The sequence below is a fragment of the Lates calcarifer genome, linkage group LG15 (genome assembly GCF_001640805.2).
Source record: "Lates calcarifer isolate ASB-BC8 linkage group LG15, TLL_Latcal_v3, whole genome shotgun sequence".
In the NCBI taxonomy this organism is placed as follows: Eukaryota; Metazoa; Chordata; class Actinopteri; family Centropomidae; genus Lates; species Lates calcarifer.
The window spans coordinates 25596774-25668862 of record NC_066847.1 but is presented as its reverse complement, the minus strand read 5'-3'; positions in this window follow the sequence as shown (position 1 = coordinate 25668862).

Sequence of the window (72089 nt, the reverse complement as noted above, 5' to 3'; positions counted from 1 at the left end):
AGGGAATATGTGAGTTTACATTCAGTGCAGTGTGATCTCTGGTACTTTCTTTTATCAATACATTCTGTGGAAAGCATAAATGTCTATGTCTAACGTGTACAGTAATAATGCTGTGATATATTCATTGTAGTGAGGGTTAGCAGTTGTGTAATGAAATGTCATATAAGGTGTTAAAGGTGTTGTGAAGCAAGACTGTAGTGGGATGAAAAAATGTTTTGATCCAGGAATCTTTTACACAATAAAACATTAACACCACTGTATGTTTGTTTTATGCACATAAAAAAAGAACAAAATAATTTTAACATAGCTCAGATTAATACAAACTGGACAGGAACGCTGACCAGCATGGCTGAAAATTGATATAGCATTATGGTGAAGAATATAATAAATGTAGGCGCAAGCAAAGGACAACCTCACCACATGAAAAGTCAAACTGTGGCCTTGGCAGGAGTATGAAAGTATAAAGACTAAATGTGCATTGTAATAGTGTAACAGTCTTACATCAGTTCTCCTGACTGAATCAGTTCTGTGTGTGACATCTGCACAAAGAATGTGAATATAGTTAGATTTATTTTGGAATATACAGTCCAGTCTCTCCCTCTAGTGGACATTTTCTGTTAATGTCTTTTCAGCAGCGTCTTCAACACTTGTCTGTCAAGGCTAAATAATACTCAGTGTTTCTTACATTGAAAATTGAAAGAAATTTAAACAAAGTTTTTATGTTATTTAATGCAAAATTCACACAATTATCTCAAGGTAATTATTCACTGACAGGGAATCTTGATCATACAGAAAGGAATGCATCATATTTCATTATAATGGAGTGCATGCTGCTGCATGGTTTTTTTTTTTACCATCAGCCTCACAAGATAATTTACAAGCATTTCCTGTAAAGAACTTTCATCTTCTTGGATAAAATCTACAGAATTCACTCTTTCAAAATCAAAAGTAGCCCCAACCCCCCTCCTCAGAAAAAGGGAAAAAGATGTCTTCAATATAATGTTTGACAGTGGTGGTGAGATGGTAAGTGGCCCCTGATGGAGAGAGAGATCCATATGTAGTATACAACACCAGTCAGAAGGTCTAGTGGGAATCCTTCCTCTTTGACCATGCTAGAGTTTCTCAATCAATTTCCCTCTGCTCCTTTTGACCCAGATCAATAACCATCATTGGAGAAGAAGCGATAAAAGAGAAGAGTGAGATCATCTCCCATAAATTCACAGGGGGAAATGGAGAAATTGTCTTTTTGTGTCCTTTCCGCATTAGATAGGCAATTTATGTAAAAACTGAAAAACGAAGGAACTGACTTTTAAGAAATGAATTCTCTACATGAAGAGGTTCTTTAATCCGGCATTTACAAATACACACACACACACATATACAGCATGAGCATGAATGCACACACAGACAAGGACACACTTTCCTCCTCCCTCAATACTCTGTCTCTCCCCACTCCAAACGAGAGCAAATCTATCTCCTCTGTGTTCTAATATATGTGTGTGCCTCTTTCAATAACAAACAGATGATCATTACTTTACCTCAAGATGAATATTTAATGACACACACACCCTCAAAAATATGAAAAATGGAAACTGCTAGACAGGCAGAGACAGAGCAGGGTAAAAGGGAGGATACAAAGCGCTTAAGCCTCCTCATCATTACGATGGCCCCTGGTACTCAGGGCCACCAAGGAATCCCTTAATTCCTCCAGCATTATGCGCCTCAGACTCTTTCATGTCCTCCGTATGGGAGACGGCGAATGGAGATGGGGGGGTCGCTAGAAAAATTCTAATATGTCTCTTGCTATGAAAAAATATGCACATACATTTAGCATTTAGATTCTCCAAGGGCAGAACAGAGGAGATGGGCACATGTCAGCTACCATATTGTGTGTATGTGTGTGTGTGTTGTTGTGTCTGTACATGGATGCGCATCCTTGTGTATATGCACATATGTTTGTGTGAAGAGGCCATCCTTAAATGGATCAGTCTTTATTTATCCGGAGTTTGTGTCTCTGCCCTGCGGTTACCATAGTAATATTAATGATTCGGCTCCTCCACACTGGAAGTGAGAAAGGTCATGTGTGCTATCCAGCCCTGCTTAATATATGCTGCGCTAAACTGACAGGTAGGGGTATTGGTTAAACTGACGGAGTGGTTGACTCATTGGCAGAGGTTAACTGGTTTCCTGTCTGGCTGACTGAGTGACTGACTGGTTATTTGAAGTTTAGCCTGGCTGCTGGTTCGGCGGCTGTGAGGGAGCAAATTAAATGACTGGTAGACATGTTGGCATGTTGACTGGCTAACCTGATGAGTGGCAGGCTGGCTGGATAGCTGACTGGCTTGTTGACTGACTAAAGGATTAGCTGAGTGTCCTGATTGACTCGTTGGTGGAATGACTGTCACTCCGACTGACTGCTGAGATGCCTGTCTGGGTGGCTTGTTGGCCGACTGTCTGACTGACTGGATCGGTGGTTGTTTGTCTCACAGACTTTTAAATGGACTTGGTTGGTGGCTTGCTTTCTCTCTTATTGTTCTACCAGCTCATAGACCCTGATACACCAGCAAAACAAGGAAGATAAAACTAACTCATCTAAATATATACTCCATAATATCTACTTAAATACTTTTAATGATCTGTAAACAGCAGTAGCATTATTTCTTTTTTGTTATTAGCACAGACCCAAATTGGGTTAGCTCTAACAAGGACTAAATGGATAGCCTTTCCTTAATTGTGTTTCTGCTTATTCAACAATCCTCAGAGGACATTTTTTTGCCTTATATTTACTCTTTGTAGTAAGAATAATTGTGTGCTGGAATTCCAGGCACACAAAGTATTTTCAGTACAAAGCAAATTAATTTTATTCATAAAACGACCATCACAATATCTATTTTTGTCTACTATCCTCCATTTGTCTGTAACTTGTTTGTCATTTTACTGTGAACATTAGAGTTCATTTATGCAGCACATCATCATCCATTGCACATTTATTTAAATGAATATAATCTTTTAATCTTTTTTCAGTCAACCTCTCATATAAAGATTTCTTCCAAATTGTTATTGAAACCAATCTTGCCGATATAACTCCATGATGCGCTCCTATTACATGATAATAGAATTCAGAGTGACTGTAATTAGGCATCAGCAGAGAAGTGGGACAGGCAATATTTCACTGCTGTGGCCACAGGAGGGCACAGCAGGCTCATCTCTCACCCTGCTGCTTTATTAAGATGGAGACAACTCAAAAGGAGGAATGATCTTTACATCTCTCTCTTTCTCCCTCTCTCCCCTCTCATTCTGCATGTATCTCGAGCCTTTATTTAAATCTCCTTTCTATTCAGATGTGTTCATAATTAATTACACAATTTGGGGATCATTATTCACAGACGCGCACACACACAGTTGTGTACTTCACCACAGCTGAAGACTTCATTATCTGTGTAACCTGCCTCTCAGATTTTCCACAGGCTCACTGAGCTAGCCTCATCAGAAGTCTTTAAACACTCACCATCTATTCAATAAATGTGTCTGCTCTTTTCTCTCTAAGCGATCATTGATTATTAGAGCATCCACTTTCATTGACGACATCATGCCAAAGCTGCTTTTAACAGGGTATGAGGAGCTGCTCTGTTTTCAGATGAAAACATTAAATTTTAGTTTGACAGAATCAAAGAAATGTGGTACATTTGAAGACCAATGAGTGTGTTTTACTGTTTGCATCACAATATTTATCAAATATGCACACATGACAACATCATGATAAATTGGATGACAGGGTATAATGGTAATGGTAGAACACTTAAAGCATCCTTTTATTTTATGTAACTTTATGGCTACACTCAAAATGTCTCTGACCCAAGATACTCTTACAATATCAAAGCATTTTTAAAGATAATGATTTATGACAACCTTTGGATAACTTTTTTTGTGTCTTGAAACTGCTTGTGCTCATTTTAGTTTTCTTTGTTGGACATGTTTGGCAAATGTAGTCTAAATACATATCATAAAGTGGCAGAGTAAGGTGAAGTGGGAGAGTGCACCTGTGTATATATAACCTATATAACCTAAATCACAAAAGATGTACATTCTGTTACAGCAAATGTAGCATAGTTAAACAGGTACTCCTAACTCTCATGTTATAAACTCACATTCCACAGTCCTAGACAATATAATACTACTACTACTACTACTACTACTACTACTACTACTACTACTACTACTACTAATAATAATAATAATAATAATAATAATCTTGAGGAACAGTAGCAGGTTTCCACCAGATTTTAAGGACCAATCAATAACCAGGTGGCTTCACTTTGTACTTTCTGTTGTAACATACTTAAATCTGTGATTGAAGATGAAATGCAACTTAAAAAAGAGGGAACAACTCAGACTAATAACTTCAAAAAAGTGCTCCGTGTTTAACCTACTTCCACAACTCTTGTCTTCTCTCACAACTTAATTATAATGTGATTAATTTTGTCAACAATAATTACATTTTTCATGACAGAATTTTAAGTAAGGGAAGATGCAAAACATCATAACACTCCCCATTAAGTTGTTTGTGTCTGTTTGTTTATTCAATTAAATATTAACAGCCTGTGACTAAAACTGATTAGCAGTTAATTCTCTCTCACAAGTGGTCTCACAGATCTGGAGGATACAACAAACTAAACGTGTCGGTGGAATAAAAACAACCACATGGTAGAAACAAGCAAGGTACATCTGGGTGAGTTTTATCACAGTGGGGATAGTATTTAATACATATTTACTACAAACTGAATAGTGTCTGTCACTGCTTTTACAAATGGACCTAAATGTTTGATAAATTAATACATTTAGATTTAAATTTGGCTTTAAAGTTACTCAGCTCATATATGGTCTTCTGACTTACCTTGTAGTGTAAACACACTATATTTGAACACTGAGCTCTTAATTTCCACTTCCTCTGCTATCTGCTATTATACCTTATTTGCTAAAGTGCAGTTTGTGCATGTGTGCTGCATTGGAAAACTCATACTACTTGTATCAGCAATGCAAGAAAAGGGATGTGTAGAAATTATTCTTCCTATACAGTGCTTAGAAACCTCTGAAGACCTTGCATCATGCATTGCCATGATGCAATACATGTCAAAACACTAAAAACTACTTTGCATTAAACTGCTGTGAAAGTAAAATGAAAGCCAGTGTAACTGAAGTCACGTGGCTGTGTCGTGACACTAGTGATATATTGGCTTGACAGTCTAACAAACTGGCCTTCGCCATACATTTACTGTACATACTGAAGCATGTAAGGTGGCTGAGCTATTGCAAATAGTTTCTGTAAAGGTCTAGAAAGTTGTGTTCTGTGAATATAAAATGAACATATATCTGATGGCCATACTTTTAGATGTGACCATGGTTGTGACAGCCATCTTTCTCTGAACTTAATGTGCGGGTACAGCTGAACATCTAAAACCTTTGCATACATACATTATTAGCCTGTCCTCATAAACCATCATAGTAGGAGTTTTTAGTCCTAATCTAGGTAAGCAGGTTTTATTTATGGATATGAATAATTGAATATCTATTAGAATATCCCTCACTCATGCATTGATGGAGGTACACATTAATATTTTAAAATATTAGTGAGACCCGGCTTTACGAGTCTTCTGTCTATATCATTTAAAAGTCCATTTTTCCTGACAGGTCAGCCTCATGTCACTTTAAAACATGCATTTGAATGACCATGGTGACAAGAACATTAGTGAAATCTTTCTTTACATGGCACCCCATTTTATTTCCAAAGGACCAACCTCATATCACTGTAATTGTTAATTTTGACGACCATGTAGAGGTCCAAATAACAACTCAGATGTCATGTGTAACTGAGGTTATTTCTCAGTGGTTTCTTTAAATTAAGATGAATATAATTCTCTTTTGCAATAGGGAATATCTGCCTTAGGCCTGAATTCATTTTATTGGCTGGCGATGTAATTATTAACTAGATTGCATAATGACTCAGAGAAATTGTTCTTGTCTCTTAATAGCAGACAAAAATGGGGAAAGGTGTTTTGTTTTTTTGTTTTTTGTTTTTTTCTATAAAGCGCCTGTTTCCTGTTCCTTAAGTTTCCGATTCATTATGAGTGCAGCCATGATTGTGCTGTGCTTGTACACTGATGACTAGATTTGTTTTTTTTTTTTTTAGTATCGAGAATTGATGAAAACTGGTGGTCCTGTCGAAGTTTATAGATGTAGAGAGGAGGAATAACTTTTAATAACCTTAAGATTTGACATGGAAATGGCAAATCAGCATCAGGCAGTTGCCACCAAATGTATTGTGAGTGAACACATGGAGGTTATTCTCCATTGTTGACTGTAACAATTTACCATATTCCGTCCATGTATGTGCTGGAAAGTCTATGCGAGTAGAGGATGCTGTTTGAACGAGAAGGGATACAGGAATGCAATAGTGTAACAGTATTCAAGTTTTGAGTTTCGTATTCCCAGTGTGTAACTAAAACTTAAAAAGTCAGAGGGACCAGTGAGTTCTCTCTTTGAATTGCTTTGTTATTATTTTGAAGCATCCTTATATTGACAATGTAAAACAATATATGATGCTGCTTTTTATATACAGTATAGACATCCATATAAACATACTGACAACAACAACAAAAAACTCATACAACAAAAATGATCTTTCCAACATCATGTGAATTGCAATGTGCATTTCAGTGCTTTCAGTCTGATGTGTGCACGCTGTGTCTGCACTGAATCTATGTGTTTGTATGTCCCTTTATTGGCACACGCCTGCATGTGCATGATTACTACTAGGAAGTATGGAATGTGTGATTGCAAGCCTTTGTGTGTGTGAATACGTATGTTTGTGTACCCGTGTGCGTGTGTGTGCATGTGTATATATGTCTTCCTTCATGTGTGTGTGTGAGAGATGGCAGCTGCTGTCACCCAGTGGGGCTGACAGTAGTTAAAGACAGTAAAGCTGTGTGTGTAACAGGCCTGCTGTCACTTCCTTCCCTGTGTTATTTTACTTCTCTCTAATGGGCTTTATTTCATTGTCAGCTGGCAGTCTACCCCCTCCTCCTTTCCTCTTTCTTTTCCTCTTTTCTTTCCCTCCTTCCTCATTTTCTCTCTCTTGACACATTACAGGCTGCCTTTGGAGAACAGCAGAGGGCCAGAGACCCCCTGCCAGCCATAATAATGTGGTAAAACAAGCCGACAGGTAGAGTGTGTGTGGGTGTGTGCATGGATGTGTGTGCACATCCACATTTGTTTAAGTTTGTGAGTTCACAGTCATGCACGTGTGCATCAATGTGTGTGTCCATTCTTGTCTTCATGCGCATGCCATGCATGTGTCTTCGTCTGTGTAGCTTTTTCTGTGTCCTGGAAAACCTATCAAAGTCCTCCCCATTAAAAAGCCTTCTGTGGCACATTATTAGCCCCCGTTACAAGGGCAATCTATCTAAGCTCAAACTAAAGGGGAAGGAGAGGGGAGGGAGAGTTGGGCATTGGAGTGGTGGGGGAGATTCCTGTCAGCTCAGTGAACATTAGCTGTCCCAGAGTGCTTGTAGCCACAGCAGGTGTGCTGACCCACCAAGACCCATCAACCCCCTGCTTCTCTCTCTCTCTCTCTCATGCACACACACACCTACACACACCCACACACATGTGCAGACTATGTACACACAGAGAGAATTTCTGTCTGCAGGCACACATGAAAACCTACACATATGCATGAATGGCTGTACGCATATGTACACACACAAAACCAGTAACAGCCACTGAGACATTAGCTCTTTAAATCATCTGAAGGGAGATGAAGTTGTTGCATTAATAAGATGAGATGAAAAAAACAGTGTGGAGTAGGAAAAACAGCAATGCCTTATTAGTGGTTGTGGACAACAGCTGATGTTTGTGAACTAAAGGGGTTTTGAATATGGATGGGTTGTTCCTGAAGGTGCATAATGTCGGTTGATCATGTGAGGCATGGAATCAACTCATAGAACATAACCATGACATGAGTAGAAAAAAAGTTTGCAGAGGGAGAATAAAGAATGGAAAGTATAAATTATTGCAGAACCAGCAGAACAAAGTTGGCCCTTTGTTTATATAAAGGCTACACAGGACAAATCTGAACTGCTGACTTGATGTGAGCGTCAAGATAGAGCTGTGATCTGTCCAGGACTTCAAATCAGAGTTAACTCTGGCCTATCTCTGCCTGTGCATTAGACTACAGTGTGTGTGTTTTTACTGTAACATGCTGTCTCTGATCTGACCTGACTCGCAGTGCTCGGTGAGCAGCCCTCATTATTCAACTCTTTCTAAAAGTTTGATAATAAATCTTGCAAATCCTCTGAGTGGATTTCTAGATCATAAGGTCCACCTGTAATGTACAACTACAGCACAAGTGTTTGTCACAACCTGAGATTTTTAATAAATGAACAATGTGCAAAGACGCAAATTGAAATTTCCTGTGTCAATGAATTATTTGATACTGCTCATATTCACCTTGGCTGCGCTCTGCACTGCTCGTATTTACCACGTCCCTTTGCATTTACCAGCTTTCCGTTTGACTGCCTCATTTGCTTTGAAAAAGGCCTAAGCTGGAGAGGTACAGAATAAGAAAGGTTGGGCTCTTTATTCAGAATTCCTTTTGTATTGCTATTTGAGTGATTTTTTTTTTCACGGCACTTTATTAGCCTGACTTTTACTGTCTGCAACCACTGGCAGACTCTAAAGGAAAGAGAGAGAGAGAGAGAGGTGGGGTGGGGTAGAGTGGATGGAGACAGAGGAGGGGTGGGGGCGTGGTGGGGTGGGTGAGAGATGGATGTAAATGTGGAATAATGTAGCAGGAGTGAATTTGCATGGTCAAATGTCAAAAAAATGAAGCCTTCCCCTGAGCCTTGTCAGGGAAAATAACATAAGTGGCGCGCTCCAGCACTGGCATGCCATTAGCGGTTAGTTCTGCCTGTCATCAGTCACTGAGAAGAAGAAATGGCCGTCATTATCTCCAAAAAATGGACTGGAAAAGATGGATACACCCCCTCTTCTCTGACAAAGAGGCATGTGCACATGTGGTGTGTGAACGTGCACACTCAGACACATGAGCACACAAAGGCAGAGACACACCTGCATGCATGTGTGGTGCTGTATCACTGTGCAGATCAAGCACAGGAAAAAAAAAAAAAAAAAAAAAGTATGTATACTGTATACTGTAATGCACCACAGACATACACTCACAGACATGCACACGCAAAATGCAAGCAAAACATCTGACCAGAAAACAAGCAAACAAACAAACAAAAAAGTGATCTCTCAAGAGTAATATTGTCAGGCAGAGGAGGTGGTGATGCATATTTGTCAGTGATTGTACAGTAAGTGTGCAACGTGTGAAACTTGGAGTTAAAGCTAATCACTGTTTGCCACCCCTCTAACATTACTTGTCCCCAGGCTATTTGCAGCTGATGATATTAATGGCCATTCTGGAATAATAGCTTCATTTCCAGTCATGTAATAGCCATTAACATAACCAACAACAGACAGGCCACATAATTAAATATGCCACTGGTGGAGAGAGAGGGGAGGATAGTGGATGAGGATTGAGTACAGATGTGTACAAGAAGAATCATACATTTCTTTTGAAATTCACACATTCACACACATACACACATGCACACTCATTACGGTTCAGCTCACTGCAGGAAGGAAGCTCTGGCAAGCAATTATATAATAAGCTTAAAGACCATAAAATCTGCAGTAGCAAGGACAATTAGCCATTACATTCCATGGTACTGATAGCCACACATTGGTTTTTGAAGATAAAAAAAATCCTCTCACTGTTACATTGTCTGGACACCATGTTGAATTGTCTTAACAAGCGTCGACAATTCAATTATTCTTATTTTTTTAATTTGTCTGTTTTTTTTTTTTCAAGAGAAAAGGGAATATCTCTGTATTTGCATATTGTTCCAATCACTGGCATACATTCAAATAAATCTGAGACAAGTTTACTTTGTTATGCAGCAGCTTTGTGCCATCACTTTAATTTGTCCTTGAAAATATTGCTCTTGACATTCAAGAATGCAATTTCCATGTGGCAATGAGACAGGGTGGGTAACAATAGCAGAAAACTGAATATAGGTATGTATTGAGGAGAAGTCCATGAATTTTAAGACAGGGAATATATTGAGAAGCCTGGCACCAGACAATGAACGAGAGATAGAAAGAGAGAGAGGGAGGTAGAGAGAGAGAGAGAACAACCGAGCAAGAGATCAGCATGGCAGCTAATGTAATGAATAATATCTCAAGTGTAAATCCAGCCAATTGAACCCAGGGCTGCCTTCTCCCTCTAGCTAGGCTAAATGAGTTTCCATGGGAATGTGGATGAAAGGAGCGCAGACGTCTAGGTCAGGCATATTGGAGAGGAAGAGGCAGAGAGGCGCTGGGAGTATGAAATAGAGTCCTCAGGGTCTGGTTTGCAGAGATTTGCACTTGTGCTAAGCCACTTCAGATGTGAGTGGAGGGTCTAACAGCCTTAGACTTGAGCATCAAGGTATGTGTGTAGGTCTGTTGTTGAGCTGTGTAAGCACCGAGGGCAGAATATGCCCCAGAAGGGGTGAGAGAATTTCATACAAGTTATGCCTTCTGTGTTCAATTCAACATATTGTTGGTGGAGGGCAGCAGTGCTGAGCATGGAATATGGTTGCTGTCAAATCAAGAGAGAGAGAGTCAAACCTTTGTACATATACAATGCACACACAGAAATGCACCACCACAGATGTTACGCCACACAATAAAAGGCTTCCTCTTGCATGTTTTCCCTCTCAATATTGTCCCCCATGCTTGATTTAATTGAAAGTCCGCACCCTCTCCCCTGCTAGGAACCTGTCTGTGCTGCTTCAGAAGCCGTAGTGACCAAGTTCAAAGTGACACATCTAGGACATGTGAGCTGCACATTACCTTGACACAGTTGGGCTGTAGAAATTAGCCGCTGTCTGAATTATTAAAATAACAAGGGACATTTCATGTGATTGGGGCGGGAAGGTATGCCCCCACCGCCCGCAATTCTAATTGTCCACTTTAACTAGTTTCTTTGAGCCTTCAGCATCAGTCAATGTAAAGTAGTGGTTTGCAGATTTCTTGCCTCCCATTAGGGAAGAGGAACAAGGCATGGCTGTCCACTGAGCCCACCTCATTTATTATAATGACCTGCCAGGCCCAGACATGAACATGTTAAAGTTATAGGAGAGTGGGACATGACAGGTGCACACAACCTTGTCAGATCTGTGTTGGTCTAGTTAGAGCATACAGATCCTCCACTCTGAAAAGACAGACAGGCAGATAGGTTGCCAAGATGTGTCTTTCTGCAAAAAGAAAGAAATGGCTGACTAATTGTCAGATACCTAATAATGTAAATATTAATGTATATGCATAGCATATGCACAAAAATGCATGTACATTAGCTTTCCTTAGGGGGTCGAGTTTATAAAATGATTAATATTTGATGTGTAACAATCAAGTGGTATATGTCTCTGCGAGGGAATGAATTATATTTGATGCTGACATTATTTGATATGAAGCAAATATCTATGACTGAGTAACTTGACTAAAAGTAACTACTTTATTAGTGTACAGTAGCTCTGGGTATTTAAATGTTCATCAAGAATAACAGTGATGTCCTACAAACTATGTAGTATAAATACTACATAGTACTTACATACTGTACGTAATGGGAGAGGCAATATGTGGGATCTTAATCATTATCAAATGTGTTTATTATAACAAACTGAATTGTTAATGTATTCGTAATAACACATCAGATCGTGGTATGTGTCAGATTAACAAATGTATGTTTAAAATAAATAACATTAACCTTTGACTGAAACTATTCCATGTCCAAAGCATACTGGTATCATAATCCACTTATCAGAGATGCAGGGGAAACAGTTATTATATTGAGACTGCAGTTCAGTAAAGACAAACATACTTTAACTGTCATCAAGCCTCATACTAGAACAAAAGGCTTTGGTGTTCAATGGAGTCAGAGCAAACAGTTCTGTAATCCTTATAAGATCTAAGTAAACAAATGTAGGTCTTCTAAGTCTGCATAATGGAGCACTGCCTTTACATTCCCCCTTGGTCCCAGACTACTCTTATCTGTTAGGGCCTTAATGCCATGTAAAAGACACACACAAATACAGGAGCACTTTGAGTTTCTTTTTTTTTTCTCCCCCTCACAGAACTAACGTCCAAACTGGACTCTATAATCCTCTGCCATTCTTTTAATCATCTGACACCCAGAGAGGGCAATATCTATTTTCATCTGGTCCTGATAGGATCTCTTTAGGATTTAAAGAGGGGCCTCAGCATGCTGCGCCCAGCAGCTCAGCTGTGATCTGGGGCTTTGGGGAGTTCTCATTAGGCGTTAGCGGCCCCCAGATCGAAGAAACCCAGTTCTGGCTAGTGGATTTTTAATCCTCCTATGGCCTGTGTTGGGAGATGGAGTTATTTAGGGCCTTTGATTAGCCTTGCAGCTGCACTTTGATTAAGAGAACTTCTAAAGATCAAGCTGCTGGGCTGCGATTTGGAGGTGGTGGAGGACGTGTGTGGAGGTGGCGATGTGTTTATTTATGTTGTGTGTCAGTGTGAAGAAGGCAGAGTGTGAGCATTTTTCTAAAGCTACATACCGTGTTGTATGTGAGTGTACAGTATGTATAGTACAAGAGTGACCAAGTACTTTCAGTATCTCTGTGTCTGTATCTGTATTCAATAGATGTGTATATACACTAGTCATAGAATATACTGTATTCAAGCTTGAGAGTAAGAGGAAGTTTAATAGGAAATGTGTTAGCAAATTAAAGAGTTGTCCATTTTCCTGCTTCTGCAATGACCCTCCTGAGGCTGAAAGCATTGACAGACAAAGACAGAGATAGAAAGACAGAATGATAGAAAGAGAGAGACAGAAGATGAGACAGACTCAGGGTTTGGACAAAGCCCAAAAGTTTTAATGCCCATGGTAAATTGATATTTGCTGTCTCCTGTGTTCTGCTCAGGTTCAAACCGTCAGGTAATAATGCCAGACTGGCCTGTCAGTGTCGGGCTAAGAGCGGTACCATCCAGGGCCAAGGCTGTACTTCAGATGTAAAGCAGGGATTGAACCCTGCTTTGTACTCCTATGGTTCTCTGGGCTCTTTGAAGTGACTGTACCAAGATCAATGGAAAAAATGGAAAGCTGAATAAAGGAAAACTCATGTTTGATATACTCACACATCTTTGACTGAAGCCTGAAAAAAAAGACAAAATACACATGTGCACAAAGGCATGCACACCCATTCCTGCATGCATGTATCTACAAAACCCAGTAGTAGCATAGTGGTAAATTATGGAGATGATTATGCTATTCCATTGGTATTTCTGTTTCTATTTCTTAAAATGAGGAGAGGGCCTGCTCTACTGCTTTGTGAAAATACTCTAGGCGACTCCGTCATAAGAAAAGAAAGACCACTGGGACCTCCAATAGCTTGAAATGTCTGTTTTGGTATACTACAGTGAGGGGATTTAGGCTGCTTGAGAAATTTGCATGGATCGCTATATGAGAGAGAGAGAGGCAGAAAATCTCATGAAAACCTTATGAAGCCTAATGACTCGTAATGAAGGCTCTGGTTCATTCTAGGGAAAATTCATGGGAGTTAAATACCGCCAAAGCTCTTGGGGGAAGATGCATATTCATTATATACAGTCTCTTTTTACACCAAGAAAGCACCTTAGCAGTTTAGCACAAGGAAATTAAACACTGGGCAGACTGAGTTTACAGATGCAACACACATGAGTACAAATCACACTGTGTAACTTAATGGTGCAAGTATAGGCTATGCTGATAAAGCAGCAGTGGGGCACAGCCAAAGTTACAAATGAATAGCAACTTAAAAATAAGAGGCTGACATGTTTCAAATGTTTTTTTGTTGTTGTCAGTGTATATGTTAAAAATCATTGCTGAATGGTAAAAAGACTGAGTACTGACACATACTTCAATGTTTATTACCATTACACTAAATTATGTATGCATAGGGTAATTCGTGATTTAATGCAAATATACAGTATACTCACCCCTTATCCCACACCTGCAAAGTAGTTCAGACTACACAGTACATTAAGTTAAATCTACACACAGAACTGTATGCATTATGTTTACAGTAGCACACACTAGCTGCACTATAGTGTTGGACAGTTTTCTTGGACACAGTTTTAGATAGATCTATCTTAATCACCTACCTTTGAGGAAAGCTGTAAAAGTTCTGAAACTAGAATTACCCTGTGATCTTGTGATCTCCCAAAAGTAATATGAAAACATGTAAAACACAGTATGGTTTGAAAAATGGTCTGCATAAATATAAAGAAAATATAATTTGTAAAAGTAGGCTCTGGTACAGTCATTTAAAAAGAGGGATTATGGCAGAAGCGTGTTGGATTGGATTTCTCCCGGCAGACAATCCTTTTTGTCTTTGTTAAATGTTCCCTTTATTCTGTAAGTGGATACAAAGTTCAAGGTTTCTCCTGATCTCTTCCCTTGTGAGGCACTTCAGTAAGCAAACTATGCATAATTAAACAACTAATTATGCAAAGTATTTATGTTTCTTTCAAGCTCAGTGTAAGTATAAAACATCCTGTTTTTTGTGTCACTAGATTTTGGCCACAACAAAAGCCAAACAGAGTAACAAGGTCACAGAGATAGAAAAGGGTCTGGCCACAGCCTTTGAATGTGAATTTAAGAAAAAAGCAATGCAGTGATGAAATTTTGTGGGGAACAAACCCCTTATCTTAGTCAATTAATGTGAATCTATTGTGTCTCAGAAACAACTCAGTTGTGTAGATGGTACTCACAGCCTTCTCAAGGTTCAAAGTCAAGAGTCACTTTGGTTTGTAGCGCTGGGATGTCACTTTTGTGGAGATATGAGGCTAAGCAGTGAGCAGGCCCTGCCACCTTAGCTTTGATTCCAGGGCTAAGTATGTACAGATATCTAAGGTGTTGACACTTCGCCCTCTAAGCCCTATTTCTTTTCCCTGGGATCAGAGAGGCTCACTGATAGCAGATTATCTCTGCGGCATTTTGTGGCCCAGTTGGCACCCTCATTTGTTATCTGCTCACAGATACACCGAGGTACAGTCTGTGTAGGTAGAGAGAAATGTCAGAATAAAACATCTTAGACATATTCACTTCTCCGCTTTGTTATTCGATGTATTGTGTGGATGTCTGTGAACTAATAAAGTCCAACAAAACCACCATCTGTACCTCTGTGGAACTTGAACAGAAATACAAGTATCCTGTCTGCTGTTAGAATAGGTTTGTTGCATTATGTTTTGATATAAGCCAACAGGTAAATGTATGATGATATATACAGATACTATTCAATACACAGTGATATTTTAAAACACATGATAAAATCATCATTATATCAAGTGGTTATACCATTATGATGTATGCAATACATTATGTCATCAGATTCTGTCATGTCATTATAGTACATTATAGTAGTTTTTCAGTTTGGCTATTTTAACAAAGACCTGCATACTGCTGAGAAAGAGATTTTGAAAAGGATTCAGAGTGTAGATCCAGATGTGTAGAGTGTTTTATCCTGATGAGACAAGTTGTTGACTACTTTATATATATATATATATATATATATATATATATATATATATATATATATATATATATATATATATAAGCTCTTGACCAGTGTTTATCCATTCATCCATCCATCCATCCATCCATCCATCTTCATTAACTTAGCCAGATTATCTTCAGTGTTACAACAAAGTAACCAGAGCTGCTCAGATGTAATTTCCCCTTCGAGCCTCCTAAGGTATTTCCGGGGTATGAAGTGCTCTGAGGCAAGCTGGGTAATGTAATCTCTCAAGTGTTTCCTAGATCTGCTCTGTGGTCTCCTCCAAGTCAGTTCTTCTAGGACACCTCCAAAGGGAGGCACAGGAGGGGACAACCTTACCAGGTGCATTTGTTTCCCTAGTTACTTTGGAATAACTGAACTCCATCATTTAGCGTAACACCAGACACTGTGACAGTGCTGAGGAATGTCATCGAGGCTGGTTGAACCTACTATCACATTCTTTTGGCCATATAGTAGCATGTGACTATATGAATATATAGATGAGTTCTATCTTTGTACTTTTACTCATTACAAAGTCTGTTCTGACAGCTGATCCCCTAACCTTGTGTCCTAGAAATTCTTTTTATATTCTTCTGATTTATTTTGCCAAATATATTTTTAGGGTAACATGATTGCTGCCTGGATTATGTTCGATGGCAATATTTTATTGAATAAAGGAACTGCCATGTTTTTGAACTGTGCAAAATTTGTAATGACGTGATCAGTTTGGATGACTAGCCAAGTTCACAAAGATTAATGTTCAGAAAAGATTGTGGTTTTGGTTAAATGTTAATGGAGGAAACAAGCCTTGCTCATGCTTGAAGTCACTGTTGACTTAATTGGCAGTCCATCTTATGAACCCAACTATACCTGAACCTGACCTCCTCAAGTCGCTGCCCTACTCTCATCTAGTCATTTTTGTACCCCAACACATTCTATTGCAAATAGGAAGATAACAATTCAGTGACAACACCATGGCAAGACAAGATGAGAAATGGCAGACATGTCTTCCTAATATCACTAAAATAGTTGCTCTGCAGACCTCAGCTGCACCTGTCCTCCTTATAAATGTCACAAACTTGAGATGCACCCTTGCAAAATTCCACTGCCTACCCTGAACATATACGACTAAATGCCATTAATGTGAACATACATCATGCAACACCAACCTCTGTGCCCTAATCACCATAGCATCCTCCACAGAATACCTCGAGGGTCTTCATTATAAACCTTTTCTTGATTCACAAAACACTTGTAGACTGGAAGCACCACTCCCAGGACCCCACAGTTATCACTGAGAGGCTGAAAATCTAATCCACTGTTCCCTGCCAAGGAGGAAATCTGCACTGTAATACATTTTCCAAAGGATTTATAGTGCTATGACTTTTTGTTAAATGCACCTGTACCCGGGAGGTAGCTCCCAGTACAACCACACTTTATCAAATGCACCCAGATGCATCGTACCACTTCACTATGTCTGAACATTTTGTAACCTTTGATTCAGTCACTCTCTGGAGTTTGTACTCTATATTTTTCACAACTTCCTCTGTGAAGGGTGAACACCATGTTTGTACATCGGTAAAGTTAGTCTGAGATGAGAAACATGTCAGACCCAATTAAAAGGCAGCCCGGGTGTCGCCTGACACAAAGTGACAGAATTCAGATTCAGTAAACAAAAATAAGAGCATCCAAACATCCCAAAGTAGTTCATGCTAAATGTGTTATCTCTTTTTTCTCCCTCCCCACTCACTCTCTCTTCAATGTGTCCTCTTGCTCCTGTGTTACTTTGATATATGTGGTTGACTCTCTGGAGTGCTGACGAGCCTTTGATACTAGAAGGGCACAAAATAATATCTTCCCTTTGAAAAACAATTTCAGGGAGAGGGGATCAGTATAAATAGGCCTTTTTATGTGCACCAGGGGCCGATGTGAATCTGATGGGGAACTTGTGATAGGCTTTTTTAAATGGCAATGCAAAATTGATGAGTGGAGGGGCCTGGGCTGTTGTCGTGTGGATGGAGATGTGACTGCATAAGGACATCAAGGCCTGACACACACACACACACACACACACACACACACACACACACACACACAGACACACACGACTGTGAAGATGCATGCAAATGTGGACCGTACAGAAAAACACACACAAACCCACAAGTGCATGCACAAGTACACATCCACACACACACACACACACACACACACACACGCAGACACATGCACGAAGACAAACACACACTCTCCATTGGCTGTATACTTACACTCCAGTCAGGGTTGAAGGCTTAATCGAGATATAGAGAGAACGCTCTGGAGGAGAGGAGAAGATGGTCTGACCAGTCGTCTCCCTTTCTCTCTCCACTTCATCCCTCCATCCCTCCTTCTACAGGAACCCACTATCCCCACTATCTGTTATCTCCACACAGCTGCAGACTGCGCCGCTCTCCACCTTGTCCCCTCCCCACCCACCCACTCACCACCACCACCACCACCTCTCCCAATCTTGATGGGTATTGGGGAATGTAAGAGAAGAGTTTCCTGATAAAGCTGTCTAATGAACATACAGGAACTTTAGTAAGTTAAGCATCAAAACATCGAAGGCTGTTTGAACTTTGACTTCCCCTGCATTAGTGCAGAGTCCTTATCAGGCCTCTCGAGTGGAGAGATTAGCCACTTCCTAATGAAGTGGTGAAATCGTAAAGGTCTTACTCCAAGGCAGAGTGGATTGCTTCCAACATTTTTCACTCTGTTATCTCCCATACCCAGATTGCCATTGCAAAAAAAAAAAAAAAAAAAAAAAAAAGAAAAAAAGAAAAAAAGGGAAAGGTCTTCCTTCCTCCTCTCCTCTTCTTGGATTTCAGGTCACACACACACACAAAAATATGACATCAGATCATGCACATACTAACCAGAAGTAAACAATTATATCAAACATGGAAGCAGAGAAAAAAAACAACTTATGTTGTTCACTTTTCTGGGATATTATATCTACCTTTTCAGTAGCTGCAGCTGTCAACAAGAGACTTCTTTTACTTTTTGACCCGAAGTGGTTGTGGGGAGTGGGGATGCATTATCTAAACGATCCCCTGTGTTTTAGTCAATCAGTGGGTTGCAGACGACTTATAAATCTTACATGCCTCCTCTTCTGTACCCAGTGAGGTCAGACACACATTGCATATTCAAAACCCACATTAAGACACCCACCCTTTCCTCCCATTCCCCTGTTCCTTTCGCAGCCCCAATCAAAACATGCACACTTTTCATCAACCATTAGATTATCATACAAATAGATGAGATTGTGATATATGCAAATGAACGGGATATGAAGCAATGATCTGTCTGTATAATGAATGCGGTCTTTGTTTAACGGTCATCAGGTTTACCACTGCTTACATGGGTACCATTGTTGATGGACATGAGGATGTGATGATGATATTCTTGACTGACTTGCATGCCTTGTTAATATTCTTGGGAGGCCATCCAGTTTTAACCTTAATCAGGGGATGTAGTTGAATACATTATGTTTGAGTGCTGAATTGATGTAATTGAAGAATTTAAAACTATAATGTGTAGATTACCAAACCTTTCACCTTGAGCAGTTTATGTTGTTTACTCTTTAGAATAGTGTTTACATTATATGTGCTGTTTTAATCATCATGACAGGCAGAGAACTTTTAACTTTTATCACAAAAACAGAATAATTGCTGTCCATATCTATCAAATCTAATCATATTCCAGCAAGTGATAGCAAAAAGCAAGCATGTAGAGTGAGAAACCTTTCTAATGTACCATCCCACTTACTCGTACTTTTATAGTATAATGCATATTCGGGCTGATGCATTATTCACAAATTAAGAGCCGGAAATTTCAGTTTCCACCTGAAAATCAAGCTTTTCAAACAGACAGGAGAGCGAGAGTACAAGAAGTGTTGTCAGTTCTGGCCAGTGTACAACATGCATCTCAATCCCTGTAATAGCACTCCTTATTCTGACACATGTTAATAATTGATTGTTAAGTGATAAGCCTCGCTCAAGCATGAGAAATAGCCAGGACCCAGAAATAAATATGAAAACCCATCACAGTATAATTCATAAGGTTGTGTTCGATCAGTGTAGGCGTCTCTCAAGGTTCTCCATTATTCATAATATAGCCTAATATGCTTCGTACTTCCTCTTTCTGACTCGAATCATTAATGGTCACCTCTCTTAGGGTTAGATTCAGAGACAATGATTGACCATATGATTAAAAAATGTGAAGTTTAATGCCACATTATGATGTTCAAGTCAAACTATAAACTTATTAATTTGCTTTATTTGCAAAAAGAACTTGTTTGTAGTGGCACAAATCTGCCCCATTCCTCAACTTATCATTCGATTTTGACTTTACGGATCTTCTCTCTTATCATGTCGTCTGTGCATCTATCCTCATTCACTTGTTGTTACTTTTATGTAGGACGCGTTGTTTTACTCTACTTTTAATGTAACATGAACCTGACATCCTGTTAGCACATGTCCTGAGATGCCAGGATTTTTCCAAAGACGTACTACTTATCACTACTCATTACACCAATCCTCAGGAGGGCTTCTAAGTTTGATTTGTATCCAATATCAGGAGGTGAACCCTTAATGAGATTTTTATGGACTTTTCTCTCTAACTTCATTAGGTTTTTATGAGTGACGGGCGAGGTTGGGGGGGTTGGTAGGGGAGGGCTCCTCATGAAATCTCCATATGCTTCGAAGAGCAAAGGAAGAAGGGGTTAGGATGGAGGTAGAGAGGGATAGCTGGTGTAAGAGAGAAAACAGGAATTTTTCGTGGCAGGAGAGAAGTCTCTCTAGAGACTCTCACAGATAGCCCTGCAAGAAGCTCCCATCAGGCAGAAGCCGAGGAGCCTTAAGTGTTTTATACGAATTCAATACGGCGGTTAAAAATACCAGAGGGAATATCACATTCATATCTCTGTCGCTCGCCTCACTTAATACTGGGACGGTTGGCTGGGTGGATGGAAAGGAGAGGAGAGGAACAGGGAGGAAATGGGGTTCATTTGGCCTTCTCTGTGCTGAGGACGTGACAGTTAATTCTTGATGTAGCAGCTGCTGGGGAACTCCTTTCTGCACAGGCTCTTTATATAATGAAAGCATCCCTGCGATGCAATTACATTAGGACTAGTTTTAGTCAGTAACTGAGACGATATAGCTATTTTTCACAGTAGTTAGCTTAATTATCACATCCATCATTATTCACACAAGTGGAAATGTTTTGTTTTCTGCTACTTCAGTCTTTCATTTTGCCCTGAGTTGAGCTTTCTTGTGTGAGGGCCACAAACTATATTCTTAAGAGAATACAGCCGCAGTCTTGCATACAGCACAGAAAGACAATAAAATTCACTGGGGCATCATTGCTGAAACAAAACTGAGCTATTTCAATTTTAAGTGTAATCTGTACTATAGTTCTTTTGTGCAATAAGCACCAGTGATGACAAGAATATCTGTGGGAGTTTGATAGGATTGTTAGTCAATAACTGTGACTCAGCAGTTTTTTTTATCTGGTGCTGAGATTTGTGGCTCTTAAACTAGCATTTGTCTTGTATTCTGTTGTGCTTTGTGCCCTGGAACAGATCCTCCCTGCTCATCACCTATCTGCGTTTTTCAGTTGTTCAGTGATGGAGCACAGGGCCTTGAGTAAGCAATCAGCTTTTTTGATCACATGATGCTTAAAATGAAATTGTGAAATAATAAAGTAGGATTACTGTGTTGTACATTAGTTTTCACAAACTTATTCTGTAACTGTTTTAAAAATTCATTCCTGGCCTGATATGAATTTAAAGATAATTTAACATTTTTGTGTGGATAATTATTACTTTTAAAGTAAATTGCAGTCATTATTGCTGGTAAGTGCTGAGTGTTCAAGTCTAAATTGTAATTCAGAAGTCATAAAACACCTCTGCTCTTGGTGTAAATAACAGGGCTGTGTGGTTTGACAGGATCCTGGTGAGAGACAAGGAGATGGAAGATACTTTCTACTGATGTACTAAGTGGCCATGTTGTTCTAAGTACAGATCTGTGTTTGTGTGTGTGGGTATTTATTTATGAGAGAGAGTGATACAGCGCGTTCAGAATCATTGCATATTGCCTGGAAGCCTCACTTTGCTTTATTTAACTCCCTCCATGGTGATTACACAAAAAGAAATGTAATCGGTCTCCGAGCATTGTGCCATTGTTTGGCTTTATCAATTAAATTAACCACTGTTCCAAATCCTCCCATTGTGCATGCAGAGCGACTCTTATCAGCAACTGTATCATGGCAGTCAGGAGAAAATGAGCATTCTCTTTCTGTTCTCCAACAATCTAATCATGAAACAATGCAAAAGACACTCTGCGTTTCTCTCTATCTTCTACTTGCTCTCTTCTCTTTCTTCCAGCCCGTGCACACCGCCATGTCTTCCTCTTCTTCCCCCTTCTTCTTCTCCTCCCTCTTCTCCTCTTTAGCTGCTCTTGGCTGCTCTCCAGTCTCACTTAAACCCATTAGCTCTATTACTGAAATTATTTTCCTCCCCGGCCATGTCTTTGTGCAGAGGGAGTGAATTTCACAGTTATCAGAAGCTGTGGAGAATAGAAGGGAATGGCTGTGAGTCACTGCTGTGTATGTGTGTGTGTGTGTGTGTGTGTGAGTGAGTGAGTGTGTTTCGTCTGTGTGCATTATGCTCCTTGGCTGCTCGTGGTTGCTTCTTAATTAATGCTTCTTTGTCCTGGAGGAGCTATAAGGAGAGAGGCAGGGACAGGATGAAAGGAGTCGTATGCATTGACCTCATTGTGCCATTTGAGGGCAGTGCAGTCTCAGGGTTTTGGGTAAACACACAGGCCCTGTGCATTCTTTGCTCAGTTTTAACAAAGGGGGACGGTGTAAAAGTTTTGCCTCACCTTTCCCTTAGAATCTACAGTTTGAAGAGGGATGTGTTATGTGTTTCAGTTAAAGAGGACAGTACAATTCTTACTAACTTACATGCTGCTGTACTGTTTCTTCACACCAGGTTTGTATCATTGTTTGTATTAAACGTTTTAGTCAATGAATTATTATTTCATAATCTTTCATGTTGGGGAAAATACCTTGATTTGATGAATTTCAATAGTGTAAATCACTGTTAATAAATGTGCATAATAATATAAACAGAGGAGCTGGTAGTGGGTGAAGAGGTGGGCTTGTTTTCTTAATCTGTAATTTACAAAATAATTTAGATGACACATTCAACATAAAATAAACAAAATGATAGCGCACAGCTTTTGATATACAAATGTCAGTACTGTTTTAGTACTGAGTGTGTACAGCACAGTTTGAGGCTTGTTAGCAGTATTATATTGAGTGAATTACTATCAAATACTAAATAGCCAACATGTGCTTCTAATTTTGTAATGCAGGAGTAACATGAACAAATATTTGCACTTTCAAATCCAGTAATGTTGTGAAAAGAAATATTTGATGATTTAAAAAACTGAATTATTGAAATATAATCTATTCTAAACATATTAATTTATTAGGCAATCATTTTTAAAAATTCATAGTATTTAATGATGGTAACCCATCATCACTGTGTTTTATCAGCATGCCTGAAACTCCAACTAGAGGCTATCCTGCACAACAAATATTATTCTTGGCTTGACTGTCTGCTATATTTAACAACTGTGTTTCTGGTTTTCTCGTAGACATTTCAAAGGATGTAATTTATTGAGATGTTGTGTGCACATGTGCATGCTGGGTACATGTCGTCTTGACAAGATGTTCTTTCTTTTGAATTTGAAACACTCAGTTATACAGGAATATGGACAAACTGACTTTGTAAACCTGTGCAAACACAGACATGTTTTATATCTCTTCGTATCCAGGCCTTAGCACTGGCTTACTCGTAGTTTCCTCTGTGTAAAACAAAGGCAAATAAGCTTGTCGGGGGGGGGGGGGGGGCATGGTCATGCACAGACATCAAACATAATGACAGGCCGGTTTTCAAAATCACTAGGTGCATGACATTTTAAAGAACTTTTATAACTGCACTTGCATATGTATGTGTCAGCTTATAGTCTCACAAAGGACCATTTTTTGCTGTGGCAGCCTGCACATGCGGAAGCTTCTTGATAATAGTTATTTTCATTTCACGGAACCGCGCTTAGGCTCTTTTATGAATAAAGAGATGACAGTGTCGCCACTCTAAGTAGTGTTTTGGTATGCACTAAAACAATCAGTGGCTCTGTGGGTATAACCATTGCACCAAGTTTAAAGTTTTTTACATACTAACTGCCCTGCTGCTGCACTGTTGCAACACAGCACAAGTGTTTGAAAAACTCTTAGAAGGAGGCTTCTCTGGTGTCTTTTATTAAATCTGGGATGATTTAACACTGTTTTCACAGCAGTTATATTTTCATAATTATAATAGATATACATAACGATATTAACAAACGAAGTACACCCTGTAATTGCTTTACCAGGAAGCCTCATGCAGTGTACATGAATCTACTCAGGGGTTTACTGGATTCACTTCGCCACAACCAAAAAACACACATTTTAAGACCAGAGAAAAAAAGGGAACCCACTGCAAACACACACACACACACACACACACACACAAACACTTGCACATACAGAGTATACTTCATGCTGCATGTGTGATTGTACAGCGCTGTATGATTGATAATGTGATCTAGTGATCCCTCCTGAGTAGCGGCGCTGGGCTCAACAGCAACAGTGGCTCCATGCTTACTCAACCATAACACACCCTGCTCTCACTGGGGCCCTTCTATATGTGTGAGTGAAGGAGTGTGCATATGTGTGTTTCCAAGGGAGGTAGCTGTGTAGATTATTGTGTTTTGTGGAAATATGACTACTCTTTATACAGGTTGAATACCGGTAAAAACTGTAATTTTTTTAAGACCCTGAAATTTTAAACCTGCGTGGGGAAACGCCTTTTTAACCATTTTCCTGTCGCTGTTATTATTCACTTTAAACCACTGCCCCACTGAGAGAGAGAGAGAGTGTGTGTGTGTGTGTGTGTGCGTGCGCATGTGTAAGAGAGAGAACAAGAGTGCTAATTTCAGGCACCTACTTGTCATTGTTGTGTTTTGAATATCACCTCCCTCCTTCTTCTCCACCTCTCCCTCCCTCCTTTCCACTCTTTCTCCTTTCGCCTTCCTGCTGCTTGTTTCCTGTGACAGGGGAAGTGGCAGCTCCTGGTGACCCCCGACCCCTGGCAGGTCACTTAGGCAGATATGTGGGACGTTGAGGACTTTGTTGGAGGGCAACAAGGACTCTGAAAAAGCAAGGCCAGTCCTAATCAGATGAGGGAGGAAAATAGAGGAGGAGGAAGTTATTGTTTGTTATTCTGACTTCGACTGGTGTAGGAAAATGGCTTGGATAACCCCAACCACTTTCATATTCAGTAGTCAGGGTGATTATTAATGCAAAGAACTGAATGCTGTTTGCAGTTGTGGGCCAATATTCACTGGTTAGAGCAGTCCTTGAGTTGCTTTCACTTTTTTAGCTTATAAAAACTGTTGTTTTAATAATATTGTGTTTTTAATATTTTAGATATCTTGCTGAGATCATAGGAAACAAATGTAGAAATAAGTTATACTATGGCAGAAAAAAAGATACTTTTAAGAGAAATAAGGCCATTGTAGTATATTACACATACACTTTGGCTCTGGAGCACGGTTTATGGTTTTGCAAGCTTGTGGACATTAAAATTTGTAAACAATACATTATGTGAGTTCATAGAAATTACAACGACTCAATTAGAGTTATTAAGACAATTAATTACATTTTTTTAATCTTTGAAAAAACAACATGAAACTGGAACATAAATTGTGAATGATGTATTTAATCATTCACATTTAAATTGCACCTCAATTACCAGATCTGCTTTAACACTGTGTTTGTCATTAATTACCACAGTGAAAATATTTTCTGCAGAGCTTTCCCACTGTCACTCAAGGATTTTATTCACAAGCACAGTCCCAGAGTACTCGTCCTCATCGTTTGCTGGATCCACTCAAACATCACCAACAGGATGCAAAACAACAGTTCACAATATACACAGCACACCCCACAACATCATCAAAAACCCTCCTTTGCCTTTTTCTCCCCTATTGTTGTGTTGTTTTCCGCAGGACCACGTTGTCTCAAAGGCTCAGTTAATGAATTCCGGACAATTAGTGGAATTGAAATTTATTGACAGAACAGCGACGAGCCAGCCTGCCTTCCTGCCCGGCTGCGTGGCTCTCATTGTCCAGAGTGTTCGGAGCATATGCTATTGAGCTGCGCTGCTTGCTTGACAGCAAAGGGCTGGTTCAATTACATCAATTGCTTGATGACTGAGGAGAGAGCAGCGGGGCCATGCATGCTAGTTTGTGATAAGAGGGGAACTCTGCAGCGCTGTGGCCCTCATTATGCAAGTCTGACAGTAACCTAGAAAACCTAGGAAACTGTACATGATACAAAGCATATGTTTCTTGTTTCTTTCTTCTTGTTTTAGAAAATTGATTCCAAGAAAAGTAATGACATAGACACTGTGGGGCTGACCAAAGCACTCTGACTCAGACTACTGTACTGTTTTGGGGTGGGTGGTGTATTCACGCCAATGGATATTTCTTTTTAAGTCAGCCGCACATTCATATTCTGTCCTGGGTGGATAAAGAATGGAAGCATATGCAGCAAGTCACCCGCATAATGAGTACTGTGGGGTTTTACTGTTTTCAGTCATGGATGATTTTAGATAAACTTGTTGACATAATGTCACAACCTACCACGGAGCTTTCAACAGACTTCCTCTCTGCTGTTTTTCAGATACAGCTGCCGACCAAATAATCTTAAAACATTCAAAAAGAAACGCATCTGAAAGTGTAGCATTCCCAAATATTGAAATGGGAAGTTATGGCATTACATTATGCAGTATGAGTCAAAATCAGAGAGCCACACTTTCTCATTCTGTCTCTGTATATAATTTTGCAATTCCTATATGTTACATATGCTTGTATATATTGTATATTTTATGGATTATTCTTCTCCCAGAACAACCTGCCTTTGTCTTCTTTCCTTTGATCCCAGACAAAGACACAACACTGTGACATTCAGTATTATTTATGGCAGGCTATGAATTGACTCCTCAGCCCAACGAACTGCAGTAAGCTAGTTAGCTAGGAGCATTCTGTTTGTGTCAACAGCCCCCTTTGTGTGTCTGGAGTGATTTATTATGTAAAAGAGGCTTGGTTGGAAGAGGGAGGGGTGGGTGGGGGGGTGACACTGACCTTCCTTTAATTAACACTGATGGAGACCAAGGTGAGAGGCAAGATGATGAAGATGGATCTTCCCACATAAATCATCCTTCCTCTAGGCTGGCGTGTGTGTCTAAGTGTGCTTGTGAGTGTGTGTGTGTAAGTGTGAGTATGTGTGTTAACGTCATTTCTAACAGAAATAACCTTGTGGTTCACAGGTTAAATGAACGTTTGCGTAGGTGCAGAACCTCCATTATTTACCCCCGATGGGCTCCCCTTTGTGGTTATTTACTCAAAGGTTTAATTGATTAATCCTCTCCACTCCATTCAGTATATTTTTTGTAATATTTCTAATGTGCTTTTTCTGTGTGCCTTTGGGATAGAAAGGGGAAAAAAGTCAGGCATTTTAAATGATGATCAAACTCCTCTGAGCAGCATGGGTTTGTATAGCACTAAGACAGTAATATGTCTTGTACAGCAGGAATAAGGGCTGGCTCTGCACCACCCGAGGTCTACATACTGTAATACCCATCACATTTGTTTTGATTTTAATTTGTTTTCAAGGTGCACACATATAAAATGAAATCATACAAAAGGCAGACAGGAAAGGCTCTCATTACACTTCCACATGTATGGAGATATATATATATATATATATACATATACATATATATATATATATATATATATATATATATATATATATATATATCATTCGGTTAATGCAAAAAATACCTAATAACTCTTATATGTTGTAGTGCATCAATCAAGACAGAACATCGGCACAGGTATATCTGGAAATCTAATAACGACCCATCTTTTGTGGAAAGGCACTCCTGACAGTCTGATTTAGATAAGCCAAGGTGTAATTATTCAAAGAATCTAGCTCTACTTTGCCGCTGCAGCACTCCAAAGGCAAAAGTAGGCCTTGTATGGCCCTGCCATCTGCATGCTAGTTGAAACGCTTATTCTTTTTTCAGACAGGTTAGTAATGCGGCCTGACTGGATGTCCCGCCCTCAGTCCCACCTCAACCCTCGATCTGCCGCTATGTTAACACTCACCCCTGACACCTCCTAAAGGTCCATATCTTAACATACCTGTGGTGCTTTTGCTGCTACTTTTCTACTGAAGGGAATTGTTCAGAAAAACACACCAAGATATATGCATGCAGTAGCCAAACCTTGTTCCAGGGCCTACTCTGCAACTAGCATCTTATTTTTGCGCATTTACAAATTCAATTTATGTTGAAAGATATTAAATTATGTGAGAATATTATTATGACAATGTGTCAACATACAGAAATGTGAGAGCTGCTCCTGCAGTTGGTCAACATGTTGGTTTGTTTTTATTTGTTTTCCATTTCCATAAATTTCCTGAGGGCAATTAGTCACCATGCTGCATGCTGCTTGTTGAGGTTGTCACACTGTCAGTGTAATTGTCAGAAATTAAATAATTGAAACGTTTCCATCTTCATCATCCCCATCAACATATTTCTAGAATTTTATGACATACGTCGAGTGCGGTGTATTATTCTGATTGAGACTTTGTGTAAGCAAATGAGCACAACATATGCTCCAATGTGCATATGCTAATCAGTTTGTTTATCAGTCAGGCAGTTGGTCGGCACGCGCCACTCTGTGTGTCATTTCGCGTCTCTTGACATTTCCATGGCATAAAATGTTTTATGCATTTTTGGCGTTGTTTTCCTTTTTTTCCCCCCCCTGTTCTTCTTCGTCTTCTTCTTGGTCTTCTTCTAACACCACTACCCCACAATTCATAAATAATGTATTTATTTATCATGAAAATCTGTTTTGGAATTAGAGACTACCCCCACTTCAAAGACAGGAAACCTTTGATATGTTTGATTCTTGCTGAGTATCCGTTGGATTTATTCAATTTATGCAAAGCACCTCCAGGGTAATAAAGGTGGCATTTGAATACATTTGACTGGACTAAATCATATAATGAGGACAGTTTCTGCCCTATATCAAAACAGAAAAGAGACCCTAATCCCTCAATATTAATAGATCATTTGGCGAAAGAAAAAATGTTTCGCCTGGTGAACTGACAACAGCGGACAGCAGTGATTAGCTTACGTCTACATGGGTAATGATCTATTGCTTAAATTGACTGGGAAAGGAAAAGAAGTACAGTCTGTGTGACCCTTTTGTTCTGGGAGCTAAGTACAGAAATGGGGCGTCTTAGGGGAATAAAATAATTCTTTTCAACTTCTCTCTTCAAAACAGCTCATGATAAATTAGACATGACCACATACCACATATGGTGCCTGAGCGACTGAGCTTTGGTGGTGTCTGTGTGTTTCTGCACGTGTGCCGTGTGTGAGTGTGGGAGACAGCATTTGTATTTCTATGCATGTTCATGTGGAGGTGTTGATGATCATTAATTAGCAACCTGGGAAAGTTGAAAACAGGAATGAAGTCATTATAAGAGTCTTATTTACTGCCTTAGATTTCGATCTTGTGCCACCTTAAAAATAATGTGCACACACACACATACACACACACACACACAGGGCACACACCTCAATCAGAATAGGCTTCTTCTTTGGTGGTGTTTTTTTTTGTTATTGTCAGTATCTGACAGAAAACTTGGATCTCAAATGAATAGAATGGGCTTGTTATTATTATTATTATTTTAAATTTGCAAGCAGGTATCCCATGTTAGGAAGATATGTTGGTTTATACCCAAACTTAACACTTGAAACATAATCAAGCAAACAAAATAAATAAAATATAGTGACACTTTTGCACAGCACTTAGGGATTTTAAATGTAATTTTGAATTGAAGCCATCCATTTTACAAAAAAGACTTATGTAAAAGAAAAATAATTCAGGACACATCAACATTTAAACTAAAATTTTTGTCTCTTTCCCCCACTGCTCCCTGTCTAGTCTTTCTGAAAGGGTGATGTTTCCACTGGACAGCTAATTATCTGGTCAACTTTACACCCTGGATGGTTTACATAAACGCATCAAGTTTACATGACACAGTGTCATCTTTCTGTATAATTAAGACAATAAATGTTATGTCCAGACTCGGTGTCCAGACTCCCTGTCAGCCCTAAAACGTAGTGCATCCAGCACACTGTAGCATTTGGCCTACTCGGGACAAAAGAATCTAATGTCGATTACCTGACACATTCTGGACTTTCTTTGGGATTCACAGCATTAAGGCCACCTTTCAGGGTCCCCCTCCTGTCCACTCCCCGTGCAAGAGTGATGTTTCCTCTGTGGACAACTAATTATCCAGGTCTGACCCTCAGCTGTCTCCAAGCAGGATCCTATTAAGCAGCCAGCAGGTTGAAATCACCACCACCGACCCCCTCCAATCCCCTTCTATCGTATATATTTATTTCCCTTCACTTCCTGCTTCTGAATATTAAGAATAGATTTTTACATGTATATGTGTGCGCTGGGGATGGGATTGATGGTGGTGGTGGCAAAAAGAGGGTGCAGAAAGGGGGGTGGGGGGGATACTACCGCTGATGGGTGAATGGCGGGCCGGGAAATGACGAGCGGGCTGACTGAATGCTTGTCCATCACTCCCCATTCTCTTGGTTACAGGTGGTCTCTCATTTTCCCGACTGGCGCATATCTGCCTGCCTTTATATGACAGCCCGGGCTTGCCAATTTGCATGTTCGACAGACAACAAACGGGCCTGTGCATGTCAAAATAGGTGGCGGTGCGTGACAGTTTCTACACAATGCTGTCTCCTTTTGGCTTGACCCTCGACCTCGCGCCATGTCTCCTTTCATAATCAGGGAAAGGGGAAGACGGGGCGAAGAAATCATCCAGCCTTCCTTCCTGCCTCCTTCTGCTCCTGCCTCTTTGGAATAAATCTGATACCAATGCCATTAGCTATGCTTTCCTGCTCTCACTTTCTCTTATTCTTAGTCTGTTTTGTTCTGTCTTGCTGACTGTCTGTCTGTCTGTCTGCCCCCCCATGTCTCTCCACCCTGTTTGTGTTTTGGCATAAAAGCACTCAAATTTTAAAAAGTCTCTGTTTGTCTGTTGTTTCAAGATAACATTTCAGTTTTTTTTCCACACAGAGATAATGAGATCTTTCTTCTGTTGTTGTGACCAAATCAGTGCCAAAAAGTGAGAATACTATTTTTGGATTCGTGCTTGTTTATTTTCATAATTTGAACTGACTGACTTGAAAAAGCTGTGAAAAAATTGTTTATCCAGCAATTAAAACTCACCGCTTTAAAGCAGACCTGTAGGAACATATCATCGGTTTCATCTTATCAAAAATCATCAACTGTTCAACAAAACTGTTCTGCAGCAAGGCAGTCACAGGTTTTCTCATTATTCATCTTGTGTCTCATCTTTCATGAAAGCAATATCTACTATTGAATACATGATAATGAGCTTCATATCTTCATTTTCATCACTGTGATTAACACTGTGATAGCGCAGCAAGACTAATTGCCTTTTAACACCTGTGACATTTCCCTCTCTCACCTTTATTTTAATGAGCGTGTGATATCTCAACATAAAATTTGAGAAACTGCGAGCGAGAGCACCCTTTTATTGGAAAACTTCCACCGCACTGACTTCAGTAATTTACACATGAACTTTCCTCTCCCTTGTTCTCGTGGATAAGAGGCTGATTTAAAATGGATCACCATGTAGAACTGCATATCCAGGAGTGGGGTTTTAGACTTAAGACATAATCACACTGCTGGGTTTTATTAAGTCTTATACTTTACATATTTAAGGAGACCGTTACATCATTAGCTGGTGTTGAACGGGCCAGTGTTAAAAGTCAGAGTGGTATCAGGGAGAGGTTAACAGAGAAGGGGGCAATGGGTATTGAGGAGAGCGTTCCGTCATCAGCATAGAGTAAAATAATCCTGAATTATATGCTAATCAGCAGAACTGAAATGCCATATCTCAGGCTAGGAACTTGTGTAAAAGTACTTTCCTTGATCAGAGCATGCTGGTACTTGGTGTAGGCCTTTGTTAAGTTACTTGCAGTTCTTTTCTTGCTTTACATGGCTTTGCTGCCCCATATGGTTGAGATATTTGTAATGTATTCCAATCTTCACATGTAATGGTTATCATTGTCCTTGTATGCATCTTGTCATTGTTTGAGAGAGAATGGGAGATTTTCCTTAGCATGTTAGCAAAATGCCCAATTTTATGACTAAAGCAGAATTCATCTCCATTATCTGTTTGCCTCAGGAATCACACTCTATACTGTGTGTATGCACATTTTAATCATTGCCACAATACCAGGAGTGAAATTTTTTTTCTTGATAAAATAAACACATATTCATGAGGGGACTTTTCCCATAGGTAGTATCTTACCTTCAACATGCTGCTGAACTAGAACTGACCTCCTGATGAAAAGCACGTTAATAAGCCATTAACACTGACATTTTTGAAGTGGCTGTTTCTTATTTGAAGTGAACATAAAGAAAAAGCTATAGTTGCAAGGGCACACAACCGTGAAACAGGCAGTAATCTTTCCTTAATCTCTTGTTCAGGTTTGAGGTGGCTGGCAGTCATGCGTGTAATGATAATTATTACTCTTGTCATCACTTGTGTCAAACTATTTAATATTAGCAGTGTAAACATTTCACACAGGAAGACGTTCCTGTTCCTGATCTGCATGGGAACTATCAGCCCTCCGATAAAGACATCTAGAGCCGTTGTCTCTTTGTTTCCTTCTTTTGGATGAGAGGCAGCGTCTGACTCCAGGGGATTACTTTTAATGTTGCGTTAATCCGTCCCATGGAGTCCTGCGTGTTCTGCCATCGCAGGGATCATTCTTTGATATCAAATGGCGAAGAGAGAAACTCTAAAACCACTTCAGATCCCTCTTGTGAAATGTGTTGTCAAAACACAGGTGGAATGCGAATGTCGAAACCGCAGTGTGTTTCAACCAGTCTCCATCTCCGCCTCTACAGAATCAGGGAGTGGATTCACAAAGCACTGAGCCTCAGAGAGACACAGGGGGGGACATAGACAGGTACAAAGAGATGAAAAGGGAAAAGACACACACAGAGATAGAAAGAGATGTATATCGAGAGAAGGAGTTTTTTCTTCCAAGCCTCAAAATTTTTGCAGAAAACCAAACCAAAGCAAACCAAAATGTGTGCTTTTAATTTAACGGACAACCACAAGTGATTGAAAGTGTCATGAAAACCAGATTTACTTGCAAAAAATAGAAGCTATGCCCTCGAGCGTAGTGGCATACTGCACAATTACAACTGTGATGGCCTGAGTGTTAAAAGCAGAGTCACAGAAAGCTCTGGTTACACAGTGCTTTCAAGAAAATTCAATATTGTCACGTAGGGAAGATAGTTGTTGTGCAGAGGCACTGAAATGTCACTTTTGCTCATCACATACTTGTGAAAGTGACATTTGCTCCTCCGGCCCAGAGGACACGATAGGCAATATTGCAGACAGGGACAAGATAGCTACTTTTACCTTACTCACCTCAAAGGAAAGTAACAGAAATAAAAGTTACACACTTGTACTTGCACACTCACAAACTGTCATAACTCTATGATATCCTATTCTGAATTCCACTGTTCTATTTTCGATCAAGTGATGGGTAAATTGAATCTAATGCGACTCAAATTTACTTATATTATGCATTACAAATTGCTGTATCGGGCCAGGAAATTATATTAAAAAAAGAGATAAAAGTTAGAAAGGTGCTGTTGTTTTAGCATATTAATCATTGTGCTAAAACAAAGGAAAAAAATGAAGAAACAGAGGCAAACAATGAACAATGAGAGAGAAGATAATGTTATTCAATTGTCTGTCTGAATCTCCATCAGCAAGCTCCTGTCCTTACATCACAGACGCACTCTCTCATTAGCAATGACAGCTAAACATCACTGGGCGTGTGTGTGTCTGCTGTATTTGCCTGTGCTTATGACCATCATTCAAATCTAACTTTACTCCGTTTGTTCTTTTCCCCCATCCTCTCTCTCTTCCCCACCCCACCCCTCAGTTTTATGAGCCCGTTATTTATTTCCCTCATTAGTGATTGTTTCTTTCCATTAGAGAGCGCCTCTTCATGCCAGCACTTTCCTCAGGGAGTGCGGAGAGAGACGTGAGCTCGTCTTGGCAAGAGCAGCTCCGGCTCTTACCTCTTAAACAGAGTTGAAACAATCCCCTCTACGAAACCCCTTCCCATTTCCATCCCCACCCTTTTTTAGGATCCAAAGAAAGGTGTTGGCTGGGGTGTTAGTATGTCTGTGTCTGTGTGTGTTTGTGTGTGTGTGAGCCTGAGAGGAACATTAGTATAAAAATGAAGTGAAGACTTGATCATACGCTCCTGCCATTACCTGTGTACTGACATTCTTGTGAGTCGGGTGCCACCCCTACGTACTACCCCCACCCCTGCACACACACACACACACACACACACACACACACACACACATGTACACGTACAAAACCCCCACTGGTACACACAGGAATTTCCAGAGCCCAAAGACAACACAAGAGGGCCCTCCAACATATTTGCCATCATCCTCTTATTAACTCTCCCCGTTTGAACAGAGGCACATCAAAAGTAAGCAAAACACATAATTACTGGCATTAATATAACGAGCTCTTGGAGATAAGCCACTCTCCTAAGCCCGCACCCCCTGCCTCCCATACTTGGAGGGCATAAAGGAGGGGAACAGCAGAGGGAAGGTAGAGCGCCCCTTCAATTAAGTGAGCTGTTCAACCAACATGAACAAACATATTTAGTAGATAATTAGTAGATAATTTTGCAGGTATGTCTGGCACAGGCCACAAAAGGCAATGTTAAGGAAAATAGCAGGGAGGCAGTCAAAGGAGGGAGGCTTGTGGGATGTGTGAAATGCCCTGTGGCTCTGATAGACTCTTAGCAGTCATTAACAATGTTGAAAGAACACACACGCGCACGCACACACACACACGCAAACACCCTCTTCCCACCTTTATACAAACCCTCATCTTCCCCTCCATCTCTCTTTCTCTCTCTGCCCTCCTCCTTCTCTCCCTCTTGCTCGTTCTTCTCGTTCTCTGAGGAGCCCTAGTTTTCTGTATGATGAGCTCCTGGGGGGCTTCAGTGTTTGGCAGGAGGCTTTGTCTCTCATACGAGATGAAAAAAAAAAGAGAAAGGAAAAAGAAAGAAAGACAGAGAGAAAAGAAGACGACGGAGAAGGAGGGTGAAAACTTTAGACCCCCGGGGGCACATCTCCTCACATTGTGAGGATTTGCCTAACAGCTTCACAAGAGGGTTTACATCCTCCTCTGAACACGAGGGGTATAATCACAGATCAAAACAAATTACCTATCTGTAGTCAGCAGAGGTGTCTGCCTGTCAAAAGCCCAGAGTTACATAAGATTTAAGTCACTGCTAACTGAGCCTCTGATTTGGGGCACGGGGTGAATTCTTACTTTGAAACGTTAACGTTACGAGAGCCTAGTGGTAAGACGCCGATGGTGCATACCACACAAACTGACTGTGAAGAACAAAGATTTGCTTTGATAATTACTCACACTCCTCCAAAGTGACATTGTCATGACTTTTGATTAACTTCGAGCCATGGAATGAATCATTTTTGTGGCTTTACTTCTGTGGCACTATATCACACAACAAAAGCAGAGAGCTGTCCAGTTTGTGACGACATAAGTGACAGCTGAATTGTCTCCTTATGGATTGACGTGATGACATCATGTCAGGGAAGGACTGTCACGCTGGTGGTCTGATTTTCAAACTTGCACACACCATCATCTGAGGCCAAGACGGGCATAATTGAGTTCTCAGAAATATCTTCTAAGATATCACCAGCCCTATTTACTTTAAGTGGTGTGTGAGACAGTGTTACTGGCAACTTGCTGATGCAGCCACAACTGTGTGAAAGTTGTGCACACTATGTTGAAGTGCAGCAGAGAAAAACATGCAGGGAAAAAAAAGGAAAAAAAAAAAAAAAAAAAGCTGAGTTACCACAACATCAACTGCAGTTTCACAAATCTGTATGGTAGAAGCTCTACCGGAGCATCCAGACCTCCTGGGAAACACATTAGCAGGAATGATGGACTCTGTCACAGTACCTGTAAAAGAATACATGGCTGATTATCCTATTAGAAGGAGTTTTTGTTTTGCCAGGTGTATATAATATACTATATATATATATATATAATTTTTTTGCTTTATCTAGCCCATCCACGCCCCTGCCACCACTTGGGAGCAGCTCCACAATCTGTTATTTATGTTTCCTGGTGACCCTGTGGCCGAGAGGTGGACTCTCAGTTCACACAAGTTATTAGGCCTCTGGATAGAAGCAAGGTAGGAGGAAAACACATTTCTTTTCTGAATGGTGTCAGCTTTTTATGGCCAAACTTTTTCACACATTTGTTACATCTTAGAACCAGTTTTCTTTTGGAACCGTTTATACCTTATATCATGATGTCACTGAGGAAAGATAGAGACAGCGTAGCCACGGGGGCCACAAGTTTGAGCAGAGCCTGTACCATAGCAAAACTATCATCGCCCAAAACAAGTTCAGACAAACACCTAACAAACTAAGCCAGACTCTGTTACATGATCAGAGTTATGACACTCTGTGGACCTCAGGAATTATTAAGGCCTGCAATAAACTTATTCAATTGCTGTTTCCAGGCTGGAATTTGAAAATATTGGCAGAACCATAATAGATTGTGTGAGATGTGTTTTTGATGGTCTCTGCTGCTTGCAGATGAATGCCCTCAGCAATAAGGGGAGGGATTTCTCTCTTTGAGATGTGTAAAGCTCTGGTCTCAGGAATGCTGCTGACAACACAGAGACACCTCGAGGCACTTAGTGGAAGGTTAGATGAGGTGTCCTGCCCGGGACGTCTATATAAACAATGTCTTTGTCGGGACATCCAGGGTTATTGTTAAAGGATTAAGGCCTTGTCTTTGATGTTTAAGTCAGCTGCTAATGCTGGTGTCACCTCCTGGTGAAACGTGAGAGCAAGGGGTTGTGGGAGTAGCTGGCACGGATAGCTACGATGGGCGTGTCCACAGGTCTCTCAGGCGTCAGGTAGGTATTGAGGCATATGTCAGCTAGCTGATCCCTATAATTACCCACCTATTACCACACAATTAGCTGCAAATGAACTCATTAATGCTACTGACACCTCATACTAAACAGCGTTAGCAAGGGTGTGTTGTGACAGAAGTTCTCTCAGATGTCAGATACAAATTGAATTGTTAATGTGTCTTAAAACAGTGAGGTAATGTGTTAAATAATTAATGTAATAAGAAATGCAAAATATGAAATTCTCAGCAATATAATCTTAAATAAAGAGAAAGCCAGTGCATGGTTTTACTGATTTTTTGCAGAACTTCTGTACAATTTGTCATAAATCATTTATAAGTAATGATGAAAGTAAAAGGAAGTAACAACTGCATTTGATATGCTGTTCAGCCTTACACCTTCAGTTTTGAAAACCTAACTCCCCCAAATCCTAGATTAGTGGATCATAGAATCTCGGGCGCTAGTGAAAACAGCCACGTCTGGCGATGACTCAGTTATTGTTATAAAACGGACTTGAATGAAAACCTCATTAGTTTTATCTTTGAGCTGGAATCAGGGGTGCTGTCTGGCATGGATTCCCAGCAGTCAAAACAGAAAACAAGAGCTCACTGTGTGCTCTTTGAGACATCAAGGTGTCTGATCTGAATTGCTCTAGCTTGGAGGGAGAATGGCTTTACCGTCTCTGTGAAACTGATCCGTGAAGTGGATTAGGGACGGTTCTTCTTTCACTCAAAACAACACAGCTTGAGGAGTTAGACAAGGAGGTGGATGGAGCTCAGAGAGTGTGTGTGTGTGTGTGTGTGTGTGTGTGTGTGTGAGTGTGAGAGAGTGTGAGAGGGCAGCCTTTATACCACACTCACAAATATATGTTTACCTTGCTCTTTGTGATATTTTCCAAAATGCCTGAGCGATACTGGGGCTGTCCGACCATACTGGAAACTATCTATAACTTTACAATCATGACACAATTGGAAAAGTAGAAGGCCTTGGATACAGATTTCTCTAAGTAGGTTACACATCCCACTTTAGTTTATACTGTTGGACATCTAGGAGGTCTGTCATCCAAATACAGAGAAGTTGGACATATCTAGTGAATTCATTTGGCCACTAGCTATGAAAAAGGCCAGTAAAACGGATAAAAACAGATTAAACCTGATTCATTCCATTACCATGTTTCAACTAATAAAAGAATAGTAACAGGAATGCTGTCTGTCTTTGAGAACAAACACAAGTGCCTTGCCTATTACTGCTTTATAGCTCCATTAGAATATTTTTAGATGCCAACATGGCTTGTCACCAAGGTTTTAGACCTGGGATGGGGGGTCAGACTGTGCACTCACACACACACACATATGCACATATACACACAAACACACAGTTTGTCCTTGGCCTGGCACCTCGTTTGGCAAGGTGGCTGTATGGATCCATAACAAATGAGGGACACTCTAGCTGTGCCAATAGTCTCGGTCCCTTGGCAGACTCCACAAAATCATCTTTTCTTCCCAGGAGTTATGACTCTGGAGAGTTGATCATTAGTCAGGAATTACAGAAGCACAGACACACACTCATCAAATGTGACTCAGGTCGCAACTAATGTGACTGGAGTGACCTAGGACAACAAATCACTGCAGTTGCCTGAAAATCTCTTTGTTATGTCTGAAAACTTTTCAGATGTGACATATTTGTGGTTACCCTATCCTTCAATGGGCAAATTGTTCTTAATCTTAATGTGCGTTACAACATATTGTACTTTGGTTAAGTTTTGTCAGCCTTTTGGTCACATGCGGTGGATTCATGGCAATTACTGAAAAATACCACAAGATTTTAATGTAATGGTAGAACATGGTCCAAGGATAAATCAATAAGACTCTTATGTTTTAGCACAAATTGAGTGTAGTGACCATTCATTGCCAAAATTGTTATTTTGTAACTTTTTATTATTTGGTAACTTCATGCCTTGCCATAACATTGTTCTGAGATCACAAACAACGCAATCAGATTGAGGTATCCTAAAACATATTTGCACAGGAGCTGAATTTGTGTTACATTTATTGGCATACCCTTTTTAAAGTCAAAAACATTTGCATATTTAATGCTATGTGATATGGCACCAAGAGACAGCTCTGAATTACTCATTTGATCAGTCCTGTTTTATGAGGCTGAAACATGCAGTAAAACAGCAACAAGTATCATTTTAATGCCTTCACAGCCCTCGTCTCCAATTCAAGTCTACACATATACAAATATTGTTTTTCCCATTAACCCTCTTCAGGGAGTAATTCCTCCTGCTGTATACCTGCCCGCTTAAATGATGAAGGCATTCCCCTCAAGTTGATTGTATCCCTACAGCCATCTAAAGGTAGTAGGAATGGCACATTTCTTCAAGGCTGCATCAATACGCTATATGTGGCCTCACCCACTGAGGATGTCATAATTCAGTATTACACAAAGAGCACAAGAATCATGCACAAACATTGATCAGCTCTGATGTGGTAAGGCTTAGCTTCAAAGTGGCTTCCAGTACAAACTGTTAAGAGCACAGGAGCGAGGATGGTGACATCCTGAGGAACCACCGGTGAGGTAGACCACACACCTCAATAAAAAATTGTTGCACCATTCCAAATTTTCCTCCCCACTCTACATCATTGAGATCATGGAAGTTCACAAATGCTTAACTCTGTGGCCAAAAACCTCTGGGTTGCATCAGTTTCATGAGTCATCACTTTCTTTTTGACGTCTCCCAAAAGCAGCAACCGAGACCTCGCATTTGCATAGAATGAAGTAAACAACCCGGTTTTGTGGCGCTACAGTATATCATGGTTGCAGTTGTTTTGGTAAAATTTGATGGTGGCATCAGGTGCTATTGTTTTATTATCAAAAGAAAAAAAGGGCTGGCTCTCTCAATTCAATTTTAATATGAAATGTTTGCTGTACATTAGTCAGGTAAATGATTATAGTATGAGGGATATCAGCCTTATCTCCTGCTGTTGCTGACATACCTTTAACTTTACAAGTGGACGACTGCATGACTTGGTCACACAAAATGGTAACTATGTGATGTCAGACTACATACAGCATTTGAACTGGTGCCATCAGCTTATCATTAAGTTTTTAAATTGATTTGTGAAAATAAGGCCCTAAAATCTTCACTTTCTGTTTCCCGTAAACTAGTACAAGTCTCTTTAATCTCACTGCAATCAATTAAGTGTGTATCAGACAGAATGCAAAAATTGCCAAATTGGTCATTCGTAACTAAGACTGGATAAATGTGTGTCCATATTGCATGCACAGCATCAGTCCAGTTGAGTTAAAGCAATCAGCAACACAATCAGGAAGACCGGTTTGGCAGTTTAATCAGGAAAGCAGCCTGGATTCTAACTTTACGCCTGGAACTGTGTAATTATTCATGCAGAAATACTTGCGGGTGAATGTAATGTGTAAGCTGGTACACCTGGGGTAGAATTTCAGCGCTCAGAGGTGAATTGAAACACACACAGCAATGACACGATTGGGGTGCTGACACGTTCATTAGCACATAGGCAGATTTGACACAGCTGGAAGATGTAGCGAGGAGCTGCTGTCAAGGTCTTGGAATGCTGCAAGACTGGCACAAACTAAGGGTTGGATGCTCATCGCTGTGTCATAAGAGACCTGGCGCTGTCTCGTCTCCTTTTTTTAAAATATTTTATTTATTTTCCTCCCTCGTTGAGTCGTTGCAACACACTGAGTGTCATCATTTGCATGAGTTTGACACCCCAATGTCTGGCTTCTTTGTCCTCTCTCCAACTTGTTTCCTCTCTGTCCGTCCCCCCCCCCTCCCCGTTCATCTCGGTCGTCTCTCCCCCCTTCCTCTCACTCTCTCTCCCTCTTTTTCTCATTCTGTGCCTCTCCTCTTTCTGCTGATGGTGGCGGTGCCATCCATGCCAATTATGGCAGTCGAGCAGGTGGCTCCTCGCAGGTGGTAGAGGATTAATCCCTGTAAAGACTTCACTTCATTAGGAAATCCGTTTAATGTGGCCGGTTGATTGATAAATCTCCCGGACCTCTCTCAGAGTCCCAAGATTACTGCCAAGTTTGTCTATTATATGCTAGGTTGACCCTGATGTCAGCGACAGAGAGAGGGAAGGATAGGGAGAGAAATAGAGGAAAAGTGTTTGTTGTGTCTTTCCAGCTGAAGTTAGTTTATAGGACTGTTATGCTATTTGCTGACTGGGTTGGATCATCTCAGCATTTTATGCAAAAAGTTGGAAAATGTGGATTTATTTTTTTTTTTTTCGGGAGTGACTGCAAACTCTCCAAATCCCTAATGGTATTATGTGAAATTTTGAGATGGTTGATGTTTGAAGTTAATATGAAATACGTGACAGATTTAACAATACAGGTTTAACAATACAGAACCTAATTTGAAAGCACAAGCAATTTTCACCACCTCTGTAGTTTTGCACAAAGAAAGAAGAAATAAAAAACAGTCTGGCTTATTAGATTTAATACCAGAGTGCATGTAAGTGCTACAACTATCGCAGCATTTAAGAATGAACTGTAAGAACTTGCCCTAACAGTCTCAGACCACCCACACTCTCCTCCCTGTGTCAAGCCTCTGCATTTAACTCAAGTATCTCCTTAACTCACCCCTCTATAATTTTCCATCCCAGTATTATCACAATTACCCTGTGAGCCAGGAGGGGAGGGAACTCCCCACTGCTCGTGACTGTCTATGTGCCACCCGCGGGCTTGTGGTCTGGTCGGATTTGTGAAACACTGACAGACAACCCCTTCATCAAGCCTGTCAAACAAGGATGACAAATGCGTCTCCACATCCCCAAGATGCCTACAATATTTAAAGCCATGGGAGAATGGCGAAGCCGACAGAGAATAGCCCCTCTCTGGCAGACGCAAAGTTCAAGCCGCGTCAGGCTGTATCATTCTCAAATTCTGAGGAGAGACTCCGAGTTGAACCTGATGGCATGTTGACTTAATGATTCTGACAGAGCATATATGGTATCTGTCTCAGGTTTCTACAAGGCAGTGAAGTCAAGTCAAAATATATTTACTGAAATGCTCATCGACTTAAAGAGGGATTTGGTTACAATGCTGAATATCAAATATGGATACGATTATCTTAGAATTCGAATGTATCTCATCATAAAATGTTCTTTGTTTAAGCCCTCCTTTGGCAAAATGCAAAACAAATAAAAAATATTTAAAAGGGGCTTGTCAAGGCTACAGAGGTACTGATAAATTTCCACATAACACATGGAAGTTTACACACATGTATACCCCTGCACGCACTTTCGCAATTTCGCCATCACCAAAAACAATAGCTTGGAGATACAGTCGGGCTATCAGGCAATCAAACATACAGTCATTCTTCTTCCAGCTGCTACCAAGCATGTAACTATATTGTTTTGCCCGGTGCTCGGAGCCTTGTCAAAATATGACAGAAGATCGCACCTTTTTTCTCAGGGTGAGTGCTTTAATTACAGAGTAGCTTCTAGCCTTACCACATCTGTACAAATGTCAGTCCAAAGTTCACTGCTCTTTGCAGAAGAGTGTTCCTTAAAAAAAAAAAAAAAACATATATTGTGCTTATTGTTAGGCAACAGAATATTGTAATAAAGAATCCCTGCATTTGAGGTCACCCCCACCCGCCTTTTTTTTTTTTTTTTTTTTTTTTTTTCCTATTTATGACAAGTCATGTGTGCCGTCATTACTCATGCTCACTATCACATTTCTTAAACAGTCCCTGGCATCGACACTTTGATATCTAATATTTTAATTGCTGCAGGGTCATACATCTTGCTGTCCTTTGCAACAATAAATGAGCTGTGAAACAGTAAGCAGGCGTTTGGGATGGGATAATTTTCTGCATGCGAGTTCACCCATAAGGTTCACAATAGACCTAAGACACACTGCATGAATCCCAAAAGGTAGGAATATAAGATTGTGTTTTCTTCATGTAGAATGATTTTGTGAATATATAACATTATTTCATTGGAAATGTAATTTATTATGAACGTGTTACATGGCTTGTATTTATATTTAATTCGGTATATTGTCCTGTAAGCCACTACGTGGCTGTCATCTTGATCACAGGAATATACAGTCCAGTAAAAGAATATTATTTAAATATCTGTTCAGAATTTTTTTAAGTATACTGTGCAGTAAGGGCAATTAATGTAGAGTATTAGACTCCTCCTTTTAAACTACAAAACATAATGCACAACAGCCTGCTTTCAGTAGTCTGCGAAAGTGCTACGCTGTCATTTTAATGAGTTTTTAGCCTCAGATTAGGTTTTTATTTTAACAGTAATTGTGCATGACTTTTACAGAATGTGACTCACAACCCTGCCTGTTATTCCCTTCAGCAGGACCCCTGTGTCTTTGTTCGTACCCAGAGCTGCAGGTGGCAGCATAGTCTTAGAGGACATGAGAAGCTAGATTCCTTCAAAGATACACATACACGCATAGCCACACACACACATCACTTAGCCCGTTGAGCTTTTCCCTATTCCCCTGAAGTACACACTTTGACCTTTGGATATTTGTTACCCAGAGAAAGTGACATTGGGAGTCAGCCAGTGGCTTGCTGCTTAGCTTGACTGTCTCTGTTTGTAAGGGGGTGTAATAATTAGCAAGTCCTCAGCCTGTGATTTTTAATGTCCCTAATTTGGCTCAGACAGAATCCGTGTTTGTGCTACGTGATGCTGCCTGCATTTCAGAAGTGTTTTTCGATGAAGGGGGTGCAAAGCTGAGGCAGGTTTTGATATTTTCTTACACACCGTTTTGCATTTCATTACCATTGGTGAGGGATGGTGGGCTGTTTATGATTTCAAAACAGGGACAGGAGGTTGAAGTATTTTGGCTGCAGGGAAGAGTGTTTTTTACACTGATTTACCAGACTTGGAGGCTTGCATCTTATTATTTGGACTATTCTTTAACCTCGGCTGTTCAATTGTGTGCGACTGGGGTGTTTACGACCTGCTTGGGAAAGGTTCCCAGAGGTGTGGGGGACAGGAGGATAAGATTGTTAAAAAGAAGTTGCAAGTAAAATATAAAGTAAAAAAAATAAATGTCAAACCTGTGTTATATATCTGTCTATCTTTAACCAATGATTCATTTATTTTATTTCCATTATTTATATAAGAATTTATTGGCTTATCAAAGGCTTCTGATTGTAATTATGATCTTTAAATGTAATTACTGGCTGTACCATTCAGCCACCATTGAGTAAAACATTACCCTTAGAGCTTAATTAGACATAAAAAAAATATCTTGGGGGGGGGGTCCTGTCCTGAAAATTTAACTCTTCAAAATAAGCACCAATGAAATACCAGTGACAGGGCTATGCTGTAATTGTTCTTACCCAGAATCCCTCATGATACATTGTCATTCATTTCTCATAAATGCAAATGGCTCAAAAGTGTCTCAGCCCTGTTGCTGCATATCTCAACAATTCACCGGGAAATGTCTTGGGTGCCGTATTCTGTCAGCTCTACTGAATAAATACAAGTCCAAATGTCTCAAGGCTGTACATTGTCATTCATATAGAAATAATGTGATTCTTTACTGGTGGTGACCCCACATCTGGCAGAACTGTTAACCTTTTGGTTATATGGCTTTGAGGTGAGTGTAGCTCAGCCACCCCCTCCCCACTCCCACCCACCTACAGCTTTCACCTCTCTGGAGCTGGAGCAGTGTTAGGGTGCAGAATGGGAGCCCTCATGCTGCTGAAAGGTGTGTGTGTGTGTGCGTGCATGTGTGCGTGTGCGCATGTGCGCATGTGTATCAAGCAAGGGGGTGTTTGAGGCTGCCCATCTGGGAACAGACCCTGGGTGTTAAACACAGAGGAGCTGGAGGAGAGGACTCTGTCAGCTTGGAGGACACAGCACAGCCCGCACAGAGGTCACTGGAGCACACACGCGCGCACACACACACACACACACACACACATATGCACAAGCGCAAATGCACTCATGCATCCATGCATACACACTGTCACTGTCCCTCTCTCTCCATCCAAACACACACACACACACACACACACTGTCTTTCTGTCTGTTCTCTATTTTACTCAAACCAACACACACACACACACACACACACAGTGAGCACTTAAACAGCATAGCTTTGCTCATCTTCCCTCTCCTCCCTTATCCTGTCAAAACTCCACCGTGGGGTCAGAAAAGCAGCGGTCAGGGGGATAATAGGAAAACAGCTCATACAGGGAACTGTTGACACATTATGAGGTGGTAAAGGATAGACACAGGAGCAGAGAGAGCAAAGGTCTGTTAACTATCCACAGCCTTCCTCAAATGAGCATTTTCATTGCAATCTTAAGAATAAATATGTACATAGGAATACTTGTCAAATGGCAACAGTTCACCATTTACTACTTAAAATATTATCACATTTTTACTGTGCATCAGTAACAAAACAACCAGTCTTTATCAAATAATTTTTAAATATGAAAAAAAAAAATCTTACAACTATTGTAGATCAAGGTCAAAAATCCCTTGTTCTTTGTGTAAAACAGTTTGTTCCACTCTGATACAGCCAAAAGACACTCATTAACTATTTTTAACTATTCTGATTTGCATCGTGTGAACTAGTCAATCAGTATAGCACATAAAATGTACAAATGTAACACCACCAAATTTCAGCAGTAGAAGTGTATCTGCGCTCGAGGCAAAGAGTAATGATTGTGCTAAAACAAAACTACTCCAGTTGAGTGCATTTTTTTCCACAAATGAGCGCACATACACACGCACAGGTAGGCCAGCACTTCCTCTCCGTATAGATGCAAGTTGGCTTGTCAGCTTGAGATGGCTTCATCCACCATCAATTACTTTTATGTCCTGCCTTTCACCTAAATGGCCTCTGCATATTCACCACGGGACTTACTAGTGCATCCTAGGGGAGAGGACACACACACCCACACACGCACCGTCAAAGGTTGGCCAAGTTAGATTTACAGCCTGGGACCATCACCTGTGACTTAGCACCTCTGAAATTAGTCACAAATAGCATATTAGGGCAGCTAATCAGGCACGCCTGAGCACTTGGCTTTCTTTATGTGGTCATAAAGGGGAGAGTATATGGGCGCCCTCGGGCCTTGGGGTGAATGATCGTCCTGACCTCCAGTGAACCAAAAGCCGCACATGGCTGGGGAGGGATGGGATGTGTAGGCAGGGGTACTCCCACAAAAAAAACAGTCTTTGATACACAGAGGAAGATGGCTGCGCTGCATGAGGAAGTGATTTCTTTTGGTTTTACTGCTCCTCTGTTTAACTCCAAGAAACCACATGACAAAAGCACACAAAGAGAGGACAGCAATTACATAATTAAGGACACATACTGTTTTGTATGCCTCTCCATTTAGTGTAAGATTTAGGTATACTATATCCAAACCCACTGAATACTTCTGTAATGTATTAGAGACTATTATCTTATGTGGGTCTGTAAATATTTTAAAAAGAAGACACAAACTTTTGAGCTGTATTACCACATGACAAGGAATGTGTTTGACTGTAAATGAGCCTGAAAATTAAAACTAAACTGTTTTCACCTCATTATACATTTCAATTCACCGTAATTTCGAAGTATAGACTCCAAAAAGTAAAAATTCTACTTATATAAACAAGGTTTTTAGAGGCAGGCATTTTTGGCCTCATATTTGTATTACACAAGTAGGTTCTATTTTTAACGTGTGACTGGAGTCACACTTGTCATGGTACCTTCTCACAAGCGGGTGGACTTTGTCGGACACAGACAAACTCTGGCACCACCGAGAAACCTCACACCTTCATAAAATAGTAAAGCTATCTCTTGCTCTCTGACTCAAGTCTGTCGAATGAACAGGAGAGGGCATGAGGGTTGAGAAATGCATAAAAGAAAAGTAGTTGGCAGGAATCAAGGAAGAGGAGCAGAGGGATGGAGGGAGGGAGAGGAATGAGAACAAGAATTGTAGAGAGACGAAGGAAGGAAATCACTCTTGTATCTCACATACTCTTCGTTCCCCACCGGCGGAATAGTATGTTTTCATATCAGAGTGATTGTTAGACAGTCAGATCCAATATGGTGATTCAGTGACTACTTAAACAGAGCTCAGATATTCTGCCCCTAATTGACTTGGTGTGGCCTCACTAAATCACAGTCTTTATTTAAAATAGCTCTGATAAAAAATGAGTCGCTCTCATTCTCTGCTTCTAACCCCCCCCCACCCCCTTTTTTTTCTCTCGATTCCATCTCCCTCTTCTTTGTGATTTACCATTGAGGAGATGAATTTGAAATTTCAATCATAGAGTTGTTAAATATTGATGGGTCTTCTAAGTCGTTAACGAGGTCTCGGCAAGGACGGGGGACTCAGCCCCCTTCGTTCGCTGGCCCCAGCTTCGCCCCAGCTCAGCCATCTAGTGGGATCCAGCCAGGTCAGGAGGTCACTGTACCCAACCGTAATCTTCTAACTTCTATGAGATCTTTTAATGTTCCGCCAAGGCTATTCTCTCTAACATCAGCTCTTATCATACATTACCATATGCAAAAAAATGTCAAAAAACTTTCTAATTATGCATTATGTAGAGCAGCCTTTATTCACTGTTCAAGATGTGTCAATTATAATGAGAGCACTGGTGTGTGATTTGATATGATAATAGAAATCTTTAACTGGGTCTCAGCAGACCTCTTGTGTGTCAGGACTGATCACTGCTGAAAAGAATAAGTGCCTCCAGCCACCGCAGAGCAAGGCAGCACTCAGATGGTTCAATATTCTACGCCATAAAACCAAGATGAGACTTCTTTTATTATTGCTGCCGCCAGAACAAACTCCTGCCAGCCAATCAAACGTTATGTACTTTGAGATGTGATCATTACATCTTACAAACAACGTCCCGCCAAATAAGATTTGTCTGTGCAGCGGGGTCACATTAATGGCTTGTTTTCTTGTTGGGTCTGACTTCAGACACCTTAACACTGACTGATAGCAGTGGTAGTAGATACAGTTGCATTGATCAGACTCCCTCACTGTAGTCTTTGTATACTTTGTGTATTACAATCCAGTTGGTCTTAAATGAGTATGAATGTAAACCTAGTGTGTTATTAAACTGAACATATCAAAATCATATTTACTTTGCACAACAAGAAATTTCAAATAATTGCACTCTTCTTGTTTACTAAAACAGCAACAAACTAATTGCAGGTGATTTTCTCAGAGGCTAAAGCCACTTTTGTTGGCTCCTGTGTGTTGGATTACAGCTTGAAAATCCAATGCTGTGAACTTGGAGTGCCGTAGATGTCAATGATGATAATGCAATAAAAAGCATTTTGGGGGTATCTCCACTTCTGCACTTAGCCTCTTGGCAGTGGTTTGATCAAGACGGAATAAGCTTGTGACTTTTCAATTCCAGCCATAATTTGTTTCGATATTACATCTCCTGGATAGAGCAAGTGATGGAATTTTTCCTATCTGGGGCTGAGGCAGTGGGGAAGCTGACGATGTCCCATAATAGGTTATCACCAACCATATCTTTTGCAAAATAGAAACCCAACACATGTACATCTGTGGCCTAGTGTCAGAGCCTTAAATATACATCAGAAATGCATTAAATTTGCTGATTGCCATTCTTTTCCAACAGCGTGTCAAGCCCCAAATTTATTTTTGTTACGTTGCTTCCCGATTACTTTGAATTGCCAGTGGTATCTCTTGACATTGACGGCTTTGAAGGAAGTGACAACATTAAATTTATTTTCCGCGTGCATATATGTGTGTGTATGCGAGTGGACGATGTACCAGTGTTTTCTCTTAGATTGTTTGAGGTCCATCAGCAAGATCCAAGCCCTTTCATATTGTATGTAATTTACTGGAAACGCATATAGTGACACCGGTACTGCTGAAACACTGATCGGATCTCCAGAGCACCGTTACTTCTCACAGGAAATGTAGCTGACACAAAGTAAAAGCTCTATCTCATCGTGTTTCCAAAAGGAATATCCATGTTGAATCCAGCACCCGGCTGACCCAAAATCCTACCTCTCAATCACCTGCTGGAGTGTGTGTCTCCTCCAAATTTTAGACAAGTGGGATTTCCACACGGAGCTGAACCAAGATTCTTTCAAGTGTAGCAAATGAGTCCCATGCTTTTTAGCTTGGTTTTTACACACCATAGTCCAAACACCATGATGATATCTGACATGACCCTAAAAAGATATATGGTAAGGTATAATACAGATGGTACAATGCAGACAGCATAATTAAAAAGGAAGCAGAGAAAAAGAAAAAGGAGCCTGAAACAAAGTGTTTCAAGGCACATCAATTCCTATTAGCTTTTGTAAGAGGGTGGCCAGCAAAGGTAATTTGGTTTAAAACAACAAACAACCAGTTATCCCTGTATTCTTCCCTGCTGTGCAAAAGAGGAAAAAAAAAAAAAAAAACCCTCGTTGAATGAACTGACTTAATGAGAACCCCATTTGGACAGAGGCATCAGGCTATTGACCTCTCTTGGGGCTGTGAGGAGTGAGCACTTTCACATGTTACTGTCTATAAATTTCAGCCGTCGACACAGCCCCCTATTTCATCAGGGGCCAGGCTGACGTGCCCTTCGGATTGATGTCCCTCCTGCCCATTTGTCTGTTTTACACTCCTTAGTGTCTTTGTGCTCCGCTAGACCTGCACCTCTTCGCCGTGATTGGGTATTGACAACAAATCAAAGGGGATAATATATGGTGATGTTTGCCAGTATCCCAACAAGACAAGATAGTCGTACGGCCAGGCCGGCTGGTTTACATGTGTTCTCTGTGAATGTCAGAAAGACTGCATATCGATTCCCCAGCGGACAAAGAGCCATTCTTCTTCTAGTGGCCAATACCTAGTTTAGTTAAAAGTGTGACAATGAAAAGGGCTGGGGGCAGTGAGTTTAGAATTAAGCCATACTTGACATGCAATGAAAGACCCCCTCCTGTGGAGGGGCTCTTCATGACTTAAGTAATAGACTGGGAATGCGGTTATTGCTTAGCCTTCAGAATTCCTTTGCTTGTGAGGTAATGTGTATATCAGAAAAGTTTGTTTTCTGCCCCTCAGGCCTACTCAATAAATGAACATAACAGCAGGTCCTTCTCTCTCCCTCTCTGTCACACACACAGTCTCACACACACAAGCTCGCCGAGCATCTTTGAAATGGGTTTTGTATTGATTTTTGTAACTACCCTGTTAGATGACGTTGTGCCTTAGCGTGTCATTTCTAGATGGCCCTGCCCCGAGCAGGTCATTGAGGTGCTAACTGTCATTTGGAGGGACAGAAAAGCAATCATAGCTTTTTCATTACTTACTGTTTTCCCTCCCTCCCCCTCCCCGTTTTCACTCTCTTTTTACCCCCAGTCGTGGGATCGCCTGACATATTATGGCTTCTGTGATTTAACTGCACTCTTAAATTAAGTGCTGGAATATCAAGCTGTAGCTTTAGAAAAATAAACTCTGTGTCAAGGGATCAAATACCCTGGAGGTCAAAGTCATGAACTTGTAGTGGCGCACTCATCAATTTTAAACTTGTATGGGCTTGTTCTGTTTTAGGTGTACACAGGAGCAGGAGGAGGAGATTGTGGCTTGATTATGGTTGTGTGTATGGTGTTTTCATTTCATCTCGCAATACCTATATATAATCCAGTGCAATACAGACTCATGGAAATCAACACAAGCTCTTACACTGATTACGTTTCTACTGAGATTCGGATTATGTGACAATATTAATAAATACAGTTTTCTCCAGTCTGTCGTATGGAGAGGTTTGAAACAGGTTTGTTTAGTGAACTACAATGCCACAACTTTAACTTTGCAGCAGTGGCTATAGTCAGGGTTCTGATAATAAAAGTAAAAGCTGTGGGTCAAATCATGTGTAACTTTGGTTAAGGTTAGACAACTGAATTGAAACAGTGTGTTCAGGTTTATTTTAAATTGAGGTGACCGTTAAATCAGCAAATCTGCAACTATGAGTGGAAACTTCAAAGTAGGAGAGCTCAGAGTGAACTGAGGTCAGAGCTGCACCACCCAACTGCATAATTAACTCATCATGTGTTTGCTTTCCATGACATTGTGCTTGTTTTACTACATCTTGGGACTCATCCAGTGATATGTAACATACAGCGAGCACTGCATCTTCTCAGCAGCCACGTAGGTGGTCAGGCTATTTATTTTTAATTTTTGGTACTATCGAAATAACAGACCTTTACTGGAAACAACAATTTTTAATGTTTTAGACCACCTATATCATTGTGTCTTTATTAAGTTGTTTTTATTTATAGACCATTTGTGTAGCTTGCATATTTCATTAATAATAATAATAAAAAAGGTATAGTTAGTGTTAGTTATAAACAGGAACAAACGTGAACACAATATATGACCTACAGAATGCTTTGTACAGTGATCTAAAGATGTAAACAGGGCTTTAGAGAATTGATACAAACATGCAGTCCTATCATATACAGATTACCAGATTCATCTTGAGGAGTCACAATACTTTAGTTATTTATTTATTTTTTTTATCATTGTTGCTGAGGAGTGCTGTGTTTGGGGACCAGCTGCCACATAGGAGCTGGGCTGATGGAGACAATAGTCGCAGGAGGACGAGATCAAAGACGAATGATGTGTACCAGTTACTGTGAGTAGTGCTGCCGCCACTGCAGTGCACTGTGGGCTCTCGTTTGGTTTTAATCAATGAGCCTGCTCAATGCCGCGGCCTTGCACTGACTCCCATCTCTTTATAGGGAACTTAATCACCTGGGCCATTTTGAATTCAGTGGAAGAAGGAATGAGGGTGATGTCACTGCTTCTTTGGGTTACAGTAAGAGCTTGGGAAGCAGGCCAGGGGGGGAAATGGTCACAAATGAATACTTTGAGCCTCATTCATTTACATCAGCGAGAAAGTTCATTTACTTTGAGTGTAAACTAAAAAAAAGACATTCATATTATTTATAAGATGCAGTTTTATGAGAATTTATTGCAAATACATGCACTTCTGGTTATGAATAAATATGTTAGCTATGCACACTTTGACAAACTGACTCTTTGACTCTTTTTGATTAACAAACTGAAACAAAAAAAAGGAAAACTCAGTAACTTCTTACTGACTTCACTCCCTTGTTGTGTGGGTCACCTTCAGCTCAGTGTTACACTAATAATGACTACAGAGAACGACAGAGTGTTAGGGATGAGGAACAAAGAGATTAGACAAGTATGCATCTCTCCCCGACCATCCTCCACACACCCCAGTTAAAAATTTTGTTGTTGTTATACGTTAAGTGGGGGAAGAGGAATTGCGCTGCCAGATTCATAATGTCATTAACGGTTAGGCATAAGGTTAGCCTTTACATCATATGCTCAATGTGACCCCATTACTCTCCATCAACTCATCCATCCAGACGTCCTGGGGACCTGGGCTGTGGCCCCGCACACCCCCTGTAAGCCTTCCAGAAGCTGGCAAAGCCTGCCTGTTTGCCCACCCGCCCCACCTCGCCACAGGTCCCTCAAGCATGCATGCACACAGACACAAAACCAAAAGCATGTGCAGTATCTCCTATGTGTTCACTGTATACTGTATGTATTTCATGAGTAAGGATGCACACATTCATATACAACAAGTGTACGCATGCACATTCAGACATATAAGTTTACAGAAGGTGTTTGTGTATATGTGCTTGAGGGACACAAACACACACACACACACATATATATGTATGTAGACATGCATGCACCCGCTCGCCACCCTGCTCGTCCATCGTGTCACTGGAAGATTGTGCGCCATTCCACTGAAGGTGTTATGGGCTGTTATCAGCAAGACCATTCCATGGATGGCTGCCCTAATTGAGAATAATGAGGGTCACATTGAACATATGGTCGCTGTTGTGTCCCCTTTCCCCCCTTCTTCTCTCCTTTTCTCTCTCTCTCTCTCTCTCTCTCTCTCTCTCTCACTTTGTGTCTCTCTCTCTCTACCCAACTCCCCCAGACAAAAGGTTCAGTCAAACTTTTCCAGAGCTGAGCAAAGATCTGTGTGGTGAGTGGAAAAAGAAAGGACATTGTCAAAGTTGTTTTCTTTTTCTTCTGACAAGTTAATGTCCACGAAGTCAGCAAGAAGGGCAGTGACCGGCCAATCAGTCGGAGGCAAAATGCTAACCCCGCTGAGACGAGCGGCGTGGTGGAAATACTGGCCTAAGCATTGTGCTGATATCAAGCTCCTTTGTTCTTCACGCGAATACGGACATTTTCTCTTCGTTACCAAGGTCCCTTCTGTCATTGAGATTTGAAGAATAGAAGTGCCAGCATATTTTAACATCATACACCTCACAGACGGACGGTCACCAGTTTGCTGATAACGATTAAGCTTGCATGTGTATAATAATGTAAAAAAAATAAAAAATACTGAATGTTATTTGACCTGATGTCAAAATGCATTCATTGCATTTTTGTAGTGTATATGAGACAGAGCTGCAGGAAGGACATGATTCAGTGGTGGATTAAATGTGAATGTCAGTTGGAGTCAGGAACCAAGTTTACTGTTCTCAAAGCAGTTACGTGATATGGTTGGATTTCAGAATAAATCTTAGTAGCCTGCCACTATCATGTCATGTCTTTCGTCATTCAATATGTCTGCAGAGGAGATATCTAATGTACACAGTTAAAATCTGCCCAACTTGTGTTGCTCGGGTAGATTCATGTCCTGAGCTCTGAGCACTTTATCAACGCGGTCTCTCATGGTGAAATAGAAATCCTGGAGCTGTTCCCGGTAATAACACCATTGCGACTACGATGAATTAATCTACTGAGACATCTCTCTTGCTTTCTTTCCACTGGTAAAATTGTCTGCCCTTTCCTCGCTCAAGGAAGAACTCTTCAAGCGCTTCATTAATTGCACCGACACTGTGAAGTTTTATGTTTTCCGAGAAGTTGTCGAGTTTCTCCGCTGCTCCCCCAGATCTGTCAGTATTTGGTCAAAATAAAGTTAGCAACTGTCAAAACAGCAGACTTGCAAAAGCAGTGGCACAGAGCACAATGAAACGATTAGATGAACATTTGCTAGAGTTAAACAATTGCCTGCCTGTTTATGACACACACCCCTTGCAATGTCATCTCCAGGAAGTCCCTTTGCAAGAAATACTGTATGTCTTTGTTTACATAGGAATCATGCTGATTGGATTTAGATGAGCTAGTAAAGACGTTTTATAAGCCCTCCACCAAACTGTGAATTGATTTGCTGGCATCTCAGTTTCTTGTGTAATATCCTTAGGAGGTTGGATTTATGACTATCTGTGACCCAGTTGCATTGTCACTGCGCTGCATAGCCCCTGGATACAGACGCGGGTCTCCAGTTTCATGTAGAGACAGGTGTAGTCTCAACGTCCGATGATATGTGTAACATGTGTGTACAATGTAGACATATGCCTTAATGTACTGACAGAGTAGAATGTTAAAGTATATGTCCCGTGCACTGACATACACAATATGTGCAACATGTGTGTATGACATAGAAATATACTTTCATGCTCTGTGATGGAGGATATATCACTTACTATATCGTCACACATGATATGTGCAGCATATGTGTTTGGTGTATAGCAAATCCCAACTTGTCATGTGGTGTAAATTTTTAGAATGTAAATTGTATACATGGAAATACGTCAGTTGTTGAGCATTCATGTATTCTTTTGAGCAGATATTGATGGGAACCTAGTCAGGTGGTTGATATGTTGAAACATATATGTATATATACGTATTTCTCTAAATTTTACACTAAAATACAAATAACAAATATGTCTCCACCTTATTTCAATCTAATTATGTTTCATCTGTTACATAGAACACGTGTAATTAACCTCTAGTTCATTGTTGGCTGCTGTGGTGTTTTTTATTCACGAAGGAGAATGCATAAAAATGGAAGACTCTCTATCATATAGATAAACAGAAACCGAGCCATAAAGTGTCTGTGTCATAAGATAAATGCAACCACTCAATCCATAAAATATTGCTACTGTACATTAGGGCTGTATTGAGAAAATTCTGTCTTCATTTGTTTGACCGTTGAAATATAAATGTCCATACAGGCCCCCCGACCACTGCAGGAGCCAGCCGTTGACATTTCTCCACTTTGAAAACACAATGAAATCTGAATATTGCCTCGACTCAGCCAATGCCCGTAGGGAAATAATCCAGGGTCTCTGAATAGTCCCTAATTGAATTGTCTTTTACTAAATAGAGTTTGCTCTAATGCATACTCTCATCGGAGAATATGACAGCCGGTGATGCTTCTCATATCTGCCTAAAAGAGCCCCCAGATCCAAGGACCTATTAACTGTATTACCCAAACCAATATCCCTGCCTAAACCCATTACCTTGAACCCATTGTGTATTTTTGTCACTACATCTTTGCTCAAAATCCAAATCAGCCCATGATGGATGCTTAACAAGACTACACTTTTATCACATATTCTGCTGACCTTCAACAAATTGCTTTGCAAGTTTGCTTCCAAGATTAATGTGACAGAACTGCTTTCTTTAAGACAGGATTCAGGGTGCAGAGGGGGGCCACGCAGGCCCACTGTTTTAGTTTCTCCACGCTCATAGGCCCTAACCTTCATTTGAACCCACACCATCCGTCAGATGCTGTTTCTGTGGGGTAGAATGTTCATTTCAGTCGTGTGCTTATGGTGCTGCAACTGGAAAATCGTAAAGATAGTTTGGTCAATTAGCCAAAGCTGAAAATAAACAAATGTCCACCTACTCCCTGAAGAAGAATGGAGCTTTTCCAGGCAGGTCTTGACAAGGAACAGGTTAAATACCTGTGTTGTTGTTTCTGGATAAAGCATGACGCTTGTAAAAAGTTCATAGAAATGATAAATCTTTACAACCCTCAAACCCACCCCCACCCCCAACCCCCTCCTCCCATAGCTCTGCTCCACCCTCACATGAGCCAAACTCTCACTGAAGGTGTAAATCACTTTGACCTGCAAACCCCTCCAACAATACATAGCAAAACATAACGTATTGCGATTTCTTACCAAAGTAAACGCCACTGTTTCGGCAGACAGGGGGCTCATCTCTGCCTAATAAATTTGAATCATTATGTCTGAGTTGTCCGTGTTACTGAAGATGCACAGCTGACTTGGAAATGAAACCAACTGTTCTCTTCCATTACTTAATATTTGCTTAACAACAGATCTGCGATGATGTTTTACTTTAGGACATGATATACCATATAGAACTGTAGAACTGGCTGCAGACTTCAAAAAATAGAGTATTGGTGTTTAAATATATATGAATCTCATTACCAACATACTGATTATTCTCTTGAATGAAAACTGGTCAGCGATAAGTTTACAGCATCCTTTCAAGCAATAAAGACAATAGTCTTTCGTGTAAATCTAGCAGGTTTCTTGCAGAAACTGCATTCCATAAGTATCTCTTCCTTAGTTAGCTTTGGAGAGCTTTTCCTTCACTTTATCAGCGAGGACCTGTGTCTTATCATGACTAATGCTGGAAATTCCTCCCACAGATAAGTAAAGGAGCTTAGGATTACCCTCTTGACTGAACATTGGAAAAGAGAGAGAGAGAGAGAGAGAGAGACCAAGTATGCACTACATGTTTGTCTGTGTATGTGTGTTCACGGGGGAAAAAGAGTGTGTGTCTCAAGACGAGAGAGGAAGAGAACTGAGGAGGGGGTTCAGCTGGCTCCTCTGTATATTTTCTCAGTCGTGAGGCAACCTCACCATTAGTGTCAGACACTCAGATTATCCAACCAACGGAACAGGGATAAGTGGATTGATGAGGTGCTTCCATAGTCCCCGGCTGCTACAATGGAAACGGGCCCTATACTCCTGAAGCAGCTATTTTCCTCAAGGAAGGGCAAAAATAATGAGCTACTTAACCAGACCGTTCACTGCATTTCTGTCATATTACAGCTGGCTTGTTTGTTTATCCCAGACAGATCTATATTTCACTTTTTTAATTGAATTACTTTGATACAGACTAAAAGCCCTCAGCCTAATAACATGCCAATTACAATGAAGACCTACTTAGAATAAATATGAATATAATTCAGCAATTTATTGCTTTAAATACAGGGAGGGCCTGGCTCCCTTGACACCCATTGATTAATAATTGGTGCTGCAGTCTTAAAGGGCAATTAAGAAGAGCAATTCCAGATCTTCACTTGGAGGTTAAAATGCCATTTGTCAGAGAAAGTGGGTACTCCTTACCTCTCAAGCTCTAGATCAACAACTAAATCAAATGGATATTCCCTGACATAATGTATGCCTACAGTTAAGACGCTGGACATTATGATTTTTGAATTGATAGACCCCCGTAGTCCAGTGGAAATGTTTGTGGTGGGCCCTGAGATTACCTTGTGGCAATCTATTTTGAGCACTCTGCTTGATGATGCCCATGCATTTGCATTTCTTTGTCATTTGCATGGATATGCTCTGGAAATCCATACAGTAATGAATCCTCACATTCTCAATTTATTAATGGAGCTGGGCTTTGCAGCTTGTCCAAATCTAGTAACATATGTTCTCTAAATATGCATTGATTTATTTTGGTCTGAGATAAATTATTTTCAAAAGCAAAGTGTGTGCATTGGCTACTTAAGTAATGACCTGTCTACAGCAAAGTATTCACTCACTGGCCACTCATAAACATAACATATAGGTAACCATATGGACCAATTGCTGTAACTCCGTTAGATACATTGCATTTGTTTTGCTTGCCCCAGCAATACAGATATTTTATGTAAGATGATATTTTGTGGAAATGTATTACCTAATACATATCTGTCGCTTTTGATGGAAAAAAGCATGGCTACAATTAACACATATGAACAAAAAAGGCTATAAAATGGTTTGTACAGATGTATTAATTGTATGTATGTACAGTATGGGCTCATATTTTTATATGTTAATCTGATGGTACTTAGACACAGATCTTAAGAGCCAAAAGCTCTGCTAGTTATTTAGCCTTTAAATCAGATAGTTATTTACACCTGTGATTGCAAGTGAATGCAGCTAATCACAGTTAGGTGTTTGGTATTTGCTTGAAACCCGAGAACCTTGATACACAACAACTGCAAAGATGGTGTTCTTCTAAGTATGGCTTCAAGCTTTTATTTTGTTTGTGGACAAAATGATTCATTATTTCATTCTTCTTGATGATAAAGCAGTGTTTCATTTGAAATCAGTTATTCTAGAAAAGAAAAGAACACATTTATATATCTCATCCTGTGGCTGACAGCAGATATATTGGCAAGGATTTAGGAAATTTATGTCTTATGAATAAAATTCAACCATTTGGAAAAATACGGTTGGCTGCCTTACACAGTGAGCATTATAAATACAAGAGTTAATCATTCTTTTGCTGCAGTCTGTAGTTTGTTTAAGGCTCGCCTCATTCACAGCATGTTAAAGATGGCAGCAATAACAATTTTATTGGCCCTCATCACTTAACAGCTCCTTTGTCCTCGAGCCACAGAGGATGAAGGAGACGAACTGTGCAAAAACTACCAAAGTGCATATAAAAGTTAACCACTTACCTTCTATAAATGGTAAACTTCTCCTGCTTTTTTCACACCGGTAGTGAACTTGGAAACCTCTAAAGTGGGTAATTTATTCTTCATGAGTTAACGGCAAAGTAAACAGCATTGTGTGCTCCACTTTGTCTTGAAAAAATACCTCATATGAGAGAGATTGGCCTTCATTATGTGACTCAAGTGTAGAGTTCATGACCAAATGATTGATCTAATCAGAGAAAGAGGATTTACGGTAAACACTGCACATTTTAAGCGAAGGTTTTATATCAGCAGTGAAAATTGCCTTTATAAATAAATGAAATGGAAATATCCCTTCACATTTTGAGATGCAAAATCATGGAGTAGACCTCACACTTGTAATCATAAATTACTCACAGTGTGTAATAGGAGCTGTGCATAAGGTCATATATCTACAAAACACTGGGCACTAAAAGATTTTTGCTTCGAATGTTAGTGTTTTATAGTAAAAACTGACAGTATTTTCTAGATCATTAACTACAACATGGTAGACGAATGGAGAGTAATACTAAATAGGAGCCAGTGTAAATGTTCTGCAGTGCTGATTTACACTCTCAAGTTTCAAGACCTCTTTTTTAGAAAGTGAAAAATTACAGCTTCACTTTGATTTGTCTTTTTATCTCTCAATTTATCAATAATGTCAGGAGTTTTGTCTGTAATTTGATGTGCAGATTTCATTGACCAAGGAACCCAGCCCAGTGAATTTATCAGTTAATAGTTAATTTCAGTGTTTCAGGCCCACTTGTGTTTGGACACAGCCATAAAATTGACCAAGATCTAGCCACTTCCTTTGCACCAACCCCAGTAGCAGTAAATGGATCTCTCTCCTTGTTCCCCTGACCTTGTGTTTTGACCCAATAAGGCTCAGCTGTTAAACCCAACACCTATTGGATATCACACACGAGTCCTTAACAACCTTCCCAAGGCCATGATAGGAGAATTATCATGCACATAACCATAATTCTGATTCCATCCTTTGGAGCAGTGTTGTGGTTTAGCAGGTGGGAGGGAGATGTTTGACCTTGTTTAAACCCATAAATCTAATCTCATCATCCATCATCCAGTCAATTATTTGTCATTTGTGTTGTGATCAACTGCTTCAGGGGATGAGTTGTGTCCCAGGTTCCCCAACAGTCAATCTCAGCTTTTTCTTTGGGGACTTAGTTGTTGCCCTCAGCTCAGTCAGCCTACTGTCATTAGATACACTCTTTGTCCTACTAGAAAAGTGGACTGGGCAGAGCTGCCATAATCCAGTGATAAGAACTGAAAACATAACATTATTTGCTTTTTGGTCAATGTGATCTAGAGTGTCTTTTTGTGAGTAGATGCTTTAGTGTTTTATCAAACACCCAACTCTGGTGTTTCATATTATACCACATTACCACTGGCACTTCTAGTCAGTGTAAAGGGGATCACAATTTTGGTTTCAATTTAATACAACAAGACTAGCCTCTCCATTTTTATTTTAGAGGTTTTCAAACATTGTCATTTTGGGGGTTTACGTTAAACTTTTTACCAGCCTTATTTCAGAGGTATATTGAGGTAATTACATTTGTTGCTCATTTAATAATGGAGGAGAAAAAGGTATCTGAATCAGTGGGATTATGCCTATGAAGAATTGTTCAGTTCCCCAGTTTTACAAAAACTTTTTGTCTACAGTCCCAGATTTATTTTGCTGACATTTTAGTGATGGGCTTTAGCCCAATAGTTTGAAGGGTGATGGGAAACAAGGCATTAAGAAGGGAATACAAACTGAGTTGTCCTAATGCTCAGGTATAAGATAGGGTAAGTTATACAAATGCTGAAGTTGAGTTCGGTTTTCCTCTTTAATTCCTCCTTTATCTGTGTTCTACTCCAAACTGCCTCTCAGCTTCCAGTCTGTCACAGTGAAGGGGCATAATGGGCCTGAGAAGATCAACCCATCTAAAGAGGGATTTGGAACCTTTCACCTCAGAGAAATCCAGGCTGGGGGAAGCTCCGGGGTTCATAAATGTGCAGGAGTGCACATTTTCAAGAGGTGTTAATACCCTTAGCTGCTCTTGTCTTGAAAATCTCATGAAAATGTAAAGGGAGGAATGGATTCCATTTCCTTTTTGGAATTTAAAACTATATGTCTGATTCAAATAAAATTAAGTTCTACAGTGAATGATATACAGTATGCAGACTCAACAATAAGCCTAGTTTGGATCCTTGGGTAACATTGCATGGCTTCTTATTAGATTACTTTTAACAAGCATTTTATTGAATATTTTGTCAATCTAATCAGATGGGCTATGATAAACTCCTTTAGAAAAGAACTGGCCTCCTATTCTTTTTCACTGCAGTAAAATCCATAAAGCTGATAGAAAATCTAAAGGCATGAGAGCCTTAAAAACATTACCAGAATCAGATTGTAGCTGAGAACCTACATGGGGAATGATGTTATGTTATGAAGGATTGATCAGTGTGTTGCTTGAAATAATTAGCAATGATTTTTTGTGCTCATGCATTGTGTGTGTTTGAGTGTGTTTGTGCCATTCCGTTTGGCTAGCATGGATCTGTTTACCTCTTCTTATTTGCCTTGTGGTGTTTGATTGAAAGTCTTTGGAAATATGTCTGAACTACCAAAGCACCACTCGGCAGATAATACTGTTAATAATAATTTTAATTTGTGTGAAAAATAAACATTCACTGTGTACACTCTAGATCACAGCAGCGCACAGTTATTCACATTGATACAGTTTGACCAAAGGAAGCACTCCTTTTTATCATTCCAAATCTACTCACATGTGGCTGTGAGGACAGCATGTGGCTTCACTATTAGACACTTGGGCTTTAGATAAAGGGTAAATATGCACCATGTACTCATTAATTTAGCAAAACCTTGTTGTGCTTTAGGATTCCGTCCACATACAAATTTCAGAATCTACAAAACCATGCCCAAGTGGAAACAGCACTCTAGGATATACACAGGCTATATTTTTCTGTGTGCGTTTAGTTGATTAAAGCAGAGGAAGCTATGATACTGACAATCATTAATCAGTATATACTAATTACCAGAGGGTTCTTTCATGTTCAGCTCAGAGATGTTAGAAAATGAACTCCCTAGTCATTTGCTGGGATTTCAAGGCAAGGGACAAACAAACGCTAATAAGATGTGTCCTTTTCAAAGAAGACGAACCATGTAAACACACCCCACTGCTCCCTATACTAGGTGTAAGGGCATTGGGTGATATTGCGCTATATATATTAAGAAGAAATATGCCTAATTATTAGCTTGTCTATTCTCAGTCAACATGTTTTAATTAGTATCAACATGGTTTGAAGGGAAAATCTGTATAATTCTGGCCCAAAATCCTGTACTGTGACAAGTGGTGTATGTTAGTGATAACATAACTGATACTGTGTGACCATCTGTAGTGGGCGTACACGTATACCTGAATAAATCTGATCTTCCTCTGTCCGATCCAATAGGCTGGGCAAATGCATTTATGAAATAAGCCCTGATTTGTTGCTTGCATTTGGCAGATAGCCAAAGGCAACAAAGCAACATAAGCAAAGGTCGTAATGTTGTTTACTGAGACTCAATCAAATAAGAAATGACAAACCACACTGTCTGATTCTAAAAATTACACTGAACATTACTGTTAAATTGTCTTTATTGTTTGTTGGAGTTCCTTCTTTGTGGTTGGGACATTTTTTTTTACTTATTTATTTATTTTGCACCAGGGATAAGAGGGGGCAGCAAAGTGGTTGTTGATGGCCCAGGGCATCTTTGTTTTTGTTGATAAGTTGAGGCAGATGAAGGAAATGTTATTGGTTGAGAGGTTAATAATGGCAGAAATACAGCGGCATAAAAACTATTGTGTTTTTGTAAAAAATGATTCACAAGTTGTTCATGTCATAATTTGAGCTTTTCCCTTGTCAAAGTTGATACATGAGTCATTTCCCCCTGAGCGTTCTGAAAACATCTTGTGTTTTTGAAAAGCTAACTGAGTTATGAGATACAATGTGAAGAACATGAGATTTAGTCCTGGTGCTAACACAGTATCAGCCAGGCTTTGGTATGAGCAACAATAGCGAGGCCTCCACAATATCAAATTTTAGAATCAGGAGTTTATGAGCAAAGCTTTCGGTGGACAAGAGGACCTCGGGGCCTCATAGCCTGAAGAAAGGCAATTACTTGTATAGGTATTATTGTGTGATGGATCCTATTTGTTGGTGACCCGCGAAACATGCAGTACAATACACAATGTCCATGGAAGCTGTAGTATACGTACTGGTGAAGTAGTGCTTTTGAGAGTTTTATGTAATCACAGTGCAGTTTGTGGAAAAAAAATGAAGACGCAAAAGGCAAGAAAAAGATACGAATATAATGCAAAGTGGGCAGACACAGTGGCACTTAAATTAATTTAATAATCATTTGGTGCACGTAACATTCAAAAAACACATTCAACACTCACAAAGCATAATTTGTGAGTGTTGGGAACGATAATTTTGTTCCCAAACCCTGTCGTGACTTTACATTTAGAAAAACAAATAGGCAGTATTGAACAGTACTGAGCACTACCACTATCAACATTATAGGCTGAATAGGAATAAAAGTCAAATATATTACACCAGTGGGAGCATTTCAACCTCTCCTTAGTTAATCTGGAATATGGCCTACTTTTTATTGCAGAAGACTGAATTATGTCCAGCAAATTCTCATGACATAGGTGATTCAGTTTTAGTGGACCTTTACAGCCTTTAATTAAAAGTAGCATTTTGGGCAATTACATAATCAAATACACAGGAGGTCATTTATGATCCGTGATACGGCAATATCAAATGACCCGGGAAATCAATGGCCCACATTTGTTTAATAATATTGCGGGAAGTTTGAGGTGGAGACGCGGAGCAGATGGAGGAAATAAGAAAGCCGAGCAACAGCTGAAACAAACGAGAGACACCGTGCCAGGGAGCTGCCGTCACTTTTCAACACATTGGATCAGGCGAGACAAGGGCAGCCCCACAGGGGGGCCTAACGCTCACTCCTCTCTTGAACCTTTCATTTCTCTTCATCACAAAGCAGGGAGCACTGGTTTCTGTCATGCAGATGGCTGTTTATTCTACCGTGGCATGCTCCACAGCAGTTAGCAGCTAAATCCACTTCAATAGTAAGAGTTTCTGCTTATGATAAAATATAATAAGTGAATATGGTATCTTGCTTTAGATTGAGCTACCAGAGCAACTATTTCTTCATTGTAATGATATATTAGTTTTATGTATTTGAGGTAAAATTGATAATATCATCTACATTTACCACCATTGCATACTATATACATATATACACCTAACTGATATCATTGTTTACCATACTCCCTATAGTTGTCAAATGTAAGATGAACATATTCAGTCCTAACTTCACAGTAAAAGCCATTCTAACACAAAAATGTATTATCTACAAGCTATCTGGAGATTTCTCCTACAGCAGACAAGTACATCTTTCACTATGTCACATGTTTTACACCACCCTTTCCCCGACCAGTCCATCCAGTCTCATTCAGGGCCATCTCTGTCATTGTACAGTATATGTAATATGTCCCAACAGAGCACCTGGGGAAGACACACACACACGCATGCACACACACACACACACACACACACACACACACACACACACACACACACACACACACACAGAATCTCCCATCAGCTCTTGAGGTCCTGCTGGATAGATAGAATAACACCCTGTGGAGCTGCTCCGACACCACCTGGGTCCCTTCTCTCTCTCTCTCTCTCTCTCTCTCTCTCTCTCTCTCTCTCTCTCTCTCTCTCTCTCTCTCTCCTCCTGTACCATCCCTCTGCAACATGGTCGTGTCACTGCCAATCAGGCCTTCCTGTCACTGCACTGTGGTGCGCGTGTATGTAAGGCAATTGCACCACCTCACCCCTGGAGTGGACACGGAGAGGCAGAGAGTGATGGAGGCTGCCACCTAACAGCCTCTAATAGCACCTGACACAGCGTTACACACGGCTACGATCTCTGTGCCGCCCAGCTGAGTTTGGGTTAGGACAGGACAGGCGGGGGATGGGGGTGGAGGGTGAAGGAGACGGGGCTTTGGGTGGGGTGTGTGCGCCTGAGGAAAGACAGCATTGGATATGAGACCGGTAGATGTCAGGGAGTGTGTGTGTGTATCCTTGAGATTAATGCAGCTTTGTTGCTCTCTATCAGTTTTGTTTGATAATACAGTGGCATTAAAAAGGAAATAAAATAAAAATTTCACAATCTGTAACACGACAGGATTTCCCCACATTTAGGCCTTCTTTACACTATACTGTGGCGTTAGTGTTTATGCAGCTTCAGTGATACCCAGTTCTTTCTTTAATTCCGCTGGATGTTGTGTGTCCTTCACTCTTGCTACAAATCCACATTAGAGGATTAACCCTAATCCAAACCTAAACCCTAACCCTAACCCAAATAATTCAGCTCATCCTGTATGACTTTTTCTAACATAGTCAAACTTTCTCTTTTTTCCCTGCTCCTCAAAATGAAACCATTCGTCCTGTACACTTCAAACGGGGGAGGGTGCAGGGCTTAAGTGAAGATGATCCATGGTGCCTATCTTTCTATGCCAACTGACACTGCTGGTGACCCCCGAGCAGATGTTCCTTGTAATAATCTGCAGTTGAGAGAGGCATGCACGCCAGGTGGAGATCCCGGGGTCCACTCCCAAACGATTTTCCCCTTATAAAACAAAAGGAGCTTTGAGGTATCGGCTTTCGGCGACACAAAGATCGGGGTGTAAGGGCCTGTGGAGGGGAGTACTTTTAATACAATTAGAGGTCTTTAGAGACAGGCAGCAGGGCCAGGCAGGCAAACAGGGCACCGGCTGACCGACCGACTGCCTGGCTGACTTGGCAAGACAAAGACAAGGATGTTTAGACGGGCGCAAACAGGCTTTTAAAATGACACAAGGTGCACTGTCGTGGCGGGTGTTGAGGTAAGAGGAAATAAAGAGGCGGAAATGAGAGGGCTGTTGGAAGATATGCCATAATATCTGTAAAACTATCTGGATCTGGTTTTAGTTTGGGAGGGTGGGGAGAGACGGGTATAGGGAGAGAGAGTCAGTAAGTCAAAGGCAGGAGAGAGAGAGAGAGAGAGAGAGAGAGAGAGACTAGGGGACTGGAGCCGCCTGAGCCAAAGTCCCCTAAGCAAGGGCACAGCTCCTGTTACCGCCTGCTAATGGAGTGGGGCTATTTCAGTAGCATTGATTGACTGCTTTCTTCCTCTGAGCGAGCAACTTTCTCATATCTAGGGGAAAATGGATCATAAGCACCCCGGCAGACGAGAGCAGGCCGGTGGAGAGGATGATGTTGGTGGCACGAACACCCCTCTGTCTTCTCCCTCACCCTCTCCCCTCTCTGCGCGACTGTCTGGTAGCTCGGTGGTGGAGCTGGGGGTGGACGGGAGTTGAGGTTGGGGTGGGGTGGGAGTGGGGGGGCTTGGAGGTGAGGAGAAGCTGGTGTGAAATTCCTCCAAAGACCTTTAGGGGGTGCAGTCATTCCACTTTGAAACCGAACAAGCCCCCTCTGCTTTGTCATAACTGTCAAAACGCAAATCCTTCCTGCTTGATTGTTTTCATTCTGGGGAGAAGGGGTAAGGCTGAGGTAACTTTGACAGATTTCCTGAATAAGAAATGGGACAGGATATGAGAATTTATCTGACAGGTATACACGGCTGATTTGATACCAGTGTGGAGCTGGATTAGCAGGTCACAGCCAGTTTTGGTAGCAAATTAATGATGGGTACTAATTAATTTGACAGGGTGGGATGAGCAAGGGCAACGTCACGCACTATTTTGCAGCTGATGAAAGGATGGCCTCTGACTTGATTAGTTTCTCTCAAAATGAACAAGTACTGTACCTGACATTCATAATTTGTGGTTTATCTTCAACTTGCTTTTTATCCAAATAAAACATTTGACATCTAATTTTTAAAAACAATCTCATTTGATTTTAAATAAACTCCAGCTCTTTAAAAAAAAAAAAAAAAAAAAAAAAAAAAATTTCAAAATCCAACCTTAAATTGGTCATTACACAAAAATAAACACACAAGCCCCAGTGCTCACTACTGTCTTTAAACATCTGCTAATCTGCTTTCATTGGCTTTCCCTGCCCGAGGCATGCAACTGAATGTGTGTGAGTGTGCTCGTATGTGTGTGTGCGTGCGCGGAGATCTGTGGTGAATGCCTAATTATCTGATTATATATGTTTATTCTAATTCATCCCTCTGGAGGACTGTGCGAGGCACGGAGAAACCAGGCACCAGCCACACCAGCTATAAGTGGCATGAGGAACTCCCCTCACCTCTTCACTCACTGTTTAGTTTTCCACATAACATCCGCTCGCCCATTCATAATCTGTCATTTAAGTCACAATACATGATTCTATTTCATCCACTTCACAATCTTTACACACTATCCAACCCCTGATGACGCTGAATATGGAAGTTCAAGATGCTTTAATTGCAGTAAGTAAATACTATGTATTTGCCAGTATGCAAGCACTAAAATATACTTTAATATGTTAACATATTAACACATATATTAACAAGATGTATATATTTAAGGTGTAAGGCTCTCTTTATGGAAAGCAAGTCAGAATATAATAATTAATTTATTAACCAAGTTCAGTTATTTAGTCTGTATTTTCACACACCGTCATGTGTAAGTTTTTATATTGGACAAAATGAATTCAGGTTTTTTAACACCGAGAAAAAAAAAAAAAAACTTGGAAATGTGATTAAGTTTCAACAATATGAAGTGGAGACCAAGAAAAATAAACTCTCAAAAGAAAGCAGCCTGCATCTGGTGGACTATATAAAAATGTGACTGAAAAGCCATCAAAAACATTTCCCTGAAGTTGAAATTGTATTTTTATAAGCTCAGACAACCACAGCAAATAGCTGTGGTGATTTTGATAAACCAGTTAGCAAGTGTGGATCAAGCCGTTCAAGATTTCAAAGGTGTGGCTTTGAATTCAGGCCTTTACCCCTTCAGAAAACTTTCTTCTTTATTTTTGCCTTCACTTTTTTTTTTTTTAAACTATCAGGCATTAATGTTTTCAAAAAACTATACATTTTGGTTTCATTGGCTGTGTCTTTTAAATATGAGCCCCCTCTGAATATGTGGTGTTCTTATCCTGCACATTTGAGAAGGACGTGCTTTAATAGGCTTCAACTACTATTGCCTTTGATCAAGTTTAAAGAGGAGCAAAAAGGGCTCTGTAGCTAATGCTGATCCCCATGGCTTTCTTCACACCCTGTGTGCTCTTTCTCCTGTACATGCATGCACACAGACGCATACACACATACACACACACATATGCAACCCACCCCATCCCTCGCACAGGAGCACTCTCTCCCACACACATATAACCCCACCAACCGTGAGGCTACAAATAGCTAACCAAGGTGACTCTATCGATCTCCAAACAACAGCGAGAGAGAGACAGAAAGAGGGAGGGAGAGAGACTTTGTGAGAGGAGAGAAAAGTATGTTTCTAAATGTACAGACAGTCATGTGTGTGTGTGTGTCTGTGGGGGGGGGGTTAATGGTGTTTATTTTCTGTTCATCACTGTTGTTAAATGCAGACCTGTAGTAAAACACCATATTTATTTTTCACATAAAGCTGCAATCACTTCTGATGTAGACAGGTGACATGTTGTCTTTAGCAAAGCTGATAAGCATTTAGCATTCCTCTTTGCAACATTTCCCACATGAAATACAGTTAGTGTATTTTGGCATATTGTGATATTCTAGTGCACAGTTCAGAATATAATAATTTACATTCCCATTCCAAAAAGGACATAACCTTACAATTTTGTTTTAATTTTGTCCATTTACCATACTTGATAAAAAAAAATATTCTTAAATCTAGACTGAGACAGTGAAAGTTGCTGGTCTTTAGCTCACTATTTACTTTATCTCTTCATTCATGTTTGATTGAGTTAAATCAACAATCAACATAATAAAGAAAGCACTGTCCCCCCCAGACTAAATGGCCATTTTGTCAATTTGAGTCCACATTATACACAACCCACAGAGAAAAATACAAGGCATCGTGCTCATCTAGGAGTAAATCAATAGTAACCTGCTCTTCCCTGGACATACTTTAGTTTAGGTCAGCACTTGATTCTTCAAACATGTAAATTGATTGTCTGTCAGACATTGAAAATTGCTTTAATGGTCTTCTTTACAAATGTGGTTTATATTGATTGCATTAGATTTTATTTTATTGCAACCAAGCAAAATAAGTTTTTTTTTTCTTCTCTGGAAGTCACATATGATTGCACGGAATATGTTGACCAATTGTAGAGTGTAGGCACTTTTATTTTGGCATGGCATGTGTATTCATGTAGATAAATAGAGATGTGTTAATTACTTCCCCCCAAAAAATGTTGCTTTGCTGATGCTGATTTTAAAATTAATTTTCCTCTTTAATGCACTTTAGAAATTGTATTTTACAAATCTTAAATCTAGCTTTGTGAGAGTTAGTCAGCATTGATTTATATATTTTTATATTCTAGTTGGACCTCCTCTCTTTGGTTTTCTCTCCTCAAAATTTATCTCCCAAAACAAATTAAACAGCTTTATTCATGCATTCAGTGAATGTCTCTTTTTCACTCTGTTGTCAAACCACTGGGGTGACAATAATTCTAAGTTTTCTCCTTTGAATCGCTGTGTTGTATCCCCCCCCCATGCTTGTGATAAGTTGTATCCTTATAAAAACAAATAGTCCATCTCAGTAGAAGGTGTTTTAGTTAAGGAACAAATGATTTTTTTGGCATATCTGAAGGTTTCATAAATCAACATTCCTTTCATAAATCAAGTGAAAATAAAAGGACAGAGTTTTACCGCACTAAAATTTCATGGTCTGTGTCATGCCTTTGCTTTCCTCATAGTCTGTTTGCTTCCATCCTTCACTGTTCTATTTAAAGTGCTTTGGTCTACTGTATTGGCTTCCACTGATCTCTGCTGCTGAGTTGTGTGCTGCTCTATTCTGAATCATTCGGTGAGATAGAAGCAGAGGAGGAGAGACACAGAGCAAAAGAAAGAGGGAGCGAGTGACTGGGTGAGAGGGAGAGACAGGGGAAAAGGGAGTCTCCAGGGGAAGTGAATGGTTGGAATGCGCGTTGAGGCTCAGTGAATGAGCTGCACACTGGGCTGGGGGGTACTGGAGGTATTGTGTTGAGGCAGCAGGGGTCACAGTGGCTGTGACTGACACCAAAACAACATTTCATGGCAGACGACACTGGTTAAAGGCCGTGGCCAGGCCTCTACCCACCGACCACACCTTGAGTATCAACAACCATTTCTTTTTATGGTGAATTCTCTGTGATTGGCCTTGGTGTGTGTGTTTTTTTTCTCTCCTGTCTTTTTTCTTTTTGCTTGGAAATAAAAAAGAAAAACTTGTGGGGAGGGTGCTCTGCCACCAGGACATCTCCTAGAGCTCATATAATTCAGAAAATGCATGTTTTTCTTTCTTCATTTCTGAAAAGTTGGTCAACAACAGAGAGGGTTGGGTGTTTGCCTTTTATTCATATTATTACTTATTTAATTTATTAGAAAAATAGCTTGTATGAACTTCCAGTAGCTGCTATCATGTGTTGTATCCAAGGACAAAACCAAAAAATTTCAAAAAATAAAAAGTAAGCAGAGCATTACTTTTATGTTGTCAGGAAGTATTTTCACATAATTAAAATTGGCAAATGCGTGTTTTGTGTGTGCATGTGTGATGTGCAAGCAACTGGCTTTGTGCACACGCTGTTCCTGTGTTACATAGATATGCAATTCAAATCTGTTTGCTTGCATTCTCCTGTGATTTTCATGCAACTTTTACTATTTAAGAGCTATCATAAAGTTGCTATTGCCACTTCTTTTCTGTATAAAGATGCTGTGGTTGTACTTTTTTATTGGTAATCCCCTTTCGCCTATGAGCTTACCCTCACCAAGAATTATTGTTTTATTATACCCGCAATAAAACACAATGGTGACATGCATGTCATTTAAAAAATAATTTGCAACTGAACTACTGTTTATTTTTCTGAGCAGCAGCAATGGGGCAGGGTAGTGAAATAGACAAGGATGCCCCTGAAAGCTACAGCCCTGCTCTGCTCAGGCTCAAGTTTTCATTGCTTCGTATCCACTTATCAATTCCCTTTAATAGTGAGCTAGCCAGCTGATAGCATAATTAGGCAGCTAACATCTCTTTTAGGAGTCTATTGAGCATTCTAATTAGCAGCAGATTAATGGGCAGTGAAGGCTCAGCTCCACACCACCGACACCAGCGACCCACTGTTACCTTCAGCTGTGCACCGCCCAGGGGCGAGGAAGAGGGGTGAAGTGGGGGTTGCAGTCAGGGAGTGCTGTGTGTGTGTGTGTGTGTGTGTGTGTGTGCACGTGCATGCGCATGTGTGTGTACACGGGTTGAGGCAGTGACTGCGCCTTTACGTTTGAGGGTTGAAGGTGAATGTGGTGTGTGAGGGGTTTTTGATATTGTTTTAATAGTTGGCAATGAGAAAGAAAGGTTTGAGGGCCACTGTGTGAGGTGCTGAGAGCTAGGGTTAGGTCAAGGATTTCATGTGCATGCGTGTATAAGTGTGTGTGTGTGTGTGTGTGTGTGTGTGTGTTTTCGGGAGGGAGTGTACCTCTAGGTCCTTTATAGACATTGTGAGGCATTGAAAGTCTCGCCCTGGGGGTGCCCGAGCACTAATTCTAATTATCACCAGATTACAGAGATAATGGGAGACCCCGCTGTCAAGAATCTAACACCTCTCTCTCAGACTCTTTCTCTCTAGCTCTTTCTCTGTCATATGGCCATTTTACAGCCCAGCAATCACTAGGGTTGGCTGGTAAATGCTAGAGAGAGTGCTCAGGGAGAGAATGAGGTGCAGAGAGAGTAGTTTTCAGAGTATTAGAGAGGGAGAACGGGTGAGGAGATTGAAAGAGGACCAGAATTGACAGGAGGGTGAACGTGAGTGAAAAGGAGTTAAAGTGAGAGTTAGAGAGAGATAGAGAACGATTTAGTGATAAAGAGAGACTGCAAGGTGAGAGGGATAGGTAAGCACAGTGGAGACAGGGGAGGAGAAATCTCTCTCCTCTACCTTTCTAACTTACTGCAGACACACCAGGAATGCCAGCCAGTCTGTCTATTTGGTGCCATCTAGCAATTCACTTACTCAAACACCACTGTTAGTCCTCTCTCTCTCCCCTCTTTCTGGTTCTCTTTAGCTGCTTTTTGTACTTTAAATGACCACTTTTTAGCCCTTTTCTGTACCACTGAATGAGTATGCAGCACATTAAGGCAGGAAATATGAGGAAAGAGAGACAGACAGAGCATTCAAAAAGTTTGAGGGATTAATTTAAACCCTCAAAGTGCATGGCATGACCTTGTCAAGTCTGCCACCAGGATGCCTCTTGGCTGTTCTTTGCTGATGACATCGATGTTTCACCACTGAAACCTCTATACTTCTAATTGGCCAGGTTCATGTGAAATCATGTAAGTCAAGAACGGCTTTTGGTATACTAAA